The sequence below is a fragment of the Brachyhypopomus gauderio genome, chromosome 10, assembly GCF_052324685.1.
Source record: "Brachyhypopomus gauderio isolate BG-103 chromosome 10, BGAUD_0.2, whole genome shotgun sequence".
Lineage (NCBI taxonomy): Eukaryota > Metazoa > Chordata > Actinopteri > Gymnotiformes > Hypopomidae > Brachyhypopomus > Brachyhypopomus gauderio.
This window is the reverse complement of record NC_135220.1, coordinates 24,899,379-24,961,966: the sequence shown is the minus strand read 5'-3', so window position 1 is coordinate 24,961,966 and position 62,588 is coordinate 24,899,379. Positions and strand designations below refer to the sequence as shown.

General features: G+C 49.1%; 1 protein-coding gene across 1 annotated transcript; it reads left to right on the top strand.

The window, feature by feature from the left end:
* Positions 1 to 4,598: 4,598 nt before the first annotated feature.
* On the top strand, positions 4,599 to 49,396 carry LOC143526102 (zinc finger SWIM domain-containing protein 6). Its single transcript, XM_077020761.1, has 14 exons — positions 4,599 to 5,025; positions 31,084 to 31,440; positions 32,595 to 32,743; positions 33,029 to 33,179; positions 37,355 to 37,534; positions 38,217 to 38,393; positions 38,538 to 38,684; positions 40,438 to 40,587; positions 42,296 to 42,544; positions 44,171 to 44,306; positions 46,804 to 46,961; positions 47,873 to 48,036; positions 48,200 to 48,281; positions 48,453 to 49,396. Exons 1-14 carry the CDS (start codon positions 4,599 to 4,601, stop codon positions 49,313 to 49,315), a joined length of 3,390 nt encoding a protein of 1,129 aa, XP_076876876.1. The 3' UTR covers positions 49,316 to 49,396.
* The last annotated feature ends 13,192 nt before the right edge of the window (positions 49,397 to 62,588 follow it).

The window sequence follows — 62,588 nt, the reverse complement described above, 5'->3', positions numbered from 1 at the left end:
TGTCTGCATACGGTATATTGAGCAGATCTCTCCTCGGTCTGGGAGAGTGAGACAGAAGAAGGAGAAACAGTATAGGGTAAGTCAGAGAGAGAGAGAGAGAGAGAGAGAGAGAGAGAGAGAATGAGAGAGAAAGTGAGAGACAGGCAGTGAGGGAGAGAGAGACACACAAGGATGTGATGGAGCTTGTCCATATCAGGAGAAGCTGCCATGCAGAAGCCCACACTGGCCACGAGTTTGAGCCCTAATTTCCCTTCCCTGCATGCATATGTGAGTGTGTGTATTTCTGTATGTGTGTGCGTGTGTGTGTACAAATCCATGCTTGAATGCACTACGTATTCCAGCAGGGCAGAGGATGCAGGTATAAATGGTCAGACTAGTTTTTAGTGGAAGACCAAATTCAAGGGTCTGAAACAAAAGCACCATGGAAACTTCAGCCAGGGGCAACAGAGGGGTGTGAAGAACACGAGGGTGTTAAAGTACGTCTTTGTCTCTCCAAATTAACAATTCATTTTTCTGGACTCTGCTATGAGTCCTGGCTTCCAGGCAGAGAACTTAGAATATAATGTAACAGGCAAAAAAGCTACTTCTAGCCAGACTTTATGTAACAGGAAAAAACAGAGAAGTAGGAATTAAGCTGGCTTCCTATGAGGGCCTGCCTCGCCCCGCCTTCGCTAATCGAGACACGGTGGATAAATATTTATGTGGCTGTATCGGTGCGGTGCAGTCCTCTGGCGAACTCCGGTCACCTAACTGGAAGGGCTGATGGAGTGGCTCACTCAGTGGAGATGGCTGGTCTCAGCTCTGCTGCTGGGAGGGTATTAGTCATCCCTCCCATACCTGGGAAGATGCAGAGATTGCAGGTACTCCATCGCACTCTCAGGTGCCACAGCGCTAACCGCCTCCACCCCCCCGATCACCGCGTTCTCCTCCACTCTCCGCACCTCCTCTCGCCTGTCTTCTAGCCTCCTCCCCCTTTCCTTGAGTGTAGCATTTAGTGATTAATGTGAGTTTTAATTGTCAAGCTCACTTTTATGCTCATTAAAGTGTATTATGCAGCAGTTAGGGTATTAAAGTTCAGTGAGAAATTTCATGCATACTAATCAGGATGCAAATGAGGCTGGCATAAAAGAATCCCTAGGTGTGAGCCGAAGTGTCGTTAGTTATCTCTCGCCATGGCTGTCTCCAGCAAGCAAAGAAATGACTCGGGCTAAATAGATTTTTCAGTGCATATACAGGGGAAAGGGATGGCTATGCAAGCAGCCTGCAAAAGAATGGCACAGAGTGCGATAAAGAAGCTATTCAAGGCCGTGTACAGCAATTAGGACAATGGGCCCAGGCTGAAATAGCTTCCAGTGCAGAACTGGAGTGTGCCAGGTGTTGGCGAATTTAAATATGCATACAGCTACAGCAGCAATGATTTGAAATATGAGCATAAAATGTCTGAAATTATTCTCTCATTGAGAGGGAGAACACAGGGAGGCAAATCTTTTTTAAGATTAAAAACTCCTCTCAAATGAAAAGACACAATGTCACACAAAGTTTTTTCCCTCATAACAGTAATATGATGATCCAAATGAACTAAAGCTGTTTGATCATTATTGTTGCTATCCATTTGTTGTGCACATTGTAAAAATATATATATTTAAAACATACATACATACATACATACATATATATGACCAAGAACATGTAGAATTTGTAAAATGTTTATTTTTTTAAACATTAGCATCACATTATATATTGCTAAAGGAAAAAAAAAAGTGTGTGTGTGTGTGTGTGTGTGTGTGTGTGTGTGTGTGTGTGTGTGTGAGAGAGACAGATTGTGTGACTTGAGTGAGAAGAGAGTGCCACCCCACCCCCCACGCCCCTCCCAGCAGGGCCCATGCAGGGAGAATAGATTCTATCATTACAGACTCACTGTATTTCTGTCTGCAGGGCAAAATGAAACAATAATAAAGATATTCAAATGGGCTCTGCATATTTCTAGCTCAGCATGACGTGAGAGCACTGTGTAGATGTGATAATGTCGGTCGGCTCGTGCAGTATCACACAGGGTCAGTGGGTGGTAATGTGACCGACATGAGAGTGCGGGAGAGTGTCTACTTCCTCAAAGGTGTTTCTGCTGGGTAGTGCCAAACCTCTAACAGCCAATCCAATAACGGAAATTTCACCACCATACTTTATTATTTTTTAAGCCAGTGTGTCAGAATAAAAAAAAAAAAACAATTAGATCTTTCCCCAAACATGCTGAAGGTGTCATTACGAACAGTGCTGCAAGCATGGAAATAAGTGGAGTATTTGGAAAGTAAAGAGAGGATTTGAGTTCACTGTGGCTGCAGTGAGGAAAGAGTGAAGTTGCATTGAAATGGTTGACTAATGTTTAACCATTGTTAAAGATGAGAATGTGCTTCTTTTCTTTTACCACCAAAGCAAGGAAATACCAAAACTATCCATGCTATTTAAGTTCAAACCGCAGAGTTTGAAACATGCAACCTTTAAACAGAGCACTGAACAGAACACCTGTGTGTGTGTGTGTGTGTGTGTGTGTGTGTGTGTGTGTGTGTGTGTGCATGTGTGAAAATACATGCAGCAGATTAGAACAAGGAGAGAGAGAGAGGACTATGGCACAAGTTACCCTCTTGACTTGAGTTTTGGCAGTTGTCATTAAAATAATGCCAAAATGTCAGATCAAACAGGTTTGCTTTGGCTAAGCCACTAAGGACTCATTGATAAATTATCTTTATGGGGGGGCACCCAGGACTCCATATATTACACCTGTTACTACTCAGTCCAACAATGCTGTCTATGCTACAATAGAATGCTGAGCTTATCATTTTAAATATGGCCATGGTAATGGTGCAGGAAGAGCCTGGTTTAACTCCTAAATGAGAACGTTCCTGAAACTAATCTTGATCTTACTGCCATATGCACTGCAGTTTTATTAAAGTAAAAAGTGAGAAGTAAATATATGGCATTATATTTAAGTAATTAATCCTCCAAACCTGAAACCTCCTTTAAAACTTTTATTTTGTTGTTTTTGTTTATTTGTTTAAGGTGACCAACCAAGGTTTGCACCTTTCTGTAATAACACAGTAGTATGGATCAGGTTGAAATATATGAGACACTAGTAGGCCTACATATCTGACAAACAAATGCACTCAAACAGCATGGACACCAATATAATTTTGATTCATTGATCAGTGAGAAATTACAGTGCACTGCAAATGAAATTTCACTTAGTTTAATCACATTTAACATCAATTCTGCTTACCTTGATGTCATACTGATGTTTAAACCAGTGTCAGGCATTCTATAAACATGTCATTCCTTTAGCAAATGTTATTGACTGAGCTGCATTATGCATTTTTAAAACACTATAAACATATTATTAAATTATTCAGATTTGTTCTGTGGTGTATTTAGAGACACACGTAAAAAAAACGCCTACAATAATAAAAGCCGTGCAGCAGAAAATAACATTACCACTTAAACCTCACACAGACATCACTATTAAATATATATTTTTTAAGAAGTGAAGAAAATGTGCATTTATTTACCTGAAAGTGCAAGTTCTGTTAGAAGCATAGTTGTCTAAGATTATAGATATTTGTTATGGCCCACTCCCAACATGTAACGACCACATTCCCTGTGAAGTTAAAAAAATAACTCCATTGTCTTGCCTTCGGTCACATAATGCAAAAAGGAGACGTGACACGATAGCTTATCATCGATGAATTTGTCCTGTCAGACTCAGATAAACAGTATCTCAAAGACAACGAACATACACACAGCAGCAGATAAAAGATAAAAAAAATGACAATACCGGGCTGTTACCTGGTATGAAGCATACAGGCATAAGATATGAAAACATACAGCGTAATCTTGCTACGGGTCTTTATGGCTGTGCCAACCACAGCCAGAACTTTGAACATACATATTATGCCACAGCCGGCACTCACCCGGTCGGCGTGAGTATATTTATTATTTCCAGGTGGCAAAGACAACACAGGGGTCAGAGGTCTTTGAAGTTCACTAGTAATCCTTGCATTCCTCTCATATAGTTACAAAAATTATAAGCCTTTTTATAACAAGCCTTCTACCAGCGCTTTTCCTAGCAACTCCAATGTCTGTCATTTCATCACAATGCATGACTTACCTCCTCCTTTCGCTTTCTTCGAGGCTTCGTGTTTTGTGCTCTGCTCACGGACGCTCGAGCGTACAGTGTAGGCACCGCCCTTAAAACGTCTGTGAACGCCCATTAATTAAAATACCGTCCGTAAAAGACCGCAAAGAAAACATAAAAGTTGTCAAGACTTTTTTTAAGATCCCTCCTATGAGCCCTTAAAGGATTCGCCAACGTTGGAGAATTCCGCCTTCCATTACCTTTTTAGCGCAGCGACAGACGTCCAAGTCACGCCCCTTTCCTTCATTTGTCTACGCGAAACACTTGACAACACTGAGAAGCGCCGCCTATTTTGCCAAATAAGGCTGAATTGCCCATACACGGCGAACAATCGATCAGAGTGTAACCTTTTCCCTTCCTTATCCCGTTTATATGGTACGGCAACTTCCGCTCTAGCTGCTAAAGCAGTGCGATCATGGCGGAGCGCGTTCAGCAGCCCCCAGCTAAACGGCTCTGCTGCCGACCCGGGTATAATACAACATGTAGACAGGGGCAACGGGCTGGTGGAACAGTATGTGGCGGTTCGGTGTCTGGTCAAGGGGGATCCAGCAAAACCCAGAGCCCAGAATCGCTCTTGGACATTGCGGCGAGGAAAGTAGCCGAGAAGTGGCCGTTTCAAAGGGTGGAGGAGCGCTTCGAAAGGATCCCAGAGCCTGTTCAGAGGAGGATCGTGTACTGGTCTTTTCCGAGGAGTGAACGGGAAATCTGCATGTATTCTTCCTTCAACACTGACGGAGAAGAGAGCGCGGCTACCGCGGAAGGCAGCGACGAGACCCGGCTGCCCTTTCGTCGAGGCATAGCACTACTGGAGAGCGGCTGTGTAGACAACGTATTGCAAGTCGGTGAGTGGAACGAAGCGTCATGGAAAATGTTAAATTTATTCACCGTCTGAGTTCAGTTACTCCAAAATAAACGTTGTCAATAGTTTTCTTTGAAGCCCGGTTCAAGTGCGACCAGACAGAAACGAAACGAACGAAGGAAATCGATTGAGTTTACGACGAACAAAGAAATACAACGACAAAGGGCACAACGCAAATCTCCCAGTAGGGTTAAACATTACATCTTGATAGAGCTGGCGTTTTGTTCCCGTTTAAGACTGGATGTCTAGTTGCCATTTGTTCCAGGAGAAAGAGATATAAATACATTCTGACCCCTTTTTTGAGAAATGGTAGGAGTAGAGAGCTATGTTTTAGCCCTTTTATCTAAGCCGACTGCATATTTTTGCTCCTACTCACGAAAAAAAAACACCACGGAAGTGGAGATACATACCTACTACCCATTATATCACAGCCTATATACTCATTCGGCGTTAAAAGAAAACGCTTTCGTCGAAACGTTTGACCGCTTTCTCGACACGTTAGTTATTCTCTTTTATCCAGCATATGCGAGGGTCCCTTTCCCCCCGTAGATAATTTGAACAACAAGGCTACGAGGCTTCTCTGCTCTGTTTATTTTTCGAAGTGAATGGCATGGGGGAGGTTATTGGCGTAGCAAGTAAGTCGAACTGCTGGTCGTGGCGAATGTCAGCGAAATGTCAAGCATATGTTGGCTTGGCCATTTTTATGCTACGCAGACCAAGTTTGGGGGCATTCGGCGGATGGATGAATGGCTTTCTTATGAAATGAGAATTCGCTGGCTGTTTTTGTTCTAGAAGCAACCTAGTGGTCCTTTTTGGTTTGTATTTAGTCAGTGCGCATATCAAATAGCCGTCAGGCACCCCCATTGAAATTGGCACTTTGTTCACATTTTCATGTTCATTTGTGTCTTTTCAGCTTTCTGTCACCCTCCGAAAGGAAGGCAAACAAAAGCGCCTTTTTATTTCTTTTCACTGCTTGTTAAATAGAAGAGATTTGGAAAGGGGTGGGAGGAATGGCGATTTAAAGCTGCAGTGCCTCAATTTTTTTAAATGGACCTTGTCTTGCACCAGTTTCCAGCTGATTGATTCAGACCCTTGCTTGGTCATGCGCTGCTGTGAATATTCAGCTGTGAAGTGACAGAGACCTTCCTGGAGAACGAAAAAACATCGGTGCAGGAAAGAATTTTGCGTCTGTGCATTATATTTCAGGGCTGCCTGGTGTATTCAAACTTCAGGCATCTTTGTTTGGAACCACCATAGCCAGCTTCCGATGCTGCGATCGTCCATGTTTCTGGGGGAACGTTTCGGGGCTTTAATCCCATTACTCAGTACGGGTAATCTGAATTGTAATGCAGCCTGCGAGCGTAATTTTCTGCGTGACCGTTTCCCCTCCTCCATAGGCTGCTGGTTGAGTGGTGCCTCATTTGGGCTTCGTGCCCTAGCTCCCGAGCCAAAATGGGTGTCTGCTCACAATAACACACAAGTCCAAGCCCATGTGTTTTTAGCTCCAGCCTTCTCCCTGCTGTAGCTGCCTGGATGCTCTCGAACAGAGCTCCTCTCTAAGATCAAGAGCCCCTGTTTTCCATCACACTGTGTGTAGAGTCTTCTTGGCTATTGCTGCGAGTGAGGAGAACTTATCTTTTGTGTGTGTGTTTGTGCGTGCACGCATGCGTGCGCATGCACGCTCCTCATTCTGCATTCTAGCGATGGGAAATGACAGCAGTGCACACATGCACAGGGAGGGTTTCTTGGCTGATTGCGTCCCTCTGTGGAATGCGCTGCAAAAAATAAATCCAAGAAGTGATAAATAAAAGATGCAATCTGGCAACCCGGCCCAGACCAGGGGGGGGCTGCTCCCGGTCAGCGCCACGCGAGAGCACCTCAGACGTGGCCCGGCGAAGGACAGGAATTTGTTTGTTTTTGTCGTTTGGAGGTGGCGTAGGCCGGGGTTGAAATAGCCATACATATTCCTCTGTAAATAGCATGGCTTCACTACTGCTCTGGCAGATGGCCATGATGGTCTAGATTTACATCCCAAGGACGTATGAGAACCCCCCACACACACACACACACACACACACACACACACACTACTGTCCCACCTCACACACCCCTGAAGCTCACAATACAGAGTGTTTCTGTCTCACAGGTGCGGCAGATGGAACTGATGCTAAAACGTTGTGTGTGTGTGTCATGAGAAAGTGAGTGAGTGTGGGAACAGGAGAGGAGTGTGTGTGTGTTGTGTATCACTCTGTAGGACTCATTACTGTAGCATTTCCCGTGGCAGGGTCCTCACGGTGAATTTGTTGTGGAATAAAGGATAGAATGCAGCCATCACGGCCCATGTAGAATCAGTCATCGGCACAAACAAAAGAGCAACGTCATGCAGGCTTCAGGATGCAATTACCCTGTGGCTGTCGTCATGCTCAGAGCACAGAGCATGCCGCTGACATCGGCACGCAGCGTCCTGTTTGTTATTGTTTACATCAGCATATTGACAAGCAGCAGGTCATGCTGTGACCCCAAGGGGTCACAGAGGTCAAGTTCAACCTCCTTAATCCAGCGAGCTCCATGCGCTGTCTTTCCACTCGTTTTTTGGGGAATCAATTATCCGCTTCATGTCTCATTAAATATGAAAAAACATGCTTAAAAATTTTTGCAGAAAAATTTAGCAGGCAATCTTGATTATTTAGCATTTTCTTATTAAATATTTGTGATATACAAGATGAGATATTGTGATTATGCTATAGAAAAAATATAGATAATGAATGAATTTATTAATATTTCAGGTAATTTTTTAATGTCAGTACATATTAAGATAAGGAAAACATGTAATAATCATGCCATTGAAAGTTCTCAACATGGATGGTAAAGTCCCATTATTAAGATACGACAGCTATGACCAATACCAGGATGACTGTGTGTGATTGTATGTGTAAATGCAACTAAACCTAAGCATGAGTACATGGGTGTGTACACGTTGCGTGTACACACACTGAAATACATTCTGCATTCAAAGTGTGTGGTTTGGGGGCTGGGTGGGTCTGGGGTGTCTGGTGTTGCCAAATGGAATTTCTGACATTTTGTACATGGAAGTGCAGAATTTAAGATCTGCAACTTAAATCTTGCATGAGGATGTTGCCTGAAATGTCACTGGGAAGGAAGCCGTGGAAAGCGGGGGGGCGGTCTAAAGGGGGAGGGGGGTCTGAAGGAGAAGGGGGGAGTCTAAAGGCTCTTCATATGGCAGATGTTTTGAAAGCAGGGAGGAAATCTGGTGGTGGTTGCTGCTGTCTAAATGTGTCACGTTTTTGGCTTGTGATCTCGAACGATGCAGTTTCGTTTCTGGTTTTTATTGTCTTTTCGGACGGAGGAATATTGGAATGACTTAAAATGATCGTCAGCATCGCTTGTTTTGTATCATGGCTGATTGCTATTACTAAAGAAGTCAGAAGTGTGATGTTGCAGCTTTCAGACTGACAGTAAGATGTTGAGAACACACATATCGGACTGCAACACGTCAATTCCTCCTTGACTTTGGCTGCCTCCGCGGAAGGTCAGAGTAAATCTCCTAACGGGACTGTACATCAATGTAGGAGCTCCTACATGTGCCTACTTAGATTTCCCACTTCACTCCCTGGGTTTTAGATGATTTCAACAGACAGGGATGTCACCATATGTAATTATTATTGTTGTTTATTCTTATTGGGACCTGGATTAATTGCTGATTTACGCTCGTTTTACGAGCACACTTGGATTGGCACCATGGGATTGTGACGTGTGCGTGTGTGTTTTGTAATATAATCTCTTCCTGTCAAATTTTCATCTTTTAGAGAAATATTTTCTGGAAACTTTTGATTTGTGTCGTTGGTCCCTGGAGCAACACTGTGGAGTCCCTGCATCATTGTGTTGACTCAAAATATTCGCTTGAGTTTTGTGAGGGTTTAAGAAACTCTGATGTCTCTCATGGCCGATTAATGAATGCAGGATGCAGTGTTGGCCTACTGGTCCGTGCGCTCTTAAGCACATAGGAATATTCTTCTTGATTCTCCCCGCCACTCCAAACTGGTCTGGGCAGCGGACTGTGGGGCCCGGCCGTCTGCCCGCAGGGCTGTGGAAGTGCCTGGCAGGCTCTGTGAGCTGCCCCCTCCTCCCTGGCGCTCTCGGGCTGTGCAGCATGGTAATTTCCAGCAGTACTTCTACTGGAGTGTTGTGACCTCATGTGGAGTAAGTGGAGAGGCTTGCACATTTTTCCCTTGGAGTGCTTCCTTTTCTGCATGACTCCAGAGCAGCGACCAGACCTAATACCACTCCTTAACGGACATCCACTCCTCTATATTTCCCAATTTGTAGGGGGTTTTTTTTGGGTTGTTTTTGTTTTTCATTTTTTTGCCTTGGAAGTGACCAAGTAGAGTCTGCATGCGTGATTGAAGTGGGGTTTGTATTTCAGGCAGTGTTGCATTAGTGGAACTGGAATGGAAGATTAGATGGGAACCCTGATTGGCTAGAACATGGTCTGACTTTTGACATCCACATAGTTAAGAGGCGTCTGGTCCTCTGGTGGGAGTGTGACGTGCCTTCTCGACAACAAACCAAGCATGTCGGAGTGACCGCTCCATCTAGAGGCCTGCTCACTCCAGTTTCAGCTACTTAACTCCTGTATTTCTAAAATAAAAAAGCATTGCAAAAACCGTGTTTTGGAGAGTTCACTTGGTTTTGAGGAATTTGAGCTTTACCTTTAGAGAGTTCAGGCAGCATTTGAGTTATGGCCTCTTAAATTTTTGATTTAAGGGATCTTTGGAGTTTTGCCCCTACATATGTCATAAACGGATGTTCACTCTGGAGCAAAGTCAACTCCTTTGTTCTTTGGTGCATATGGAATCTACCATAATGCTTTTTGACTGTCCATCTGGTGGCGTTGGATACAATATTCCCCAAGAACGCCGTCGAATCCCAGGTGAAGTAATGAATAATTTTGCGCGGTGCGGTTGTGTTACTCTTATCTCGCTCATTAAAGAATGTGCTGGAATGTAAATCTGCAGTGGCAACACCTACATCTTTGACGTTGCCGGTACCGGGTGCGCCTGTAGAACAAAGATGGTGTTCAGCACCGCAAGGTAGCAGGCAAAGTGGCGGCTGTCGGGTCTGCGATTTCTGTTCACAGGAGCCGCAGAGAACGCAGAGGTAGGGCTCGTTCTTACCAGGACTATGTGGCACTGTGGCCCAACAAAATGTGGTCACATCATAGGCCTACATTAGATCTCGATCTCTCTTTGGATCAATGAGTTCAAGAACAAATTGTGGAGATGCAGAGCAATAAGCAGAATGCACTGCTTATTGGAAAAGACCTTTTAATGCTTTCCTTTGCCCCCCACCCACCCACCCACCCATTTCTCTGATTCTCGTGTTGTTTATCAGCAGTATTTGAAATGCAAATGGAAATTCAATATATTTCTGTCTCGCATAATCAATTTTTATTGGAGCTGTTGTGAAGTGTGGAGCTGAGGCAGAGCTGGACGGCGGGTAGTCCGTCTTTCACCCACACCGTACACCACTGCCTTTCTCTGACCTGGGAGTTATGAAAAGGTTATTATTTTAAGAAAAGGTTTGTTTTAAATACTTCAGCCTTTAATAAGGAAGGCTTTATGACTGGGCCATGGAAGGAAAATGTTAAACCTATTTCTGCCCTTTTTACGATTGGTTGTGGCCTGTAGGAAATGGGTTGAAATATTTCTCTCTTGAACCGGTGCCGCTGGAAATCACAGGTTGCCGCGTAGGTATTTTCCAGGTCGTCGTCGGCCTCTTCGTGGCGTGCTATCGAGTTCGGCCTTCGCTCCAGGGATGCATTTGGAAAACATGGACTCCTCCTCCTCCCAAAAGGCGCTTACTGCTTCTCTTACATTCATTAGTTCAGAAAAGGAGGAGGGGGAAACCCGGATATTATCGTCAGGCTTTCTCTTTTCTTTCATGGGGGAGATGTTTGATGAAGGAAGGGATAGGGGGTGCCTCTAATTGCTTTAAGGGCAGCAGCTGTATGGGTTTTTTTCTTAGTTAATATTTAGTTAATCTCTAGACTCCAGACCTGCGGGACTGTTTTCCTCCAGCTCACCATCCATCTTCCCCTGATCGGTATTCAGCCTTGTCCCCCTGTGCCATTAACCTTCATCGAGAGTACAAGGGAGGGGGGGGGGGGGGGGTAGAGCAGAGAGCTGGTGTAGGTGGGTGGGGTGCAGGATAAAGCAGGCATACCTTTCCTCCGTGAGGACATGGAGGTCTTTTTTATTTTCGTTGCACAGTTTGGGCACCTCCCTGTTCTTCTGGCCTGTATGGAGGACATCAGGTGTCCCGGCAGGTGCCCGCGGTGCCGGACCCTATAAAAAGGCTGCCCCGATCTCCCAGGTCCAGAGCTGGGCTCCCAAAGGCAGGGAATTACCTTAAAAGCCATATTGCCGGCCTTGTACCTAATCCAGAATATGGCGAGCTCCTGGCAGCAGCGGCACTCTCGAGCCGGGCGCCCTGACGCGTGCTGACGCACATGGCCAGCTCGGCCCGGCGCGGGAACGGGCCTCAAACCAGCACGGCAGGACGCGGTGGAGGGTGGGGCCCTCACCGTGCCCCATTTCCCGGTCCGTATGGCACGGAGAGCCGGGCACACGGGACGGCTTGTTCTGCCGCTTCTCCACATGGCCCCGATCCGTCTTCGTTACACCGTGACCTGAGAACGGTGCGGTGACAAACTGGACCCTTTGCACGCGCATTTATGCCTGGGCTCATGAGGGGCTCTTGAGGTCTGAGCTTGGATCTGATGGTGAGAGCAACACGGGTGGGGGTGCAGTGGGGTATGAGGGTGGGGGTGCAGTAGGGTATGAGGGTGGGGGAGTGGGGTTATCGCTGCTTGGTATGTCGATGAAGATGATCTGCACATGGCTGGAGTTCTTCAAAGCCCATTCCACAGAGGCCCCAGAATGACTGGGCACATGCCCCAGGACAGGCTTCGACTTGCAGTAAAGTCCTTAAAAGAGGGGAGGTGGTGGTGGTGGGTGCCCAGATTAGTCATTACATGGATAGGCCCCAAAAAGTGGCCCATGTGACTGACGGCGTCCAATCGCCCATCTCCCAGTAGTGGGGAAGGCGGGGCACCATGTGTGCAGAGGCGTTTGATGCTTCTCTCCAGTCTCTGAAGACGACACCAGTGGGGTTGTTTCCGTTTTTTTTTTCTTTCTCTTGCTTATCTTGTTTTTCTTCTCTCTGCCTCGACTGTGGTTAACCCGGCCATGCGGTGACGGCAGCAGCAGCTGTGAGCTTCTCCGACTTCTGCAGAGCCAAGAAGCCGAGAGCCGAGTCGTTGTTTACCTGCCACTTCCTGCTCTGATTCCACATTTGTGTGGCCCAGGGCGCCAGTGCGGGGCCTGCTAGCAGAGGGACCTCCTGGGTGAGGAACGCCAGAAGAGCCTGAAGATGAAGAGGCTAGTGAACATGTTCAGGAGGGGCATTCCTGCACAGACGAGTGTCTGGACCTCTGGCATAGTGATGGAGGGAGGATGTGCGGGGCACACACACACACACACACATACACACACACTCACAGTAGAGACCCTTGTAATGTTCTTTAATGCTTCTGAATCCTCTTTCAGGATCATGCAGACTTTTTCAAAACACCACTAGTTATAGACGAAATCCATGTCATAACTGACAATTACATCAAAAATAATACATAGTTGGAAGTTATTGTTTTTCTGCATTTGAGACCGTTGACCCTTTGAACGTCATTGCAGAGAATTGGCCCAAAGCAAATGCTCTTTTACGGATCTGCAGTTCTGTTTTGGGGGGCGGGTCGGCCTGGAACATGGGGCGGAGCTTGTGTTGCTGCAGTGAGTTGATTTGCCTGCAGTGCTGGAAGATGCAACCTATTGACAGGCCTTTATCATTTTTATTCACTCTGCACAGAAGCGCCCAAGCTAGTGTCAGTCCGCCAGAGAAGCCCGAAACCAATCAAGATTTACGGCGGCGTAAGCAAGACGAACGGGTGGCCCAGCCTACCTCCGCAGAGCCCGATCCAAAGCGCGAATATGCCACAAATGACATATTTAGCGCTGTGAGAATGGCCCATACTGATTAATTTAGTGTGGAGAGAGCAGCGATATTGACATCACCATGGAACGGGCGGAGGGGGGCTGGCGGTGAGCTATAATGGTTATCATAATTCTGTCTGTAAGCCACGGCAGGAGGAGGGGAAACGGGGACCCCTCTCCCACTTGCGCTTAACGAAATGAATAGGAATCGGATATGCAATGCAGCATGACAAATCGCCCATGCCAAAATGAAGGCTTTTGCAGTTTAGCTCCTTGATTTAGAAGGCGGCCAGATTGCGAGTGACGAACAGTTCGGCGGCCGTCGACGTTACGTTAACGGCCGCTGCTCCACGTTTGAATGTTGTTCTTTTTTTTGTTTAATTGCTGGATGGGAGGTGATGGTATGTTCCGTTACGGCTTCGGCGCCCGATAAACCGACCGTGTGAGTCACGCCCCGGAGTCAGTTATGTGGCCGTCCTTTGTCTCGGAATTAGTCACGTAACAGAATCCGCGTTTGTGCTCGCACGCTTTCGGGCGCACTGCTAACAGCTTCCTACAGACGTCGTCTGAGTCAGCCGTGCACCCAGGGTGGTTTCGGGCAGACTTCCCGACTCGTTTTTCTGGATAAGGACGGAGGAAGAAGAAAACGCAAAAAAAAATGCCCTCAAAAAACAACCCTCATATCACACAGTTCCACGCTTCATTTAAAGGGAAAAGTCGGAGCGACTTGTTTCTCCCGTTCCGCTGATGTGATGTGTTTTGCGTTGGGGGGAAAAATTGGTCTGTGGTCACACGTCTCCCCACCCCCAATGCTGGAATGGCAGACTGCAGTAGCGAATGTGCTGTAACTTTGACAGGCTTTTAAAAAGTTGTGCTAGACACACGCACACACACACACGCGCGTGCTCAGTAAGCTGCCGTGAGGGGCATGTGGCATTTACTTCTACCTTCATATGTATAACGAGCCCAGTGTATTAAATGTGTTGGATTCTGACTGGCTGTTACTGCAGTAAAACTTTGGCAACGTCATAGCAGGGGTAGAAAAAGCCGTGTGTGTACATGTTGCCTCTAGTACTTTTGACCATTTGGGTGCCCTTTTAATATATAGGTATTAATATCATATTACAAATTTGAAATATTACAAATTTGAAAATTAGACACCTGATTACACACATTTAGTGGTTATTTTAAAATGACTCTCCCCAGAAGCTCCAGTCATTTTTGATCTCACTTCCTGCCCCAGCCCCCTCTCCCCCCATGTGGCTTTAATCTACATTGTGTGTGTATAATGATGACGAGCAATTGGTAGAACACCCCAACCCTCTGCCCCTGCCTGTCCCAACGTGGTTTTAGTGGGGGTGGGTTAGCCCTGGAGGACCACACCAGGACACAACCGTCTCCCTAGCGAACATTAACTCACAGCCCTCTATGAGAGGGGCCTGGTTATTTATAGCATGGTTTCACAGAATAGTATACTAGAATAGTATACTAGAACATACTCGCTTTTGTCTTTGGTGAGGGCAGTGGGCCCGTGTGCCTCTGGTGCCAACCCCGCACTCCAGCTCGGGTCCCGCGAGCCCGCGACCACCTGCCTCTGCCTCGCTCGCCTGTGGCCCCTGGACGGGGAGGTGTGAATACGGCGTGGTTTGGCAACATACACCCCCCCCAACCCCCACCGCATGGCAGCGGTCAGGCTCTCATCTTGTCGTCTCGGGTTTCTCCACGCGTGGCGTTTTAACTGAGGAGGCGAACCCCGTTCCCAGGAACAGAGGAGATACGGCTCTAAAACGAGCAGCTCTGGCGTGCCGACCCCCCCGTGCCGCCCATTCCAGCGGGCACTGCAAGAGCTTGGCACAGAGGCGCGGCCAGTGGCATCTCGGCCAACGGCTCCAGCTGCAAGTCGGGCCTCTCCAGATGGACTCGAGCCACGGGCCCCTCCGCTCACACCGCCGCCTTCGGCCATTAACCTCTACAAGCAGCTGAGAAATGGCCTCCTTTGATTAGCGCAAGCGAGAGCATATGTGCTCCATGGGCCTCTCTGGAGCAGAAGGGTGGTATAATGCTTCTTATATTTTTACCTTCATCCATGGCTTGGTGTGGACCGGAACATATGTAGCCAATCGCGTATCTAGACAGGGCAATAATTCTTCGGTCTACGTCTCGTGCTTTGAAAAGGATCCATTTCCTCTGGCAGGAACTGCAGCTGGGTCGGTGGCTTGGGCCCAGACGAGGCCGGGCCTGCAAGACGAGCGCTTGCCTCGGCTGGCCCCTCCCCCGCGCGTTGACTCGGACCAGTCCTTCGGGGATTGAACTTTTCTTCTGTTACGCAGCCTGAGCGCACCTGTTGGAAGGCCGGAGGTCAGGGGTCAAGCCTCGAGGGCTCCAGGCACCCCCCCCCCCCCCCCCCCCCCCACCAACTCCACCCACCAGCAAGTGCTTGTTGGTGCAGGTGACCCAGGAAGAGAATGTCTCCATATGGAGTACAGATAATGACTTTACAGTGACTGCTGACTAGATTCTTCTCTAACAGCTTTACAACAGCAGCTTACACCCCCACCTTGGCCCTGCAGTGACCTTCTCAAACACATTTTTGCAATTTGCTGGGTGGTGGTTTTTTTGGGTGTTTTTTTTCCTCTGTATGGCAACATGGGACAGTACAACATGGTAAAGGAGATAACCAGGGGTCAGTCACTTCCTCCCTGCCATGTTCTAGCTCCGGTGCTGTCCTAGAATTGTGAGGCGTTACACACTCGGCCCCCCTCCCTGCTGTTGTGTAATCAACGGCCGCTTGCTTTGTTGCTTAGCGCCTGCAAATTTTCACTTCCTTCATTGCCGAGTCGCTGTCAGAGACGCTCCAGCGGTGGTCTGCAGGAAGCCGCCCCTCCCCCACCCCGGTGCTGCAGAGAAGTCAGGGGCCCGTTAATATTCGGACGGTCTTTGTCAGTCTTGGAGAAGCCTCGTCACCGAGAGACCCTCCTCCGTCTTGCGGGTGGAGCAGCACCTGAACCTGAAGAGCCCGGTCAAGGTCAAAGGGCTGGAGCTTGACCTTTCAGATGACATTAACCCCCTCTTCCCTTTGTAATTAGGTGGCAGTAATCTGTTTTCTGTGATCAAACTGTCTCAGCTGGTCTCTCACTGCTGGAGCCTGTCAGATCATACACTTGGACGAATCCTTTAAAATTCGGAGTTGGTGCTAAATAAGGATGTATACACAGATCTCTCCGTCTCTCTCCCTGCTTGCTTCAATTTACCCATTAAGTGTTTGCCTTTGTAATGGTGCACCTAGCAATGCCCTGTGAACTACGCCAGACACGCTACACTCCACCCCAACCCCACCCACTCTCTGCGGGGTAGTCCAGGCTGCCACTGCCATCCCCTCCAGAGCCACTTCAGAATGTAGTGCAGTTTTAACGAGGAACCATTTTTAAGTGAAGCTTTGGAGCGATCGCAATATGTATAGTGTACGAAGAGAATTTCCCTGAAGCATAAGGATAATATTTTGTGCTGCAAAGGTTGGCAGGCAAAATCTGGATCGGCTGATAGTGTGTGAGTGTGTGTGAGTGTGTGTGAGTGTGTGAGTGTGTGTGTGTCTGTGTGTGTGTCTGTGTGAGTGTGTGTGAGTGTGTGTGTGTCTGTGTGTGTGTGTGTGTGTGTGTGTCTGTGAGTGTGTGTGTCTGTGAGTGTGTGTGTCTGTGAGTGTGTGTGTCTGTCTGTGTCTGTCTGTGTGTGTGTGTGTCTGTGTGTGTCTGTGTGTGTGTGTGTGCGCGCGCCAGATGTCTAAGTAAAAAAGGCCCGACTGGCAGCAGTAAGTCCTGCTTCGTCACATCTGTGGTTATTGATATTTGAAACTTCCACAACAGGCTGATACAAGTTGCCCAACATGTCCGACCTGGAAATGGAGCCTCTCAAACCCAAGAACCCGTCTGTGCTGTCCGTCTTCGTTCCAGCACGGGCTCTAAAGTCCCTTGGGGGGGGGGTGAAGGCTAAAGATCAGGCCTTTTGCGTCCTCCCGTTCCCTGGGTCATGCTTTGCTTCATGGTGCGGTCCTGCAACTGGCCATGGGAACAGCTGACAAAACCCTGAGCCCAGGAGGCTTCTGGGAAGCCCTGAGCCATCAGTCAGCAGGGAGGGCCAGGGGGGGGGGGGGGGGGCTTGGATCGCGGCCTCCGGTTTCTGCAGGTCGGCAGGCAGGGACAGCTGGATGCACACAGCGTTCACATGCACAGAGAGGCTGTGCCCTCCCCTCTGAAGCCCAAAGTGCTCTGGGAGCCTTTCAAATGTCCCAGCGCTGAGTTTGGAAGGGAGGTGTCTTGATGAAAGCAGTGTGCGAGTGAGACAAACCACCCCCCCCTCACACACACACACACACACACACACACACACAATCTCTCTCTCTCCATCTCTCACTGAGGACACTCCATCATTCACGCTAGATCCTTCTTGGAGCCACTCTGGCATCGAAGCACACAAACCTGAGAGAGAGATCCGATAAACACTTCCTGTCCCACTTGTGAAAGCTGCCACCATGCGTGCCAGCCTGTTTCGTTTTTCCTCGCTCGCGGCCGTGGGAAAGGGCGGCCGCTCGTCATAAGCGTCCGCCCCGCTTATTTGTGTGAAGTGAACGGCTTGGATCGCAAAGTTCTGGAGAATGACGGCCGACGGGAGAGGAGGGGAGCCCTGCCAAGCCTCAAATGTCCCTCTCTGGCTTGAAGGGGCTTGGTGCAAAAAAAAAAAGACAAAACATGGCCGACCACTCCTGCTTGCTTAAGTGTGTGTTCATTTGGAGAAAGCAGACAGCCGCTAGCGTTCAGGCTCTTTGAGCTGAACAAAGTTGAAAGCCACATGCCCGAGGTTGACCAGTGGCCACGCTGCACTATGGGACTCTGTGCCTCACCCTATATTTAATTAACCTCCCACCCCAGCTGCTCCCCTCAATGATGTTGCCTCCATCCCGTCCTCTGGTACCTCCATGCCTTTACCTCCCTGACGGACTATAAAATCTTTTGGCAAAATCAGCTTTTTTTTTCTCTCTTTTTTTTTTTTTGTGGATGTGCCTTTGGCGTTGGGTGGTGGGTGTCTTTGCTCATATAATTTGTGTATTTGTGCGCAAAATCTAACCGGACGTATTTGGGTTACACATTGTTGTGCTGTTGTGAGAAACGTGTTCGCTAAGGCCTGCGCGAGCCGTTCTGTCCCAGTGAAACGGCCCCGGTGCCGTTGTGCTGTTCTCCACCCCTCCCCCGCTCCTCCCTTTCGCTGGTCCGTCTCGGCTGCGTCCGAAACGCTGAAGTGCTACTCGTCGAGTCCCCTTCTAAGCTTGTGTCCTTGAGATTCTAGCGGAGAGTAAAAGAGCCTTTTGAAATTCGGGCTGGAGTGTCTGTTTCGCCGCGCTCCTGCACAGGCCCCGGTGAGAACTTGGAGCCGGCCTCCCTGTTGTGCTGGGTTTTCTTTTTCTTTTTTTTTTTTACATGGCGGCGTCTGTGTGTGTGCATGCGTGGGTGTGCACGCCTGGGTTTCGTATGGCAGCATCCAATCAGACCTGCCTCCGACTGTAAGATGACCACTTGTGCCACCGATAAACCCTGCATCTCGTCAGCAGATCTGGGAGCTGTGATGGAGGCTGTACTGGTGGCCTGCTTGCCAGATAACGGAATGGAATGGCGTCCTGGGCCAACCACAAAACCCCACCCCCTATGCGACCGGGCCAATGGGGGGAGGCAAGGAAGTGCTATTTTAGCTCTGTGTTTTTCATGCTCCTCCCCCATAGGGAAAGAGAGTAATGTGTGTTGCGTCAAGAGAGCAGGCCTGGCTCTGTGTGCACTCCCACATATAGAACACAGAGAGAGGCCGGACCTGTATCTGCATCTGCTGATCCATCAGTATGTCTTCTCCCTATGTCCCCACTTCCACTCCCTCTAGCCAATCCGGGATGAGCGTTCAGCCCCCTGCCCTGATCCTGCAATATAGCCCTGCCCCTTCCCTTAAATTTTTTTTTTCCTGTTTTTTTTTTTTTTTTATCTTTTTTTTGAAAACAGGAACTGAATGCGGGTTGCTATGACAGAGGGTCGCTCTGTGTTCCCATTGTGGTGGCGGAGTCCTCTCTCTCGGGGGGGATTCTGGGAGTTTAATGGACGCTCACTAAGTTTGGATTGAGTCCAAAGTGACACGGCTCCTAACCAACCAAACCAAATATTTTACAATAGCTAAAACCAGTACCTACATGTTTGTGCAGTCATGGATAAAAATAAATAAATAAAAAAACACACAAGAGGATGTATGTACAGATAGTAAATGGAAATTCCTGAGTTAACATTGTTCCTTTATCTTTGTTTACATGGGGAGGGGGGCCTGTAAAGGTTTGAGAAGGCAGGTCCCACTGAAGCTCCAGAATCATTTTTCTGTCAGCAACGTTTAAAGAGTATAAAGTGAGCTGTCATCACAGAAGGTTAAAAATCTGTCTTCCTCAGCCATTTAGCAAAAGCGACTGGGAAACAACTGTAAACCGTAATCCATTATTCTGAAGGCTATACAAGAGAGGATGGTGGTGGTAAAATCCTGAGCAGGATGGCTGAGATGAGAAATTTCTTCTCATGAAGTAGAAATGTGAACTACTGTGTGTTTGTGGTAGTGACCGTCTCCCAGAACAGAAATCCTGTGTTGGGTAGTGTTGTGTTCAGTCATAATCATCTCTGAATTGTTAGTGAGAGATTACAAGTTACAAGAGAGAGAAGATTTTAAAGTTATTTGGTTATTAGCTTTGTGCTAAAACCATTGCTTCTAGAACATTTTCCGTTGGCCAAGAGAGTTGCAGGTGAGATGTTATATAGCTGTAATGAATATCCAGACGTGTGCTTCATTTCGAATTAATTTTGGGTGATGTCGCATCCTGTTTGTGGGAGTCTGTGTGTTTAAGGTTGCATAGTGTGTGTGTGTGCTGTTTGAATTCGGCCCTTGTATACGAGCACACTTACCGGAATGGAGACACAGTCAGCTTATCCTTTTGGTTTCCGAGAATGTCTCGAGTCCCCCCTCTGTTTTCCAGTCAGGGCCTGATCTCTGGGTACCCATCAGATGAAATAGACTCTGCTTCTTAACCAAGATCAGATGCTAATACTCATACATCTCTGACCATAGCTGGAGCAGATATTGGATAACAGCGATACTTAGTTGCGGGTGGAGTTATCCGTAATGGAGATCATTGGTAACGTCATACAAAAAAAAGAGGAATGAATAATTTCCCCCACAGCGTGCCCTAAAGCCTGTTACAGGCATGTACACTTAATGATGGTCCTGCTTGCGTCATTCGTGTTTCTCCACCTACATTCCGGAAGGTTCCAGGCACGCTTTCCATTTGTAACTTGCCGTTTCCTTGCCATTGATCTTTTTCATTAGTAATTCCATAACCGAGTCATCTGTGGATTAGTCCTTCCAACCTGAAGAGATCCGAATCCATCAATCTGGCCGCACTTGTGCTGATTTCATTCTTTCGTAATGAGCGAGTCATTATGACCTTTTCCTGCCAAGTCTGCAGTTTGGGGGGTTCTTGCCCCGAGGCCTTGGCAAAGTCCTGTCACATTAAGTTTAAGCCTTGGACCGTCACCTGACACATCAGCCCAGCAGAAGAGCGTCGCAGTTTACTGGCCAACAGCAAGGAGACGGTCCCCTTCTCTGTCGCGGGCCAAGGGCCTTCTATCTGATATGCCAAATGGACAGTTTATTTCCATGGACAGACGGAGCTCTTCTCTTTTTAATGCAGCTCCGTATAGAGGAGCTGGCCACAGGCCACAGATCATTCTTGGCCGGGCTTCGAACGACTGTAATGGTCATAATTAGACCCAGAGTGTCACTGGAGGTCTCCGCTTGCTTGGTGGAGCTGCTTCGATTGTTGAGGGGGTTGCATCGTCCACACCGCCGCCACCATATACTGTCTGCACTAGTGTAGGGAGTCTCCTCACTGCAGAAGCAGAAGGGAAGATGGATAATTAGTGCCTTGAAAAGTGCAAGAAGTGGCCTCCCTCTTATGGTCTCATACTTTGCTGAGCAGTTGGAGATTACTTGACCTAGTTGGGGGGGGGGGGGGGGGGGGGGGGGATCCTCATTGACCTAATTTGTGGTGGGCTTGCCTGTAGAGTGGTTGTCATCCCCCCCCACCTCCCTGATCCTCCACCTCTTCATTGTTGTTGTCTATGGAGAATTCATTACTGGCCGGATGGTCATGGAAGCTCTGAGCGCTCCTTTGTGGTTCCTGCATGCGTCTGAAGGCCTGAAGAGAAGAGCTGGAGGTGCCTATTGTTGTCAGATCTTTACCCTGAGAGCCCCTCTTCCATTGACAATTACCTTCTATATAGTCCCCCCCCCCCACCCTTTCCTCAGCCTGGCCCCTCCAGGGGCTTCCATGTGTGTCTAAAGGAGTGATTGGTTTCTCCATTGTAGCCTTCACCAACCTTACAGTGCACACCTAACCCTGCACATTCAGGACTGCACAATGGAGGCCTGGGAGGGAAGCCAGAGCAGGCTTGGGGCTGGGACGGCATCGAGGGGCTGGAGTGCTTTTGTTCGTAGGCCTGAAGGAAATGGCAGGTCTGGTCGCAACCATTTTGGACTCTACGGCCTCGCCGCTGCTAGCACGGCCTGTGAGTGGCGGAGAATCTTCCGTCCCTAAAAGACACGCACGTCTAGGAAAGCATCTTTGGTCCGAGTCTCTGGAATGTGAGAACTCTTTAGTCGGTGTAACAGTTATTTGTGGACAAGGCTGTTGTGGCAGAGTGTGATTTATTAACCGTGTTGTTGTACTGGTAAGGTCTTAATCAATCGCATCTATGAAGTATTTATCATGCTATGATTAACATAGAACTGAACAGCCTGTATTGAGGTCTAATTGTTTTTCTTTAGCAATGGAAATATTCAAACCAAAATTATTGCTCTAATCCAGGGGTGGGTTTCCCGAAACGTTCGTAGCGCTAAGTACTTCTTAACCTCGTACGTTTCATACGAGGTTACGAAGTACTTGGCGCTACGAACGTTTCGGGAAACCCACCCCAGATCCTTAGCTTTGGCAAAGTGGAAAAGGCCTTCATCCATTTGGTAGAAGTGTCTTGTCTGGTGGCATTTCTGTTTGACGTCAGCGTAAACAGGTTTGATGGGAATGAGTTCGCCTGCAGAGGCAGAGAGACGCAGTCAGGCGACGGATGGCTTGGACGGCGGTTCTGTAGCACGGCGATGTAGTCACGTCAGCTGGCGTTAGGCATGAGGGCCCCACTGTCTGAGGGCGTTATACTGACAAAGCCGTTTCCAAGGGCAGTCCTGCTGGTTTAGTTTCTGTAGCGCCGATGGTAATCTCACGTCAGTACAGGAATCGAGGGCCAGGCAAGGACATGTTTGGGCATCTTTATCGCCGAATAGAGTGCCTCTTTGCCTCGGAGACGTCCTGCCTTCTTAAAAAGCCCTAATTATTAGAGCCTTCAACCGAACTTCCAAGTAGCTCACGACGGTTGTCGGAAAACGTTCTGATAATCCTGATGGGCAGGTCGATGATGGTTGGCATGCTCGCCAGGGTTCGGCCGAGATCACTACCTCACGTCGTTTCGAGCTCCCTCCCTAGGCGCGTGGCCGACAGGGCAGGGCCGTCAGGGGTTAAAGGCTGGTGGCTGTGGCGGCTGGCCGTATTATGCAAGCTGTTAAGCAAAAAAGGAAGTGCATTACAAAATGCTGAGCTCAGAGGTCTGGCGCGTGGCCAAGACCTAGCTTTTGCTTCTCCACAGCTGAGGGCTTTCTAAGCTTCCCACCAGTGGGTTCGTCTGCTGTTTAGGAATTTTCTCTCTCTCTCTCTCTCTCTCCCTCCCCCCTCTCTCCAGCCCCTCCCCCACCCCGTCTGCCTCTCCCCTGCCCTCCTGTGGCCATGACGTCAGAAGCAGTGGAAGCAGTTCAGCCCAGGGCCAGGCACGGTCGGGGCTGGGCCCTACAGGGGAGCGGCGTTTGTTGATATTTGTTGATGTGTGCACGATTCGGGCAGCTGAGGGGGAGGAGCCTGTGTGTGTGTGTGTGTGTGTGTGTGTGTAACGTTTCCCTTGTGGCCAAAGCATCAGCTGACTACAGAGCACTGAGTAGGAACAGAGGAGGGAGGAACTCTATCTCTTGCTTGTTTCTTTCTGTTGCTATCTCTTTCTCAACCTCTCTCTCTCTCTCTCTCTTTCACCCCCCCCCCCCCCCCCCCCCCCCCACTCCTCTGTGCATTATTAGTCAGGTTTTCCAGTCAGTTAGTCTGGGTGTGAATTCCAGGCATGCTAGCTGAGCGACCCTCCTAAAGGAGAAGTGAAAACTCCGAGCGCAGCATGTGGCGCTGCTGGTTTGCACGCCTACGGTACGTTAGCACATGCTCCCCGCGTCCTGCGCAACTTCCCCGCTGCACTCCTTCAAGCTGGCCTGCCTGTCCTGCCCTCAATATGTGACTGCACACACAACAAAAATGGCTCCTCACACTGGGCTGAATGCATGCCTAAATCTGGATGTTGCCGAGATTGAGCCATACCGGACTGTTCCTGGACCTGTGACAAACCACCACCTGATGCACGTGGCTGTGGCAACACGCTTTCCCTGGGGCTCCGCCCACACACCTACCCTCTTCGTAAAATCTCCCATTTTTTTCAGTGGTTCTGGCGGCCGCCTGCTTTCTAGAATACGAGCGGAGCCAGGGAGGGGTCCTGAGCGGGGAGAACCGCAGCCCACCCTGGCCCCGCCCGGCCCAGGCGTCTGCTCCCCACACCCGCCCTCCTCCAGGGATGCGGACTGGCTGGGTGCCTCATGTCCGCATCGCTCGCCAGGATTCCGCACCGCGCATCCTCTAAAAGGAAGGGGGGGGGGGGGGGGGGGCACCGGTGGGCCGGTTCTGTGGCCGGCTGCTGTATCTCCTGGCTGCGGCTTCCGTCCTCTCCGTGACCCGTGACTTACGCTAGTGTTAACGTGACTTCCACTCGTGCAGAGGAAGAGCCAGGCGTCTGGGCTCGAAGCGTGGCCCAGATCGTGGTTTTCCACTTTCCTAAGCCACAGGGTTTAAAAGGAGGTTCTCCACCCCCACCCTGATGAAAAGGATGAGGGCTCTGGATAAAGGGCAGTGGAGATCTGTGTTATGACTAGTTTACCGTTCCAGAGCGGGAGCTACAGCCTACTACTTACCGCTGAGGGGCGTTCCGTTGGCTGTCTGCTTTTGACTGTGGCGTACTGGAGGACGTGCCCATGTGGCCTGGATTCTGAAAGCAAAAATGGGAGTGTGGACCGAGAGAGGCTCCCAGAGCCTGTGGGGCGGAGGCCCGGAGGAGGGGCGGAGGCCCGGAGGAGGGGCGGAGGCCCGGAGGAGGGACGGAGGCCCGGAGGAGGGACGGAGGCCCGGAGGAGGGACGGAGGCCCGGAGGAGGGACGCTGCCCCTGCCCCGCCGGCTCTCACACACGTCTTCAGGCCTGGTTTCCTGTTTCGGCCTGTAACGCGAATCAAGGCACCGACTGCAGCCTGCCTACGCTGAACCTCGTAATGCGTGACCTCGGGGGACCACCCCAGGAAACAGGTGTAGGGGTTGTTGGTTTTGTGTGTGTGTGTGTGTGTGTGTGTGTGTGTGTGTGTGTGGTGGGGGTGGTGCATCTGGCATGGGGCCTCGGATTCTCAAGTAGTAGCTGCGATGACTCCCTCAGTCCTCCACCCTCCTCCCGTTTGTTATGGGAAAGCGATCCGGTGAGCAAACAGAGCTCGGAGGCCGGAGGTGGAGGTGGAGGGGAGTGAGGGGCCCTGCCAGGCTGGTCCGCAGCTCCTGCCACGGCGACTGTCTGCTGGGAAAACACGCCTGGGCCGCAGCTGTGCTTTTCCAGGCTCGGGGAGCGCAGGGGAGCGCCAGCCCCGTACCGCGCTGTTTACTGATGGGACCACACACAAAGAGCCCAACGCACACGCTCATCCGCACACTTTGGACCCACCCCTGTCTCCGTCTTTTACCGCCGTCCTCCGTCATCAAGATGGAGCTCCGCCACGCACGGTCCCTTCAAAGAGGGCTTCGTTTCTTAGGAGGCTTATTTACCAAAGCTCATGTGTCCACTTGGCCTGAACGAATCCACCACCTGGTCCGTTGCGGAGTTCGCGAGCTCTGGTTTGCACAGCCCGGCTTTTCTGAACAAGCTGATTGGAGCCATATCGAGTTAAGCGATGTGAGGCCATTAAAGTGCCCTAAACGCAGTTCTCGTTGGCAGGGGCGCTCGGCCTAAAGGGGTTGCCTTTCATTGGCCGGCAGTGTAGTCAGATGTAATTCCACCCAGTGGAGCCTGGGCCATTCTCTGGGCATTATCAGACCTATCAGACCTATCCACTGCCTTTCAGGAGCACGACGCAGTTGGGCCGATCCACAGCGCAGGCAGATCCATCGCACGCTCGGACCGTCGGGTGTGCCATGGCCTTCATCGGATCACGTAATGGCCTGCTTTGTTGCTCCATCGGTTGGGTGGCTCAGGGCTTAATTGAAGGTGGGGGGGAGGGGTATGTTTACGTTTTGTGCGATTTTAAAGGGCGATCAACATTTTACGTCAAATCGGACGTCGAGATGCAGCTCTCCCTGGAATGTAGATGGTAAGACCAGATGAAAATAGGAACAAGTTTTGAACATGGATTTGTTTCAAAGCATGTTCAAAACATGTCTGTTGTATGCCATTTGCTGGGAATTTCCCAACCTGATTAGAAACGTTTTTGAGTATGGACAATTGCATTTGCCTACATGTAAACAATCGCATTGCACAGAACACTTGTTTAGCAGTGTCCATGTTACTGCATTTGCAACTGCTGATGCTGGAATTGTGATTGCTTTGAATACATTTTTTGTTTTGCTTTGAACCAAATCTTTTTTTGTCTGCTGTTGTATTGTGCATACAGGTGTTTGGTTTCACACTGCCATTTTCATTGTAGCCATTTTTCCGCAGTCGCAATGAACGTACAGGAGTGTGCTAGTGCTCCAGCAGGCCCTCTGTCCTCAGACATCATGGCCGAGGTCGTGGCCGCGCCTCAGAAATGCTTTTGATCCGCCGTCTCGTGTTTGGGTGGTCTCGAGAAGAAAACAAACCGGTTTGTTAGACTAGCGTCATCGGAGCGCAAACTACAGCACGGGCGGCTTGCTTTCTGGGACGACACAAACCAATGCCCTGTGTTAAAACTGGACTCGTGATTCCTGACCACCCCTCTAACCACCCCGCTCGGGAGAATAACCTTAAGAGGTCTGGCAGGGTGAAATGTCAGCATTTAATAACTTACACATGAGATCCTCTGGGTTAAACACTGGTGATGTCTAATCAGGAGAAGAGAGGGACAGGGGAGTGAGGAGAGAAGGGGAAATATTTCCTTCTCTTTTGCTGTGGTTCCAAAGAGTACATGAACCCCAGGAGCATGCTGCTCCAGTTCGTTATGCCCCGAGACCTCGAACGTCTGGTAAAACAAAGCTGCTCGTGAGCTGGGTAACGTTCAGCAGTTGTCACTGGTGCAAGAAGATCTGTGCTTCCAATGGCCAAAGGGTTGTTTTGCTTTGTGTTATTTTTATGTAAACAGAGCTTTTCAATTTGGTCCTCACAGTCAGTGGTTTGGCGACGGAGTGGATGAGGGGGAGGGCGGTGTTTTATGTTCTGCTCTGGTCCAAAAAGGTAAACACCACAACATGTCTCGCGTCATTAGGCTCTCTGGTCCCTGGGCTTCAAATCACCGACACCGTCCCCAAAGCAAACACTCCCTCTCTCTCATATCTGGCTCCTGGCATAATGGAGGCCACTTGCTTGTTTATATTAGCAGTGCCGTGCAGTGCATTGTGGGTATTCCTGTGAGAACTGGCAATGTGATATGACTGTGGACCCCCTACCCTGCTCTTGCATCAATAACCTGATATTCCTACTCTGTACTTGGAAAAGCACTTTGTCTCCCTTTTCAATTGTACTGTAAACTCGAGAACTGACACAAACTTCACCAGTGGCCCACTTAATAGTAAATGTCCTGGATCTGAATGTCATATTGCCTATTCTCTTGTTTGTCACTGTTAGCATGAGACTGAGAAACCTTTGTTCACATTGCAGGTGTGGGCCCTAACGCACAGGGAACTGTGGAAAGACAGAATTTTATATACCAGGCTTGAAATTCCAAATCGTTAAGTAATTCACATAAAATATGACCACAGTGAGAATGAAGTGATATAGTGCTGTAGAAATGGGTGGAAAATATTCAAAATGCCAATCCATCTGCTTTGTGTAACTCACTTCTTCATTAAGCACACCAACAGCTTTTCTTGGTCACTCTGGCAACCATGTTTTTTTATATTGGTGTGCACCTTTTGTGTGCGTTTGCTTATGTATTCCTTACTGGAAATATGTAGTTTTCAGGTTCTTTTTGACTTACCCTGGCTGGTTTGGTACGAGATCTGTTTATTGTTTTTCCATTTTCTTTTACTATTTGACAACAAGTTAGAGGCAGTGATCTGCATCATCTCTTTCCATGCAGTGTGGCGGCGTTGTTTTGTAGTCTCCTTGCCATTTCCGAAAACCCCTTTCTGCAGATCTGACTTTTGGGGGTAATGTATAGGTCAGAGCTAATTGGACATTTTTGAAATGGTAATGTTTTGAAAAGGGCATTTGTGAGTGAGAAAGGTTACAGGCCTGTCTTTTGATTACTCAGGTGGGAAACGGGCGGTCGACTTCAGTGTTCAACAGGATAGGATTTATGGAGGCCAGTTTAGAAAGCGTTCAGAGTTGTCCATCTCTCGGAACACGGGCTTGTCCGCGTGCCTTTTCGGGACCGGTTTTTATCTGCGGGAAAAAGCTCGCGTGGTCATTCTTCTTCATTTTCTTTGTCAGTGTGCGTGAGAGTGACACGTTCTGCTGTCGGCCAGGAAATGAGGTGTCATCAATCTCCTCAATTCCGCGCCGCTGGCTTTTTGCTGTAAACCCAGGAACTAAGTTTAAGCCCATTGTCAATTCTTTACTGCTACACCTCATCCCGGTTTTGCTTCCAAGACGTTCCCTTTCCCTTTTGGGAATTCTTCAACCCAAACTCAAAACAAGCAAGTACTGAGCAGCTATCGCAGTATCATTTATCTACCTAAATAACTGCTTTACATTAGCTTTCAATCATTTGTTAGCATTACCGTTAGTATTAAGAGAATTGATGATGAATAGTAAATATTCTCAACCTATCTAACCTCGATGTAATCTTATTACCTGGCTAGGTTATTTTCCTCACTTGACGATAGCCCCCACTAGATATTGGGTGCAGATTGCCTGCTACACCGAGCTCCGCTGGGCTTTACCCAAGTGCTTTAATAAAACTGACCATCGAGTAGACGTGTTAATTAAAGTCATACTAATTGTCTTGTTGCCCCTGTCATCCCATTAACTCTAGCTTTGGCATTAGGTGTAACGGCAGTAAATTCCCCCTCAGGAAGTGGCGCTGATGCAGGCTTAAAAGACTGACGTAACTCAAAGATCCATCAGCACACGTGCCACTATCTGCCATCCACAGCTTATAAAGTAATGATCTATAGCTGGAAGTATAATTATTTGTCATATAATCGTGATAAATGTCTGCAGCTGTAAGTCAGGCATCCTGAAACAGCATTAGATTTCGCTGCACATTTGCACAGCTCATGAAATATAAGCGGAGTACATTCTGAAATATAAACCCAGATAGCCTACATGTAGTGGATTGTTACATCTCCATCACCCATCTAGAGTAATCCACTATGTAAAAGGAGTATTTTCTCTGTTCACGCGCTGGTTGCAGGCAGTGTTACGGTTGTTACTGTAATGAGATCTATGCTAATAATTCACAAAACCTAGTAGTTGGTATACAAAAAAAAACCCCGTCGTTCACTGTGAGCTTAACAGAGTGGAGGTGAGGTGCAGCTAATTATTTACCAGTGTGTCGGACTGGAAGCAGGAAGCACACGGGCCTGTCTTTAACCCGAGCTAACAGATGGCTCAGGGCTGATGAACTGTCCGGGAGCTGCCGCGCCTCGTGAGGTGTAAACACTCAAGAGAATAGTGCAGCTCCCCGCTCACCGCCCTCTCCCATAGCAGTCTGCTCATTAAGGACTTCCCCCGTCTCCTTAAGCTCCTCGTGTGGATCGCCATGCCAAGAAAATCATTTATTCTTTGCGCGCGCGTGCGTATGCGGCAGTGCACGTGCCTAGAAATGTGAACCGCGCGCTGCCGTGAGCGCGTCGGTCTCATCGTGGCCTACTGCGCGCGCTGCTGCGGATTCATTTAAGCTTTGATGAATAGTACATTCTCTCCAGCGTTTATTTGCATTGGCCTTTAAATCTACACTTATTTTCATTATTACCGTCTCTATCCTCAGGGAGCGGTTCTGAGGGAAAATAATTTTTGATTATTAAGCTCAGTATCTCAGTAGATACGTTGGCTTGGAGTTAAAGGGTTTGTGTAGACCCAACTGACGATTGAACGTAATTCAGTCGGCACCTTGAGACCGACTGCATAATTAGTTGATTTGTTGAGTACTGTTTTCCGTTCTGATAATGTGTGTGAACGAAAAAGGCGGATGCTACAACGAATGTTGGAATCCAGATGTACGTCTGTTTGTAAATGTACAGTTGGACGCAGCCTGCATGTTCCAAGCATAACACCAAGTAGCCCGGGTGCTGGCACGCATTACAGATGTAAACCACGTTTTTAAATAGTTCAAGCTGACCACAAGCTTAATCTCTCCCCGTGGCCCACGACCAAGCAGGATAATACAATATCTTACGTAAGTGGTTTCGTCAGATTAGTACGTACGGGTAAAGTGTTGGCTTTATGTACCTCTTTATTCCGTATACACGAACTCTCGCAAAATAGCCTTTGGGTTTTTTTCTCTACCTACCTACAAGCAAAGGCTTTTCTTGAGCGATCAAATATTTTTAGCATTGCACAGGGAGCGCGCGGATAGGTGGCCAGTGCAAGGTCAGCGCGGAGAGGGAAGCGTGAAGAACTCAAACACGCAGTTCTCTCTCCTGCGTAGTAGTCAGTCGCGCTACCGAGAGAGTGGAGAGAAATTAAAGGGTGAGAAGGCCTTTTTGCCTCGGAGGCAGGAACAAAATGGACGGGGGGGGGGGGGGGGTGGGGAAGCACCTATGAAATGTATAAGGTCGGATTGGTGGATTGGGTTGTGCGCGTGCGCAGAAGCGGTGCGCCGCGACAGAACGAGACACGGCACGCGACTCCAGCGGCGCTCGCGCTGACCCACCCCTGAGGGATCCCAACTCATCTCCCTTTGTAAAGCTAAACTAAGTAGGCGAAAAGGGCGTAGAGACAGAAATGCTGGTTACCGTATGTCCCTGCGCGTACCTCTGCCCTAGTAGTTTGTCTAATGGTCATTTAGCAAAGCGCAAATACAACTTACTATGAAATATAGAATAATTATTACAAGTATACTGTTTTTGCTGTTTGCAAATTACAGTCGCCGTACATCATGCATCATAGATAGCAAGATCGCATATCGTATAACTTTATTTACGAAGCGCTCGCGGTTTTATTGTCGCAGCGGGTTGTGTGCGTGGACTCACGCTGTCTGCATACTTCAGACTCTGTCACCGCACCACCTCCTCCGTCGACTGGCTGGGAGTGACTCATTAGTGTCTACTCTACTTCCTAATCAACGCATGATTTCTCCGCCTCTATTGGCCCGACAGCACGGGCACATCAAACGCTATTCAAATGAGCAGCAGCATTATTCAGCTCTGCCTTTGTAGTGGTGCACGCCAGTCACCACGCAGGCCCGCCTCCCTCCCTCCCTCCCTCCTGTGTGGAGTCTCTCTCTTCTCCCACACACACACACTCGCAGACATCTGTCAGCCAACAGGGGGACTGAAACCTTCACTTCCTCTTCCTCCTTGTCTGTGGATGTTTGGATACTTGTTCTGAAGTTTGCGTCTCGTTCTCCTCCACTCAGTGCTTGCTCCCGTCTCTCCCTCCAGGTTTTCATCTCAGCGGCACGGTGACCGAGCCGGCCACGTCGTCCGAGCCCGAGGTCGTGTGCAGCGTGGCCATCAGCTTCGACCGCTGCAAAATCACGTCGGTGACGTGCGGCTGTGGAAACAAGGACATCTTCTATTGTGCCCACGTGGTGGCGCTGTCTCTCTACCGCGTGCGCCGGCCCGATCAGGTCAAGCTGCACCTGCCCATCTCCGAGACTCTCTTTCAGATGAACCGGGACCAGCTGCAGAAGTTCGTGCAGTACCTCATCACCGTTCACCACACCGAGGTGCTGCCTACGGCCCAGAAGCTGGCCGACGAGATCCTTTCACAGAACTCCGAAATCAACCAAGTACACGGTGAGGGAAGATGCGCACACACACACACACACACACACACACACGTTCAGCTCTGTTTCGGGGACTCGCAGAAACATCCTTGTATCCATAAATAGCTGGAAGAAGAGGAAAGAAATACGACAAAACCGAAATGAAAAATCACTCAAGCGCCGCATCTCTCCCAGACGACATAGCGGGGTCTTTGCCAAGAAAATGAGCAATCTCTTCAGAATGGTCCATGTGTTTAATTCAATTCAAAAGAGACACTTATTCATTTGCTCCAGATCTATTGTTTCTACTTGCAAAAAACACTGAATGTAGACTTCAAAAAAAAAAAATCCTCATATCAATGACATGCTCCCATTTTTATACTCCCATTATTTTGGTTGTTAAACCCACCAACACACACACACCCACACCCAAACGGATGGTGCATCCCGCGTCCCTAGCATGACGTAAAGCTCGCAGGGAAAAACACTCTGTCTGGCCTCTCATCGCGTCTGCACGAGGCACAATGGTCGTATTATATTTCACTTTTGTCGGGAAGGGGGAAATCTAAAGCGGATGTTCCAATTATAGAAGAAAAAAAAAGAAGCTGGTTAACTGGTACGTTTTGGAGTGGGTGGGGGTAAAGAAGGAAGTGCTTTCATCACGCCTGTGTGAGTTCACGGCTGGAATGCAGGAAGGCAGATTTGATGTGGCACTTCGTAAATCTTTCTAACAAGGCTGTAAGCGTTTAAATCATCAAACGCACGTTTTTCTGTTATTTTTTTTTTATTATTATTGGTTCTTTTGTTTGGCCTTGTGGGGGCTTCCTGATGCCCCTGCACACATGCTAAAAATCGAGCCTTTCTGCTCTGTTCAAACCCAGACTTCACCGGTCGGAACCGCTGTCTGGACTGGATTAGGACTGGTTGTGTTGGTTGGCTGCATGTTGGCAAAATATGTTGGGCATTCGGTTTTGGGTTCGCTCGTCTTTTTGCCTTGTGTTTGTACATTAGCTTTTGTACTGCTTTAAGTGTCACCATAATGCGTTCATACTGCCAAGAAAACACAAATCGTGCACCTGTTTTTTCTTGCCCTCTTTTTTTTCTTAGTCGGCTTGCTAGCCTGCGTTGTGCTCGCACTGTATGCGTGAGGCGTTCTGATTGGTCCGGTTTTGTTTTGTGCATCAGGGGCTCCGGATCCCACGGCGGGGGCTAGTGTCGACGACGAGAACTGCTGGCATCTAGATGAGGAACAAGTTCAGGAGCAAGTCAAGCTCTTTCTGTCGCAGGGGGGCTACCACGGCTCGGGCAAGCAGCTCAACCTGCTCTTCTCCAAGGTGGGACGACCTCTGAGAGTCCGCTGGCATGGAAGCCACTCGCGTTTACCGCTTACCTGCATGGGACAATGTTGCATGACTGGGAGCCCAAGTCCAACCTGGCTGTTTTTATTCCATTTAACTTGATGTGTATCGTTTCTGAGGTTTCAGGAAGGTAGCCAGAACCTGTTGGACCTCTCTCTCAGGACCATGCTCTGACCTCTGCTGCTTTATTTGTTTGTGTTGTGTGTGTGTGTGTGTGTGTGTGTGTGCGCGCGCGCATGCGTGTGTTCACATGCCTTGCAGGTGCGGGAGATGCTAAAGATGCGGGACTCAAACGGGGCGCGCATGCTGACCTTGATCACGGAGCAGTTCATGGCCGACCCGCGGCTGGCCCTGTGGAGACAGCAGGGAACCACCATGACGGACAAGTACAGGCAGCTGTGGGACGAGCTTGGTGAGTCCAGCTGCTGCCCCTCCCCCGTCCACACTGTCCAGGACGCCTTCTAGCAGTGTGTGTGTTTAACAACAAGGACTAGCGATTAATCAGTCTGCACATCTGCATAGACACCGAGGCTTGACCTTGTTACAGTAGGTCTATGGTATTCAAATCTGCACGTCCAATCCAAACCCCGGTTCTGGGTTTCCCTTCTAGTGGTTTAAATGATCCATGCCGCTGGTTGGCCACTTTGCCGTCATACCCGACTCCTGGGGAGTGGCTGCAGCATCTTCAGCCTCCACAACGCTAAATCCACTTGCATCTCGGAGGACGGTCACTTAGAAGGCACTTCCGGCATCAGCGTGCAAATTGACGGCATTTGTGTGGATCAATACTGCATATTCCACTCTAACCCCAACACCCCACCAGCCCCCAACGAGCATTCTCACTGAGTTACTGTGAAGGCTGGAGTTCACTGGGTTCTTCCTGCGTATGGTCCTCCTCCCTGGGCCGTCGTTGTGGGCAGGGTAGCAGACTCCAGCATGATAAGACTTGGAATAGAACGCATTACAATCGTGCGGCCAAATCCCACAAGAGGAGTAAGGAAGACAACCGGCTGCTGTTTGCGACGCCGATATATACCCTTCAACGTGTTTCGCCACGGCGGCTTCGATTTTGCCGCCATCCGCCATTTTGTGATGCGTTTATGCCATGCTCTGTCTCTGAAGTCACGTGCAACACCCCCCCCCCCCCCCCCCCCCCAAACCCCCAACCCTGAAACCTGGGCACTCTGAGAACGCAGAGCAGCACGTCTGATAACAAGGCCCCCTGGGGCCAGATCGCGGTGGGCGCGTGGAGGGGAGGGTTAAGGGTTGCGTGTTTGTGTGACTCTATCGCCTTTGTCTCGCTGTCCTCCCTGACTTTTTGCGAGCCGGTGGAAGTTTAGGGGAGTTTGGGGTATACTAAGCACTTCCGTGCTGGATCGTGTCCGTCAGGGGGTCGCTAACAGGAAGGGGAAGAGAGAGCCCCTGAGTCACAAGGGAAGCGGGCTGTTGAGCAAGCTGCCTCTGCTACACACACACACACACACACACACACACACACACACACACACACACACATTCCCTGCGCATTCCTGCTTTTGTCAGTCCTGTGTTGAGGCTTGGCTGTGTGAATACATATGCAGATTATTATTATCGTGTGTACTGTACCAGACGAGCTCCTCTGTCCTGTCCTCTCACTAAGGTGTGCCTCACTTCCTCAGGCAGCCATTTTGTCTCGTGTAGAACTCTTCCCCCTTAGAAGCCGGGGGGGAGGGGGGGGCTCCGTCTTATTAAAGATCTGGAAGAGAGAAAGGCAGGATGCAGCCGTCTTGCTCCTTCTCTCCCTCTCTCCCTCTTCTGTCTCTCCTGCTGATGAATCGCCAGGCCTGTCAGGTGCGTAATTGGAGAGGCCTTCGTTATGAAGGCTGCCCCCCCCCCCCTCCACCAGCACCTCCACCTCCTGACAGGAGCGATAATGCTAAGACCATTTCATTAAATCCCGGACACTTAACGTGACACTAGCGGTCAGGTAGGAGCTATGGGAGCTGTGGGGCGGGCGGAGGTGGGCTGGCGGGCGGAGGTGGGCTGGCGGGCGGAGGTGGGCTGGGATTTTTACGGCTGCAGCTGAGGCAGCAACCCTCCCACCGTGTTCTCTCTCTCTCTCTCTCTCTCTCTCTCTCTCTCTCTCTCTCTCTCTCTCTCTCTCTCTCTCTCTCTCTCTCTCTCTCTCTCTCTCTCTCTCTCTCCACCATGAGAGGGCCCCTTTTGTTGAAGGAACAAAGGCGTGTTTGCCTCAGACAAGGGGCTGTCGACCATGCGGATGGGGATGGTGAAGGATGCCGTCGGTTTTGGACAGCTGTGTGTGTGTGTGTGTGTTTCTGTATGTAACTGCGTGTGTGTGTGTGTGTGCATGCATGCTTCTCTTTGAGGGGGTGTGTGTGTGTATGCCTCTCTGTATGTATGCGCATCTGTGTGTGTATGCACTCGCATGAGTGCTCGTCTCTGTGTGCGCATGCGCATCTCTGTGTGTGTGTGTGTGTGTGTGTGTGTGTGTGTGTGTGTGTGTGTGATTGAACAAGGGTCTTGGCTCTTGATGAGCATAGAGAACAAAATGGGAAGTGAAGGCTCCGATTAGGGCCATGAAACGAGGTGTGTGTGTGTGTGTGTGTGTGTGTGAGAGAGAGAGAGAGAGAGAGAGAGGCGCGAGAGAGAGAGAGAGAGCGCATCTGGGCTTGAGTTTTGTGCATGTGTGGATTAATTTATTCACCAACAGTCCAGTGTTGTTTTAATTAATCTGGGCACAGGGGCCTTTGTGGTGTTACCGACTCCTTTTCATCTAGGTCGCGTCTACGGAGAAACGTTAAGGCAGAGATGGGCAGGCCATGACTCCCCTTCACTGACATAATTACACCAGCAGACTCTAATCCCCCCCCCTCCCCCGGCTGGTGTTTAGAGTGAGGCGCTGGTCCAGCCTGTGTGGCCCTGTCTCCATCTCCGCCGTGTTGTTTGTGGTGTTTGCGAATGGTCCGTTCCGCTGCTGCCGGGCCGGGTGTGGTGTGGAGTGGCCGTCGCAGGCCGGGCGTTCCGTCTTCCACTGTCCTTGATGCCCAAACAAAGACACGCTCTCCCGTCTCTCCCCTCCCCCGCAACGCTTCTCTCCTCACCGTCTTGTTCATATTTCCCCTCTTCATCTCTCCCTCACACCTTCCGTCCATCTCCCCCTTCTCCTCCTTTTCTCTCTGTTCCATCTTTTGTCTGCCTTTGTTCATTTTTCCACTCTCTCTAATTGTTCTCCTGCCATCATATTTTTCTTTCTGTCTTTCCCTTATGCTGCTGCCCCCCCCCCCCCCCCAACACACACACACCCTTCTCGTCCCCCCCCAGCAGGTATTCTCGCTGTTATTGTGGCGCGCTCAAGGGAGTGATTAAACTATCGTACACAATCTGTATGGCATGGGCCGCTCACCAGGGCCATACATCACAGCCTAATGCAGCCGGTGGGATGACTTGGAGCTCACGTGAAGGTGTGATACTGCTAGCGAGGGAGACGGTAGCCGTTTTTACCCTGAGAGAAAAAGGCTCTATCGATCCGGTGCTCTCTATGAGAGCTTTCTGTCATTTTTGGTTTGTTTGTGTAGGTGAGATGTATAACGTCCACCTGAGTCCCCCCTACTGCAGGCGAATTTTGAGGGGGAAAAAACTGTGCAAGTATGGAAATGCAGTCGGTCCGAGTTCACAGACGTAGATTAACGCATTTATATTAAATGCAATAAATCCATAAAAAAGCTGCTTTTTTTCTGCCTGTGTGTGAATGCATCAGCAGAATGTGAAAATAAGCGATGTAGTTCCCCGCCGCCACCGTTTCTAATTGACCCCTTTTTTTAAAAGACTCAATCTCGGGTTGACAGGCCCAGGGAACCTTCGGAGAATACGCACAAAAGACAGCAATTACAGCAGAACAGCGAGTTAGCGAGTGCAGAGATTTGCATGTTTAGCAGCGGAACAAAACAGGAGCCATCGGGCCCGCGTTAACGTTAGCATTAGCACCAAAGGTACCTCGCCGGGGTCGTTGGTGGGTGCTAAGGGTGACCGTCCTTATTCGAGTAGTCGGCTAACCTGTTTCTTTGTGCGTCTTGTCTAAAGTAACGAAGCTTCGGACGGACCGAAGCCTTAGCGAGCCAGTTCTATACGAGTTTGCCCAAACCAGGCTGGTTACGTGATGAAAAGATTTAGCCACCCGCAGTGGTCCAGATTTTTTAAATCCTTCAAAACGTTTAGTACAGCCGCGTGCGTTGCACAGAAGTCTAATAGCTTTTATTTTGTTGTGTGGAAGAATATCTGAAGTGGTCTTGCGTGAGCCGGTTTGGCCTAAGCCCACCGCTCAGTCTCCTCTGCTTCTTGAAACACAGGAAGTCACTCAAGCTCTCCACCTCACTCTCAATGAGGCAATTAAACTTTTAGTGGCACAAATGTCCAAAGCAATGTTGGCGTCATTACAGTCTCATTGTCTACGTCCCTCTCTTTCCCTCCTTGTCTTGCTTACTCTCTCCAACTCTCTCCCTCCCTCTCTATGCTGTCTCTCCTCTAACCCCCCACCCTCGTTCTGACTGCGTTTTAACCACCACCCCCCCCCTCTCCCCTGTTCCCCAGGTGCATTATGGATGTGCATCGTGCTCAGCCCGCACTGTAAGGCCGAGCAGAAGGCTGCCTGGCTCCGTCAGCTCAAGAAGTGGAACGGCGTGGACGTGTGCCCCTGGGAGGATGGTAACCACGGCAACGAGCTGCCCAATTTAACCAACGCTTTGCCTCAGGGTGCGCACGGCAACCAAGGTGAGCATGAATGGCGTTGGGGGGGGGGGGGGGGGGGGCAGGGCGGCGCATGGGTTGGGAGGCGAGAGCGGGGGGGTTCTTTTAATCAACCATGCCACCCTGCAGCCTCTCGACTCCCCCCTTTTTATTGGGCTTTGTGTGTGTGATGGAACGGGCCTAATGACACCTCGCCGTTGGCCCTCCGCCCCTCCGGGCCCTGTCCTCGCTGTGCAAATCACAACTCCCAGCAGAGCCGAAGTCGGGGCCTCTGGAGAAAAGGTTTCCGATAAGCCGATGCCTTTATGTGGGCCAGAATGTCTGAGAGCGTTTTTTTTTTTACTTTTTTTTTTTTTTTTGAGGGGTGTTTTATGAATGTTGAGCGCATCCGCCTGATGATTACTGGGTAATGACTTCTCTAAAGCTGTGCACTGGGATTTAGGCTGTTTTGGCCACAACGGGTGAGCAGTGGAAGTGATGGCGTTATCAGCTTGTAGTTATGCAAGTTTAACACCACTGAACACAATGCGGATGTAGAAAGAGGGTACAGTCGTCCTGTCTTCCAGAGGGTGATGTTGCATGATCTTGGACATGCATGCTCAGAGCTGTGTACCCAACAACCCTCCAACTCCACCTCAATACCCCAAATACCCCCACCCCCAACTGCACCCTTTCCCCTCACCCCTGTTGTCCACGCTGCTCTTAGATTCTGGGACCAGGCCGCACCGGACGGTCTTCACGAGGGCCATCGAGGCGTGCGACCTCCACTGGCAGGACAGCCACTTACAGCACATCATCAGTGATGACCTCTACACCAACTACTGTTACCATGACAACACTGAAAACTCGCTCTTTGACTCCCGCGGCTGGCCTTTGTGGCACGGTAAGCCCCCCAAAAACAGCAACAAAAAACCCCCCCAACAAAATAGCAACCGGTCAAGAACGGGCAGAAACGGGAGACGAGGGACCGGAGTGCCGTACGGACTCGGAGTTGAACGTTTGTTTCTTGGCCCCGCCCCCATTCCAGAGCACGTGCCCACGGCGTGCGCCAGGGTGGACGCGCTGAGGTCGCACGGCTACCCGATGGAGGCCCTGCGCCTGGCCATCGCCATCATCAGCACACTCCGTGGCCAGCAGCAGAAGCAACTCGACCTCTTCCGCAACCACAAGAAAGGTGAGTGGGGGAGGGGCATCCTGGTCCCGACGGTCCTGGAGCCAGCGCAGTGGCTCGCACCTATTAAACCCAGTAATTAGCCAAGGCAACATGTTGAATGTGTTGGTGGAGGGAAATGGATAAACTGTGTTGGGGGCACCAGCCCTCCAAGACAGAGACTGTGTGTTGGGGGGCACCAGCCCTCCAGGACAGAGACTGTGTGTTGGGGCCACCAGCCCTCCATTGACAGAGACTGTGTGTTGGGGCCACCAGCCCTCCATTGACAGAGACTGTGTGTTGGGGCCACCAGCCCTCCAGGACAGAGACTGTGTGTTGGGGGGCACCAGCCCTCCAGGACAGAGACTGTGTGTTGGGGGGCACCAGCCCTCCAGGACAGAGACTGTGTGTTGGGGGGCACCAGCCCTCCAGGACCGAGACTGTGTGTTGGGGGGCGCCAGCCCTCCAGGACAGAGACTGTGTGTTGGGGGCCGCCAGCCCTCCAGAACCGAGACTGTGAGTTGGGGCCACCAGCCCTCCAGGACAGAGACTGTGTGTTGGGGGCCACCAGCCCTCCAGAACCGAGACTGTGAGTTGGGGCCACCAGCCCTCCAGGACAGAGACTGTGAGCCAAAGTGGTTTGAAGGAAAACTTCGTCCAAAACCGCTGACGCTGTTAATAGCGGTAGGAATGGTTGGCAGAGCCAGTTAGCATGATGCACGTGAGCTCCTGCGCGGTTAGCCGCGTCAGCCTTTCTGAGCGGAGGGCCGTTTTTTTTTTTTTTTTTTTTTTTTTTTTGTTCTTCATAAGTTGTGTTCAGTGTTGCTTGGCTACAGCCTGGTCCTTTGATGCATCATCTGGCTTCCGTCAAACATGCGGAGGGCAAGTATATAGCGTTTAGGACGAATCAGCCTCTACGTAGCTGCCAAGAAAGGCCTTTTTGATCTCGGCCACGTGTAATCGATCATTCCCTTTGATTGTGCATACGCACGCACGTGTGTGTCTGGGCGTGTGTGTGTGTGTGTGTGCGTGTGCGAGTGTTCACACACACACACACGCCTATGAACTCGTGTAGCAACTCCCAGCCTGGATTTTGCAGAAACCCTGTATTTTATTTAGTTTCTTCATTTATTTATCTGTGCATGTGTGCGTCTAGTACAGTAGTCCTCCACTCTGGGACCAGTGAGGGTCCACTCCTTTCCCGGTGCAGCCCGTGGCTGGCTGCATTTAAATGCAAATGTCTGCTTGTGCGCCTGTTGCCAGAGCGCAATTCACATTCAAACGAGGCGGCCCGGCGACTGGCCCGAACGGAGCGCCGTCTGGGTGATTTGTGCGGCTGCCGCAGACGAGGAGGCTCTCCGTCCCTCTCAGGTGCCCGCCATTGTTCTCGTGTACAATGCTCGGGCTGCGGGCGAAGGTCTGGGGTCTGGTTTTGCGTGTCAGGAGGAGGCAGTGGGGTGCCTGGTATGCGGAAATCCCTCCCTCCTCCCACCGCATGGGCCAGCCCGATGTTGACATGCGTCTGGGAAAGGCCTCCTGTGCCGTTTTAGACGGGGGTTAAGCAGGGAGCCGATGACTGGGTGACACACGGTTATCGTGAAGTTTTGGCACACAATGTCATGGAACAGTATAGGTAGTGCAGACTGAACATTCTGCATTTATATTGAACAAATTCCAGGCCATGTAGAATAATTCTGTGTGTGTGTGTGTGTGTGTGTGTGTGTGTGTGTGTGTGTGTGTCTCCTGTCTGCCTGTGTCCCCCTGTCTCTGTCTCCAGACCTGCTTCATAAAGGCATGACCTCCATCACCAACCTGGAAGGGTGGGTGGGCCACCCGCTGGATCCCATCGGGACCCTCTTCAGTACGCTGATGGAGAGCGCCCGCGGAGAGGACGACGGCACACAGGGAGGCTTCCTGGACTTCTCAGGTAGGCGCTCTGATGCACGACCCTAACGCGGGACACACACACACATATACACACACACACACACACACACTGCTCTGCACTTGGGAAGAGACAAAAGTCTGTCAGCCAGTTTTGAATGTCTCGTCTCATATGGGCTGTCTCATCTCTCTAGCAGTCTCCAGGTCCTTCAAGTTTAATAAACCTTAATGAACATTTTCGGTATTGCTCCTTTTTGAATGGCACTGCGCAGGAGGCAGGTTCTCCCGGGCCAAGTCTAGACCGCCCTCACGTGTGGCCACACCCACCTTCACACGCTGCCCCGCCCTCCCGTGTCCAGACATGCATGATGACCACACTGATGACCACTCCATTCCTGCGTTTTTAATGGCTTTTAATTTGAGTGTTTTTTCTCATCTCTGGGAGGTTTCACGGCGAACGGCGCGACGGCCCTCTTTACCGACGAGGCCCGATGTCGAAAGTGCCCAATCACAGCCCTGTTGCGCAGCCCTGTAAATCCCTCCGCCCACCCATCTGCTTCGGAGGGGATGCTTGGTTTATTGGTGGTTGGAGAAGTTGCGGATGTGGGTGAGGGTTGGAGGCGTGCCACCTCAGTGCCTCCTTCCACGTGCTTGTTGGTGATTAGCACGTTAAACACCCCCCCCCCCCCCCCCCCCGGGTCAGCCACCCGAGTGCAAAGCATCATTAAACCGTCCTGATCTCCCTCGCAATTATCCCCCCAATGGGTTGCCATTGGTGCTAATGAATAATCTAGAACCCAGCGCCCAAGAGTGCTTTATTCCGCTGACGGTGATACGACCACAAGAACCAGGCGGGGGGAGTAGCGCGTTGTTCTGGCGCCTGCTGGATCAGGGGGCTGTTTAAGAGGGTTTGGCCCTCTAATTTCAGCTCTTCAGCTGGTGAGTTGATCCAAGCTGAGGACTCTCAGGTGGTTCGTGCCTAATTTCGGCGCCAGCCTGGAGCTCTCCTCTCATTCGTTAGCTGGTACCATGCTGGCCTTTCCCCGGCCAATTAAAAGAGTGGATTTGGTGCTGATCTGGCGAGATGTTCCGAGAGGCCCGCTGTGGTCAATCTGAGGATGGTGGTCGTGTACACGGAGAGGAGTGGAGGATGAAGACCCTGTGTATTGCTCCCTCTCTCTCTCAATCCCATTTAAAAAGACATTTCCAACACCTCAGCTCCCCGTTACGCCATGACCTGGCACTGGGATGGTCTGGTTCCGCGAGGCCACCCTTGCTGCCGAGGTGAACTGGTGTCGAGACATCTGGGCGCTCTGGGCCAGGCCGTCGATCACCAGAGTTCCCTATAAACAGATGGAGTGCCGGCGCCTTTTCTGGGGCTCCTGGCGCGTCGTGTGACGGACCGCCCCACCACCTTGGTGGGGAAGGACTGCATGCAGGCGGACTGAAAACATGGCAGCTTCTCCATCCACAACCGTGCTTGGTTTATGGTGTCCTCGTTTGATGTGGTGTTGACTCAAGCTCTGGTTCGTTTATATAATTTACAGAGTTAGTAACGTTTGCCAGATGTTCCAAACTTGGTGTCTCCCCGATCCCTGATGTATCTAACGGACCTATAGTGGGTCCATAGTCCTTACGTAGTATGAAATACGCATACTGCACTGTAGCAGTCACTCAATTTTAAGTAGGTGATGTTTCACCCTCCTTTTTACACTGATGTCTGTCTTCACCCTCCCCCCACTTCCTGTCAGGCACGGTGAGCTCGAGCAAGCGCACCGACCCGGCCCGCCGCTTCCTGGAGGAGGGCGAGTCGTACGTGGCGCTGGCCGTGGAGACGGCCCTGGTGGGCCTGGGCCAGCAGCGCGTCATGCCCGATGGCCTCTACGCCCAGGAGAAGGTGTGTCGCCACGAGGAGCAGCTCCTGGCCAGGCTGCAGGAGGTGGAGCTGGACGACGCCCTCGTCAAGATCTTCCGCAAGCAAGCCGTCTTCCTGTTAGAGGGTGAGCGGCAGCAGGGCTCGGGGCCGCCATCGGTTCCTTCGGGACGGAGTGAGAGATCTGTTTGTTTGCCCCTCCCCCCTGGTGAGGGCGGTCCTTCAGGCATGCTAGCGTGGCTAACGGTTGGCATGATCCCCATCATTTTGCTCTTGGGCTTTTTTCGAATGTCGGGGAGCGTCTGAATTTGTTTGTGCCTGTACGGCTTTACTGCTGCATGATTCGACTGTGCGTGGTGGAGCGCTTTCGTGAAAATGGTGGCAAGAGGGCGGAGTCCTGCGAGGTCTTGGGGGGCCGGTGGGCGGGGCTTTGCCAGCTGGGAGCAGCACCTTCCTCCTTGTGCACAAACGGTTCACATTCCCACCGAGGTCAAATGAGGCTGCTAAGATGCTCGGCACAACAGTTGAGAGTGAGAGTGTTTAGCAGAGTCACTTCTGATGACTTCTGATCTACGCATGCCTTTTCACTGGAGGCGGGACTTCAGCACAGCAGGAGGTGGAAAGACTGCATGATGACCGGCAAGGGCAGGTCGGCTGCTTCCTCGTCCCAACAGGGTATTGGAGGGCACTGAACAGGATGAGCTGTCGGGCCACGCCCATCACCCTGGTCCCACCCAGGCCAAGCTAACAGGAAGGCATGCGCCACTGGTCATGGGCCCTAGGCCCAAGGAGGCGGAGCTTGAATTGCCCACTGCCAGGGACCTGCTGGAAATCACTGGCATACTTAGCTCTGTGTGTGTGTGTGTGTGTGTGTGTGTGTGTGTGTGTGTGTGTGTGATGTGGCCTGTGGTTGAGGCCCTCTCAATCGAAAATAATCTAATGACAGAGGAAGTAGTGCCTTCACATATGGCTTCTGGCATGGCAGTTTATTTTGTAGGGAAGTGTGAAAAAAGGCCGTTCTGCACTTGAAAGCAGCCGTGTGGTTTCATCTGGTTTGAGGACGAGAGCGGGAGGCCGTAAAGGCAGCCGTAAGCAGATTAGCGTCAATGCTACGCTAGCCCAGCAACAGAAACGGCCCATTTAGGTTCCGCTTTCTGCCTCGACAGAAATGGGGCGATTGCCTTCCAAAACAAAGTTGTGTTGTCTGGATCAGATGGTGGATGATGCAGAGACACTGATGAGCATTCCTGGCCCAGAGTGTGGGTTTCTGCGTTTATGTAACTTAACAGAAAGAGGTGTGTGTGTGTGTGTGTGTGTGTGCACGCGCATGCGCGTCTCTATCTCTCCCTCCCTCCCTCCCTCTCTCTCCCTCCCTCTCTCTCTCTCTCTCTCTCTCTCTCTCTCTCTCTCTCTCTCTCTCTCTCTCTCTCTCTCTCTCTCTCTCTCTCTCTCTCTCTCTCTCTCTCTCGAGGAAGAGCGCGCACACACACACACTCATACGCCACAAGTCCCCATAAATCACGGAGTCTGTAATGTTTTATATCATGGTCTGGTTTTAATGCATACTGTATGTGAGGAGTCATTATATGGAAAGATGTGCTGTAGTTCAGTGCACTAGAAAATTAGATGTGCACGTGTGTGAGCATGTACGCCTTCACTGACCTGGGTGTGTGTGTGTGTATCCAGTATGTTCTGGCGTTTGTATTGATTTTAATGTGTGCATCCTTGATTGAATGTGTGTGTTTTGCTGCAGGTGGGCCCTACAGTGGTCTGGGTGAAGTGGTCTACAGAGAGAGTGTCCCCATGCACACGTTTGCCAAGTATCTCTTCACCTCCCTCCTACCTCATGATGCCGAACTGGCATATAAAATTGCACTGAGAGCAATGCGGTGAGTGCCTTTACCCCACACTACAATACAACCAGTTCCTTCCTGTCTGAGAACTGTGTGGGTGTCGTTGTGGGTGGGCGGGGGGTGTGTGGGTGGGCGGGGGGGTGTGTGTGTGTGTGTGTGTGTGTGTGTGTGTGTGTGTGTGGCTGAGCTTGGCAAGATGTTTAATCAAACACCGCCTTTTGCTTGAAAACTTGCTAAATAATTCATTGCCGCTGAAAATGAGTTGAAAATGAGCTGAAAAAAGTGGGAATAATAAGTGTGTGGAAGGGAGTCTAATTTAGGTGTGAGGGACAGAACCAAGCGGTGGGGGGGTTTGGTAAGAGAGGGCTGGGTGGGTGGACATGGGTGGGGGGGTTTGGTGTGTCAGGGTGTGGGCTAGGGTGTTGGTTGGTGAGTGGGGGTAAGGGTTGTCTGTGTGGGGTTGTGAGAGGGTGTACACACTATCCTCTTTGATATACACATGCTTATGTTCATAAAATACATAAGGCTACAGTAAATCAATAAATATTTCAATCAGTATTTAAATATGCTTTGCTGAATAATGCATATTTCATGAGTCAAGATTTCACTAACTAGTTAAGATTTTCACAAAAAAAAAAAAAAACTCTCACATCTTTAAATCAAACTGTCCAACAGTCAAAGTTCTAGTCATGGAGTATGTTTCACTTTGTAAATAATCTGAATAATCAGGAGTATGAATTTGTCATGAGAAGCCCTAAAAATACCACCATACAAACCTTTTTCTTTAAAAGCTACTGCAGTTACTGTGCAAGGTAAAGTTGCTGCCCGTGTGGCATATGGTGTCCCATACTACATGCCTGCCCTCTAATGACGAGAATCGACAGGTGCTGTATCTGAAATGAGTTCAGAGTCATTCCAGTGTGCAGGGTCCAACGGACACTAAGGTTGTCTTTCCTCACCCTCATCCTCATCTTCATCCTCGTGATGCTAGTAGTTATCCTGTGTTTGCCTCTCAAATATGCCCCGATACCAAACCCAAACAATATTGCATTGTGTTATGAGGGGATTAGGTTTGCCGGGGATTTTTGAAGGATGAGGGAATCAAATCAAATAAAGTGCCTCCTAAATTTGGGTACGGTAACAGCCCAGGGCTCCGTGCGGACTCGCTCTATAAAAAGATCTCGCAGTCCAAATAACAGCTTCCTGTTGCACTGGCTTTGACCCCTCGCTGATCCTTGTACGCTCCCCATCGCGAGCTGGTTAGATTCCCTCATTATTTGACATTTGGAACGACACCCGCATCCCTGGGTACAGCGCAGTTAATCACTTGTTTGGCGTCACAGTGCCATTTCCAAAGTGTGATCAAACATTATTATTATTTATAGCCCACGGGACAGACCGCGTTACGCTCTGATGCTATAACCTCTTAGGCTGTAGCGGCTGTGTATTTGAAACTTCGTCCTGTTGAGACTCGGAAGTGTTTGTGGATATGGGGCAGCGGCGCTGCTGTAGCCGGACCTGAGCGACGGGGGCGGGTCGGAGCTGCTTGGGTTGGAGGTAAATATCAATGCGTTTAAAAGGAGAGACACACTGCATCCAAGCTCAAAGGTCCTCCGCTCGGCTCGTCAAACTGCGGCGCTGAACGAGGGGGGGGGGTGCACGCCCCGCTGGAAGATGACCAGGAACAAATTGTGCCCGCCGCCCTCGTGCTGACGGCTGATGAGCGATAAGCGCTTTGCCCCCCCCCCGTCGGTGGCTTCTGTTCTCCGTAGAGCTCGACCTCGCCGGCCGGAACAGCGGGAGGAGGACAGTCACCATTCACCATCCAGGCTGGGGTCGGAGGTTCAGCGCCTGTCCTCAGACGCCGGCAAAACCCGAGGTCCGAGGAAGCAGCCCGCATCACGTTGGGCTCGTCCGTCTCGCCGCGCCGGGTCGGTTGTAGCCCTTCCGGAGGCGAAGGCAGACCGCAACGCCTTCCGTGCTTAGCTGGTTTCTCGTTAATCTATGCGTGTGCGTGTCGTTCACCATAAGGGATGACGGTGTCTGCTTAATCCGGCTTTCTGTGTAAGCAGTGTAAACCTTAACTAAGTACAGCCTACATGAGTGTTGGTGATTCTGAGGAGCCCCGGCCCCGCAGGTCGACTGGACCTAACCTAGTCTGGCACCAGCCTTCAGGGAAAGGGCGGGATTATTGGGTCCACTCGACTGGTGAGGCGGTTCTGAGAGATGATGTTCGATATCCTTTCTGACTGTGGAGTTAACTAGACCGATGTGTTGCTGTATCTACGTGCGGATGCAGTGTAATGGCCTGGGTCAGACCCAGCTCCAGGTGTTTCTGGGTGATCCGGGGCAGTCCGGCAAAGCTTGCTGTTTGCCGAGTTCTGAACTTGCTGACCGTGTCTGGTCAGACCCCAGTGGACCTTGCAGTGTCCCGTGTGAGGATCTGCCTTATATTTATCACAGTGTGACAAACATCTTGAACCACTGCATGATGAATAATGTGCTGTTTCTCTCTGTGTGTGCTTGTTTTTAGGTTACCAGTGTTGGAATCCACGGCTCCTTCCGGCGACATGTCCCGGCCACACCATATAGTATCCGTTGTCCCCAACCGCTACCCACGGTGGTTCACCCTTAGCCACATAGAGTCCCAACAGTGTGAGCTGGCCTCCACCATGCTCACGGCAGCCAAAGGTTAGACCCCGCCCACGCAGAGGGAACGATGCCCATTGGCCAACACGCCTATCCGTGAAGGCCAGACTGTAATTAGCATAGTGTGACGCACTACAGCGTTTCTGTCTTCTAGCAGTTTCTGTACAAATCCGGATAACGAACTGCAGTCCGTTTCCCAGTGACCACGAATAGAACAGCTGCGTATTTCTGCTGTTTAAAAAAAAAAAAAAGTGAAACCCTGCATGTTGTAGACCTAAAATCAGGAGATGTGTGTGTGTGTGTGTGTGTGTGTGTGTGTGCGTGTGTGTGTGCGTGTGCGTGTGCGTGTGCGTGTGCGTGTGCGTGTGCGTGTGCGTGTGCGTGTGCGTGTGCGTGTGCGTGTGCGTGTGCGTGTGCGTGTGCGTGTGCGTGCGGCACTTGCACCATGACCAGAGGTGCCAAAGCCAGACTCTGGTGCTGACTCACTGACTGATTATGCAGAGGAGTGTTTGTGTGTGAGGGGGAGACTGCCTGTGTGTGTGTGTGTTGGTGAGGGCTAGTGTTGTTGCGTCTTGCTGTCTGAACCATTGAAGCTGCTTCAGGATGATGGGAGTGAGAGGGGCTTTCCAAGGTCACCGGTCACCGCTTACACTCAGTGAAATGACAAGCGATTTGAAATTTAAATCACAAGTGGAATTCAAATTCGTTTTAGTCCTGTCTCCCCCATCCCTAAGGATTGCAGTTTGATCCTTTTTAGACGGCATGTTTGGGAATTTGACTTTTTTGTATATTTATCTCACAGCAAAACCCCCCCAAACACTATTTGCAGTAACAGATGCTCCATTTCAGAAGATCTTTGGACCTCCTGTCACTGTATGCTTCATTCCTTTCAAAGTGTTTATTAGAGTCCCCGGAGAAGTAAATATTCCCTCTATTGTCCCCTCTTCCTTTAGGCGATGCTAGGAGGTTGGAAACAGTATTAGAGTCCATCCAGAAGAACATCCACTCGTCCTCTCATATCTTTAAACTAGCACAGGATGCCTTCAAAATAGCCACGCTCATGGACAGCCTGCCCGACATCACTCTGCTCAAAGTGTCTCTGGAGCTGGGCCTTCAGGTAAGCTCCTTGCCCCTGCTAATCCCCGCCCCCTGCGCTAATCCCCTCCCCCTCACATTAATCCCCGCCCCCCACTCTCCCGCGTTCAACCTTTTTTGGTTTCATTTCTGTTCTTGCACCTCCTGCACTCGACTGGGCTCACCGTGCCCCGTCTCTCCCAAAGGTTATGCGAATGACGCTCTCCACGCTGAACTGGAGAAGGCGAGAGATGGTGCGGTGGTTGGTCACGTGCGCCACGGAAGTCGGTGAGTCGGCTCAGTTTCTTCATTGGACCTCCAATAAGCTAATCGGGTGTTTCGGGAACGGGAGGCCCGGAATGGGTACAGATATGTGTCTGGTGACTAACCACCCCACTGTGTGTGTGTGTGTGTGTGTGTGTGTGTGTGTGTGTGTGTGTGTGCTTGTCCCTCGTGCAGGGGTCTACGCACTGGACAGTATCATGCAGAGCTGGTTCACCCTCTTCACGCCCACTGAGGCCACCAGCATAGTGGCCACCACTGTCATGTCCAACAGCACCATCGTGCGCCTGCACCTGGACTGCCACCAGCAAGAGAACCTGGCCAGCAGCGCCCGGACGCTGGCCCTGCAGTGCGCCATGAAGGACCCGCAGAACTGCGCCCTGTCGGCCCTCACGCTCTGCGAGAAGGATCACATCGCCTTCGAGACGGCCTACCAGATCGTGCTGGACGCCGCAGCCACGGGCATGAGCTACACGCAGCTGTTCACCATCGCCCGCTACATGGAGCACCGCGGCTACCCCATGCGGGCCTACAAGCTCGCCACGCTGGCCATGGCCCACCTGAACCTCAGCTACAACCAGGACACGCATCCGGCCATCAACGACGTGCTGTGGGCCTGCGCGCTCAGCCACTCACTGGGCAAGAACGAGCTGGCCGCCATCATCCCCCTGGTGGTGAAGAGCGTGAAGTGCGCCACCGTGCTGTCGGACATCCTACGTCGGTGCACGCTGACCACGCCCGGCATGGTGGCCCTCCACAGCCGCAGGAACTCTGGGAAACTGATGTCGCTGGACAAGGCGCCGCTACGCCAGTTGCTGGACGCTACGATCGGCGCGTACATTAACACGACGCACTCACGCCTCACGCACATCAGCCCAAGACACTACAGCGAGTTCATAGAGTTCCTCAGCAAGGCGCGGGAGACCTTCCTCATGGCACACGACGGACACATTCAGTTCACACAGTTCATAGACAACCTGAAACAGATATACAAAGGCAAAAAGAAACTCATGATGCTCGTGCGGGAGAGGTTCGGTTAGACCACAGATCTTTTGCTCTCCTTTTACTTGAGTCTGCCTTTGTATCCTTTCTAAGTTAAAGTGATGAAAAAATGGGGTGGGGGGGTGGGGGGGAAATAAACAAAACATCAAAACAGTAAGAGCCACAGCGGTATTATGTGTATAGACTTGTTTAGTTTGTGAGAAAGGAAACTCGTCATGTTGTGGAAGTTTTATGTGTTTTTCTTTATTTGTACGGAAGAGTATGAGAGCGATGAGAGGTTAAAAAAAGCAAAAAAGAATTTAAAAAAAAAAAAAAAAAAAAAGAAAGAAAGAAATCGAAAAGAAACATTTTGGTTTACACTGAGTACATGTTGTCCAGTGGCAAAAAGTCCACATAGCACTCCAGATATCTCTGTCAAACATTCACAGCCTCAAAGAGAAAAAATGGCTTTAAACCAAACAGAGCACCTCCATCCCAAGTGATAAGTACCTCGTATGACTGTAGCTTTACTCCTTCCTTCCCCGTTTTACACGCTATCGGTGTACTAAAGAAGCGTTGGATACGAAGAAAGAAAAAAAGATGCACCTAAAACAAACAAAAAACAGTTTGGTTTACTTTTTTACTTTTTTTTTTTTTTTTTTTTTTTTTTTTTTTTTTTTTTTTTCTTTCCTTTCTCTTCTGTTGTTAGCAGGCTAATCGTGTGGCTGCAACAGTCATCCAGGAGCATGTCACGCAGATACTCCCAGACACACCTAGACCTGTTGTGCTCACGCTTGTGGAGACTTGGCGACTGTCGACATACGTTCTCAGGGATTTCTCAAGAAAAAAAAAGGAAAAAAAAAAAAGTAAATGATCTTGGAAAAAACAAAAAAACCCAGAAAGAATGAGAGCATTTTATTGTACTGTATATATGATAGTATATGTCTGAATATTGAAAAAATGTATACATTAACTAATTTATAAAAGAATATTCTATGTAATGCAAAATACTTGAAGCTGCAGTACCTTGGTTTAAAACAAAACATATCAGAGGGACAAATGTATGCCTTGCTCCAGGGGCTGGAATTGGGCAGTGAACCTGTATGCTGAGCACCTATGCAGAGTCTCCTGTTTGACTGCATGATCCAACTGGTATATGGGAAACCGTGAATGGGTTCTGTTTTGTACGTACATACAAAATGTCTGTATCCAGGGTGCCCTGGACTGTGCTGGGCACCAGAGACGTCGAGCGCTGAACCAGAGCAGCAAGCCTTAGCATTAAGAATAGGGAACGCAAGAGGGGCGGGGCTGAAAACGTAGAGCCAACCGAAACCGACTTTTAGTAATTAACGTTCTGATCATATACACACATACACGCAGAGTAAAATTGGCCCGACCACGTTCGTGTCTCTCTCCACGATTATCAAGTCACAAAGAAGCTCCCATTTTATGCACAATAACATGTACATTCATATTCTGCTGACATCCCGACTGCTGACATCTTGCAGGACGAAGTTGCTGTGTACATTTGACTGTTCAACATTTTTTTTTATGCTTTAAAAAAATTATTTTTTTTGTTCCTCTAGAATTCCTCAAACAAGAACAGCCTTCTTTCTTGCCTTGTCTTAACGCTTTAAAATAACCAAACTGGAGTTCTAACTACCAAACCTGTTCATTAAAATGAAAGCCAACCAACTTTGGTTAAAACCTTAGTGTCTTTAATTTTAGCTCAATGGTTCTGTACATTGTGCTTTAAAAGCAGTTTTCCTATGTTCTTTGGTGCAAAACGTTGTCGAGTGTCTCTTGTTCCCTTCCTTAGAGGTTTGTCTGTAGCTCTTTCTGTTTGTTTAGAAACAGAAATATGTTCTCCATTTTATTTATTATAAAAGGTAAACGATTGTACTTCATCACTCGTGTCAACATGCTCATGAAGTTGAATTTAAGATTTGATACACCGATATCAATTTATTTATGTAACTAAATCACTGTTTTATAAACTTGTTAATGATTCAACATTTTTGTTTTGTTTTGTTTTAATTAAAATTAGTTTTTTGAGAGGAAGAGGTTCTCTGAAGTTGTTTCCTTCAAGGCTGTAGCACTTTTTCATAATTTTTCCCCCTTTTATACAGGTATGATGTTGTATTTAAGGATGGAGTAGGTGTAGTATAGTATTTACATCCAGATAGCAATCAATAAATCACATGCTCTGATAAAGTAAACAAACAAAAGAGTCGAATCCTTAAATTCGGACTGCTTGCTCTACGTACCTGACAACCTGCCCCTGTGCGCATGCTCTACGTACCTGACAACCTGCACCTGTGCGCATGCTCTACGTACCTGACAACCTGCCCCTGTGCGCATGCTCTACGTACCTGACAACCTGCCCCTGTGCGCATGCTCTACGTACCTGACAACCTGCCCCTGTGCGCATGCTCTACGTACCTGACAACCTGCACCTGTGCGCATGCTCTACGTACCTGACAACCTGCACCTGTGCGCATGCTCTACGTACCTGACAACCTGCACCTGTGCGCATGCTCTACGTACCTGACAACCTGCCCCTGTGCGCATGCTCTACGTACCTGACAACCTGCCCCTGTGCGCATGCTCTACGTACCTGACAACCTGCCCCTGTGCGCATGCTCTACGTACCTGACAACCTGCACCTGTGCGCATGCTCTACGTACCTGACAACCTGCACCTGTGCGCATGCTCTACGTACCTGACAACCTGCCCCTGTGCGCATGCTCTACGTACCTGACAACCTGCCCCTGTGCGCATGCTCTACGTACCTGACAACCTGCCCCTGTGCGCATGCTCTACGTACCTGACAACCTGCCCCTGTGCGCATGCTCTACGTACCTGACAACCTGCCCCTGTGCGCATGCTCTACGTACCTGACAACCTGCCCCTGTGCGCATGCTCTACGTACCTGACAACCTGCACCTGTGCGCATGCTCTACGTACCTGACAACCTGCCCCTGTGCGCATGCTCTACGTACCTGACAACCTGCCCCTGTGCGCATGCTCTACGTACCTGACAACCTGCCCCTGTGCGCATGCTCTACGTACCTGACAACCTGCCCCTGTGCGCATGCTCTACGTACCTGACAACCTGCCCCTGTGCGCATGCTCTACGTACCTGACAACCTGCCCCTGTGCGCATGCTCTACGTACCTGACAACCTGCCCCTGTGCGCATGCTCTACGTACCTGACAACCTGCCCCTGTGCGCATGCTCTACGTACCTGACAACCTGCCCCTGTGCGCATGCTCTACGTACCTGACAACCTGCCCCTGTGCGCATGCTCTACGTACCTGACAACCTGCCCCTGTGCGCATGCTCTACGTACCTGACAACCTGCCCCTGTGCGCATGCTCTACGTACCTGACAACCTGCCCCTGTGCGCATGCTCTACGTACCTGACAACCTGCCCCTGTGCGCATGCTCTACGTACCTGACAACCTGCCCCTGTGCGCATGCTCTACGTACCTGACAACCTGCCCCTGTGCGCATGCTCTACGTACCTGACAACCTGCCCCTGTGCGCATGCTCTACGTACCTGACAACCTGCCCCTGTGCGCATGCTCTACGTACCTGACAACCTGCCCCTGTGCGCATGCTCTACGTACCTGACAACCTGCCCCTGTGCGCATGCTCTACGTACCTGACAACCTGCCCCTGTGCGCATGCTCTACGTACCTGACAACCTGCCCCTGTGCGCATGCTCTACGTACCTGACAACCTGCCCCTGTGCGCATGCTCTACGTACCTGACAACCTGCCCCTGTGCGCATGCTCTACGTACCTGACAACCTGCCCCTGTGCGCATGCTCTACGTACCTGACAACCTGCCCCTGTGCGCATGCTCTACGTACCTGACAACCTGCCCCTGTGCGCATGCTCTACGTACCTGACAACCTGCCCCTGTGCGCATGCTCTACGTACCTGACAACCTGCACCTGTGCGCATGCTCTACGTACCTGACAACCTGCCCCTGTGCGCATGCTCTACGTACCTGACAACCTGCCCCTGTGCGCATGCTCTACGTACCTGACAACCTGCCCCTGTGCGCATGCTCTACGTACCTGACAACCTGCACCTGTGCGCATGCTCTACGTACCTGACAACCTGCCCCTGTGCGCATGCTCTACGTACCTGACAACCTGCCCCTGTGCGCATGCTCTACGTACCTGACAACCTGCCCCTGTGCGCATGCTCTACGTACCTGACAACCTGCCCCTGTGCGCATGCTCTGCAGTCTGCACGTGTGCTCTGGCGCTGGAGATGTCCATACACGTTTGCTAAAAGCTAAGAATAACGGAGAACGCTACATCGATATCCACAATTGCTAAACAAGAAAAAAAGACCGAAGTAAAAACACATGACCAAAATGGGGTAAAAAGGGGTCGGTTGTGGCCTAGGTAACTATCCACGCTAGATATCTAGCTTGGGTACTGTAACCATTTTTTTTTTCCAAACGTGATTGATGAAGGTCTCTGAAAATTCAACATAAGCTTTGTCTTCGCTTTCTCTGATAAAAATATAAAGTTACCGCAGCTAGCTAGCAATGTTACTGCATAAATCTGTTTTAAATTTTAAAAAATTCTCAATTCTAAACAGAATTCCTGACAGATTTGAGAACTAAGATAGCAATGTTCGTTATTTACGTCCACTATGATGATGTCAGCTATGTGCTTTCTGTCATGTGAATTAGAACTGAAATGTCTACCTATTTAGTGATGAAAATGACTGCTCGGTCGTGGCCTCCTCCAGTGTGGTCAGGCAACGCGCGTTCACGGGTTTTGTGAGCGTGCCTTTGGAAGAAGGATTACTAGGGAGTGGAACTTTTTTCGGGTTGGATGATTTTAAAAAATTATCTGATACTTGCTGGTTTCTATAAAAGTACCTTCTCCACATTTAAATATAATGACAAACTACCTGTGTGAAGTTTGAGTAATAGTGAATATGATTAATCCATAATCTTTCAATTGTTTTTTCTGGGTTGTTATTGTTGTTGTTTACATTTACCTGTGCTTTCACCTAGTCTGTTTTTCAAGCCTCTAGCTCAGGAGAACCGCTTCTAGTTTCCGCGGATCCTCATCGCTCCACCCCTTTTGAAATTTCTCTAACCTATCATCTATTTCAGCTCATCAGCTCCCCTGCAAATCACAAGCTGGGTCAGCAATACTGCTGGAGCGGATGACAAAAACATGCCGAGCACGGGGCATCCAGTAATGGAACCTCAACTCCAGCTTCGCTGAGGAGTTGATCAGAGAATTTACAACCCGCTGAACTCCAGGGGCCGACCTGGGCCAGCTAGCGACAATCGTCCATCTTGCATTAACTAACTAAACAGGAACCGGGGAAAAAAAATGGCTGCATCACAGGATTATAACACCCCTGCTGCCCCATTATATTTGGAGTGGAAAGATAAGGCTGACTACACTTTTAAAGCCAAGCCCCTCCAAAAGGGCCTCTCTCAGTTAACATTTCATTCGATGAGTGACTTCCAGGTTTAAACTGCCAAGGTTTCAAGAGGGAACCTTGCGTCATTTTTAAAATATTGCAGGAAGAAGTGTGAATGTTACCCTCATTTTCACGTTCACATACTGATAAGCACACAGAGTACTTGCATAGTTTTTTCTTAGTTATTTATTACTGAGTTTTAAATGAGTTTCAAAGGATTTTGACAAATTGTCCATGAAATACTTAAACATCATGACATTTTCAATCAGACCTAATTTCATATATTGTTGTAATAATGATGTTTCGATATGTGAGAACATCATGATGCTTCTAAACAGCGTGTACGTTTGCCGCGTGTTTCTGTGCAGTTTTGCATTCCATGTCGGGGAACAGACGGATGGGCCGCAGGCCGATGCTAACCGCGATTTTCGCTCCTGCTCCGGAGAGCTTAGATGCCCAGCCGTTCATGCCGGAGCGCTCTGCCCAGACCATCAGTCCCTCAGTGCTTTTTGGAAGAACAAACTGTAACTGCCTGGGCTGCAATACCCGTAGAGCAGCAGAGGCCTGTGAGGTCTGCTTTTGCCAAAGCCCAGTGGAGCAGGAGGCCTGGGCTCTCACACCACACAGCCAAGCGCTCGAGTGCCACAGTAGCAGATCTGAGCCCAGTTTTTGTTGTTGTTTCCGAGTCTGCATTTGAACGTTTAATTAAATTTTGCACAAGGCCGTAAACGTTAAACATGCAGGAGCCCCCAAGTGGCATTAACGTAAAAGCGAGTTCTGGCATCAGGAGTTCGCTGGTTTGAGACCTGATGATGCCACAACCATACGTAATCCGAGGGCAATGCTCTCTGAGAGGCAGGGATGGAGTTACTCTTTCCTCCTGTCATTCATTCATTCCTGTCATTGTCTCTGTCTTCGTGATTGCTGACGAGGGCAGATAGAGCTATCCCCCAAGTGTGTCGGGATGCCCTTTGACCCTGCGTGGACAGCTGCCCAGAAAAATGTGATCCTTGGCATTACATGCCTCAAAAGAACCATGAGCTTAACCCATCCTCCACAGTTGGTTGTTTTTGTACGGTGTGTGAGGTTAGCTGGTTGGTGGGTTGAAATTTATCATGGCTATATTGAGAGAAATGTGGGAGAAAATAGCGGGGGGTGGGGTGTATGTATATATTAGTGTATAATAATGTATAAATTAGTATACAATAAAGTTAAAACATGTCATTCAGGGGTTCATTTCTAAGTCATAAAATGTTATCATTGTGACGTCCTTTGTACAGCCAAACGTATTCGGAGCCCTGATCTTCACCTGTCTGAGTTGGATGCCTGAAAATATGGGCATTAATATAGAGTTAATATAGAGTTAATATAGAGTTATCGCCATCCCCATTTGTTGCTATAGCAGCCTCCACTCTTCTGTTAAGACCTCCCAAAAAAATTTCGTACATCTGTGGGATTTTGTGACCATTTAGGCAATAGCATATTTGTGGGGTCAGGTACTGGTGTTGGTAGAGAAAGCCTGGCTTGCTATCGCCATTCCAGTGCATCCCAAAGGTGTTGTGCAGGGCTGAGATCACGGCTCTCTTATCCAGCCATGGCTTTATAGACTTGGCTTAGTGCATAGAGGCACATACATGCAACTCCAAGAAAGGCCTTCCTCCGACTGGTACCACAAAGTTTGAAGCACATCATCATCTTAGATGTCTTTGTACTGTAGTCTTAACCCTAACCCTTCAGGCTCTATAGCCCAAACAGCCCTTGACCATTATTTCTCCCCCAAACTCTTGTTGGAAATACGTGTTCAGTGGCCTGGGTTTTCCTGGCACCCAACACATCCAGATTCATCCACCAGACTGCCAGTGTGATTCATCACTCTACAGAATACGTTTCCACTGCTCCGGAGCGCAATGGTGCTTCACATCCAGTCAATACTTAGAATTGTGCATTGTGATCTCAGGCTTACGTGCAACTGCTGTGCCATGGAAACCAAATTCATGAAGCTTGTGCCTCCAGAGGCAGGTTGGAACTCTGTGATGGGTGATGCAACAGCAGTAAGCTGTGGTCCTGTTCTGAATGTGCACAGTATACCTCGTTCTAGATCAACTGTGGTCCTGTTCTGAGTGTGCACAGTATACCTCGTTCTAGATCAACTGTGGTCCTGTTCTGAGTGTCCACAGTATACCTCGTTCTAGATCAACTGTGGTCCTGTTCTGAGTGTGCACAGTATTCCTTGTTCTAGATCAACTGTGGTCCTGTTTTGAGTGTGCACAGTATACCTCGTTCTAGATCAACTGTGGTCCTGTTTTGAGTGTGCACAGTATACCTCGTTCTAGATCAACTGTGGTCCTGTTTTGAGTGTGCACAGTATACCTCGTTCTAGATCAACTGTGGTCCTGTTCTGAGTGTGCACAGTATACCTCGTTCTAGATCAACTGTGGTCCTGTTCTGAGTGTGCACAGTATTCCTTGTTCTAGTTCAACTGTGGTCCTGTTCTGAATGTGCACAGTATACCTCGTTCTAGTTCAACTGTGGTCCTGTTCTGAATGTGCACAGTATACCTCGTTCTAGATCAACTGTGGTCCTGTTCTGAGTGTGCACAGTATACCTCGTTCTGGATCAACTGTGGTCCTGTTCTGAGTGTGCACAGTATTCCTTGTTCTAGTTCAACTGTGGTCCTGTTCTGAGTGTGCACAGTATTCCTTGTTCTAGTTCAACTGTGGTCCTGTTCTGAGTGTGCACAGTATTCCTTGTTCTAGATCAACTGTGGTCCTGTTTTGAGTGTGCACAGTATTCCTTGTTCTAGTTCAACTGTGGTCCTGTTCTGAATGTGCACAGTATTCCTCGTTCTAGATCAACTGTGGTCCTGTTCTGAGTGTGCACAGTATTCCTTGTTCTAGTTCAACTGTGGTCCTGTTCTGAGTGTGCACAGTATTCCTTGTTCTAGATCAACTGTGGTCCTGTTCTGAGTGTGCACAGTATTCCTTGTTCTAGTTCAACTGTGGTCCTGTTCTGAATGTGCACAGTATTCCTCGTTCTAGATCAACTGTGGTCCTGTTCTGAGTGTGCACAGTATTCCTTGTTCTAGTTCAACTGTGGTCCTGTTCTGAATGTGCACAGTATACCTCGTTCTAGTTCAACTGTGGTCCTGTTCTGAGTGTGCACAGTATACCTCGTTCTAGATCAACTGTGGCCCTGTTCTGAGTGTGCACAGTATTCCTTGTTGTAGATCAACTGTTGTCCTGTTCTGAGTATGCGTGGAGTACCTCGTGCTAGCTCATCTGTTGATGCTTCAAGAATGCAAAATTTATCCTGAGGTCTTCAGGATGACCAATTTGACTATGAGCTAGATTTTATATGCCTGTTAGCAATGGGTGTGGCAGGAACACCTGAACTCAATAATTAGGAACAGTCTCCACATACTTTTGCCCATACAGTGCATCGTGTCATAATAACTGGAATGGAATGTTCTACATCTACAGTATTGTCTATTTTTTTTGCCAAGTATCCCTTCTAATCCAATATAAATTGTATATAAATGTATTGTATATAATTGTATATAATTGTATATAAATGTATTGCATCTTCAGGTCCTGCAAAGACCCTTTTTTAGTTGTTTGCCCCCACGGTTCTTCCAAGATGAATTTATTTAATGTAGATATTCTGTATTTTTGGACACATTAAATCCTCATAAACTAGGCAACATGTTCTCCTAACACTCCTTTGGCCCTGTGTTATTGGTATAATTGCCCACTCATTGAGTGGCCAGTGTTTAGGCTGGCCAGAACAGATACACTATCTGTTGCAGTGCAACAGGCCCGGTTGCACAGTACATTTCCTCTACTGCAGGAAATGCTGACCGTAAAAAGCCACCCGTTGACGTGTGTCGCGGACACAGAGTCTTGGTGCTCGACAATAGTAAACTCTGATCCTTTATCACAGGAAGTCCTGAGACCAAATGCCCCACAATTCCCCTGGGTCATGCTCGGCTTGACAGGCCCTCTTTCACCTTTAACAGGAAGTTGCAGCAAAGCCCAACTGAAGCGTTCCAACTCAGCACCAAAGAGCCTTGAGCCTACTGCAAAAAATTTGTTATTTATTTAAATAATGTTTTTGCACATAAGATACAGTTTTTGGTTTTAGAATGAGTCTCTGGCACCCTGATCCGCATAGTAAATTTTGGACACTCAAGCTCTGGTTTTATAGTGCCTGGGTTTTACTTGCTTGGGCTTCTTTCTGCTTCGGGTTTGCCAATGTGACCAGAGATGAGAAGAAACATCTGTCTGCAAAGACGTGCCTGGAGTAGTTTCGGCAGAACGTTTTAAAAATGTGGCAATAGAAACTTATGGCTAATGCTTTGGGGCTCTGTGTATTTCCACAGGAAGGCTCAGGGCAGTGGTGATATTGGGATGAACAAGTATTATTAAGGGGGGGGGGACACTAATGTGGTCTTCATCTCAGTAGTCATTAATTAAGTTGTATTTTATACTTGCTGGGAGGGTGTACTTTGAACTTTGCTGTTCCCCTATGTCGGTTTATACTGAAGCATCTATTTTATTATGCCAATAAGTCAATTCCGGAACTCCAAGGAAATACTGTGAATAGGTTAGCATTTTAAAATTGACATTACCACAGTAGTCAGTCATGTACGTCCTAAAATGCCATACTGCTAAATCTGGCACTCACACAAGTACTGTCTGACCAGTAAGCTTCACTTTTTACCATGTGGTCACTGTTTGCTCTTTTTGAATGGAGCTTTTCAGTATGAGGGCTTACATGCCAACCTTGTGACCTCTCACATTTTCCCTAGATTTTCTGATATGCCTTTTTAATTATGCATGGTTTAGCATTTCCTGACCCTCTCCACAAATCAATGCATGTCCTCAGTAATCTATTTCTCATGCCATCTAAGGGTCTTAAATATAATCGCTCCGTTAAGCCATACTTAAAATGTGTAAGGCTGGCCAGGAGGATAGAGTCCTACCGTAACATTATCAACAGCCTCCTCTTACTACACAGATAGGAGAATATGTTGTAGTCATATGCAAAACTGCATTGGCTCAACACAAACTAGAGCATAATGTTGAACAATAAAATGCTTCATAACAGAAACCCCACACATTCTACATTTTGTAGGCCAAGTCATATGCAGACCCATAATCAGCTATGAGGTCCAGACCTCCACCCACGGACAAAACACAACTGTCCCTCAACTGACCTCAGAGCAGTTAACTAGACTTTTAATAGTCATGCATTATACTTTACTACTCTAATATGTCTTTTTCCTTCAAAATGTCCTACATTCTTTTAGTTTGCCAGTATCTGTAGTAAATGCACTAACACACAAACTCATTGTTTGGTTCTTCTTGACAGTGGACTGTTCTTTTGTGAAAATAAATACTGTTCTGTGAACCCTGTCTGCTTGTATTTCGACCTCACCTGCTTCTACCTCTTGCAAGACTGTTCCTGCAGCTATCAGGGCGTTGTGTCCCTATGGAGAACACCATCAACAACGCTCCATATGATTAAACTAGTCTGTGTGTCCCTCAAAGACATAGATGCATGGATCCCTGACCAAACCCAGAGTGAAGGTGTAGATTTATTTAGTGTATGCACTTCAGCTGTAAACACTTGATAAAAAGATGAATGACTTAAATCAAACAATTGTTTATAATTAACTAGATAACATCCAGCCATGAAACCTCAATCAAAGCTGTTTATAGAAAAGTAATAGTTAACAGTAGACGAATGGAATGTAGAATGATGGGAAAATGAAGTGTAAACAAGAACCAGGCATGTACGCACAATTCTGTCTTCAAAAGATGAATAAGGGGGAGCTGAACAAAGACATTATTCATATTCTGATAAAAACAAAGGAATAATGAAATAGTGGATACATAACAACAAGATCAAAGTTCTACCGCACAAATATATGTAGTTTATCTCTGTGTGGTTTATTACTTTAAGTAACTGAGGTCACGTTGCTGTATTAATGTAACTTACGTTTTTTTTATCCTGGTTATGTGTATTTCTCTTTATTATTAGTCTGCATGTGATGCCACAGGCTCTATATTTGATCTTCTGTGAAAGGAATCAACTGATGTATTTAACACATAAAACATCAAAATAAGAATATTTGAAACGCGTGCCAAAAGACATGTAAACATGATGTGTTGAGGATTTCCGCTAGACATAGGCTGTTGGCGGTGTGGACGCGCCACCACGCTGGGAGGGATTAAATTGGGCGCGTGGAAGCTTACTGTATGCTTTGGACAGCGAAAGCAGCGTCAGAGCGCGGCTCACCTGAGAGAGTGTCCTTGAGAGATAGGGCTCCGTAATCCGCATCCCCTCCCGAGCCAGGACTACAGAATGAATTAATGCGTCAAGCCGACGGTGGCGAGAAGCGCATGGTGGATTCAGTACACGTTTTCAGTTGCATGCAGATACACAAACACAGGAGGTTTTGTTTCGCAGCAATTTTTTTTGTTATTACAAATGGATGTTGCACTGCAAACACAGCGGTAGACTTCTGTTAGCACAGTTAAACAGGCAAACTCAGTGCTTTGTGGTAAGCACAGACATCCTGCTGCTCCGTATCTGCGAAAATAAATCTTAGGTGCCCTTTGAGTTCATTAACTTACCCATTGACCCTGCAATCGAAAAATGTCAGCCTCCTCAAGTTCCTCAAGAGAGGTATTTCACAGTGGTTGGCAAATCTTCTTCCAAAGGAGACTATATTTCTGTCCCCCGATAAAGAACCGGCGGGCCGAATCCCTCGCGAGAAACGAACAAACTGTTTTAACTGTATGCTTAGTGGTATTTCAGGCCTTTGTAAATTTCAACAAGCTTCAAAGACGACCTCGCCACACATCAGCAGTTAACCTGGGGATTCACACAAGGTCTTTGCGTGCCCATCTTACATCTAAAATATCCATCAGCATCTGATACAGTGCACAAGGGTATTTGTGACCTTTTCCCTATAGATGAAAGGCCCAACTGAGTCTTTCATGTGAAGTAACAGGGTTCCCAAGATTGGAAGGCAGTCAGGTCTTTTTTCAGTCTCTGGTTGTCCGAATAATACCCGCATTTGAACTTTAAAGGCAATTCAAAATGCCACATGGGACAAATGTTGCCCATAAAATTTTCATAAATGTCATTACTAAACATTGGCAATTAATTTCTTCAGACAAGCAAACAACAAAAACGATATCTTGACCGAACTCTGTGTGATGGAAGATATTTTCCAATTTTAAACGCCAATTTTAAATCATTGAGATGTTTCAAAATTAACGTCTGTGCTGAAGTCCTTTAAAGCTTTAAATGTATAACAGCATAATAATATTGCAACACCCACTGAAACTGCAACAATACGATCATTAAAGCCAGTTAAAACTAATATTCTAATATTCTACAAGCTTTCATTTCAACAAACGGATTAGCTACAACATCCGTTTATCATATAGGAAAATCCACATTCTTGATCAAATGGTTTCTTTCTGTTTTCTGTTTATTTTCTGATCTAGTACTAGCAGGCCTAGGCCTACTGTTCATTCTGATCTAGTACTAGCAGGCCTAGGCCTACTGTTCATTCTGATCTAGTACTAGCAGGACTAAGCCTACTGTTCATTCTGATCTAGTACTAGCAGGCCTAGGCCTACTGTTCATTCTGATCTAGTACTAGCAGGCCTAGGCCTACTGTTCATTCTGATCTAGTACTAGCAGGCCTAGGCCTACTGTTCATTCTGATCTAGTACTAGCAGGCCTAGGCCTACTGTTCATTCTGATCTAGTACTAGCAGGCCTAGGCCTACTGTTCATTCTGATCTAGTACTAGCAGGCCTAGGCCTACTGTTCATTCTGATCTAGTA

Coding starts and splice junctions, on each gene's coding strand:
- LOC143526102 (XM_077020761.1), top strand. CDS start 4,599: ATGGCGGAGCGCGTTCAGCAGCCCCCAGCTAAACGGCTCTGCTGCCGA. Junction 42,545..44,170: donor AGCCGTCTTCCTGTTAGAGG/GTGAGCGGCAGC, acceptor GTTTTGCTGCAG/GTGGGCCCTACAGTGGTCTG. Junction 48,037..48,199: donor CTCTGGAGCTGGGCCTTCAG/GTAAGCTCCTTG, acceptor TCTCTCCCAAAG/GTTATGCGAATGACGCTCTC.